This window comes from Podarcis muralis, chromosome 1 (assembly GCF_964188315.1).
Source record: "Podarcis muralis chromosome 1, rPodMur119.hap1.1, whole genome shotgun sequence".
Taxonomy (NCBI): domain Eukaryota; kingdom Metazoa; phylum Chordata; class Lepidosauria; order Squamata; family Lacertidae; genus Podarcis; species Podarcis muralis.
The window spans coordinates 42,220,625-42,291,543 of record NC_135655.1 but is presented as its reverse complement, the minus strand read 5'-3'; the positions used below and the strand labels follow the sequence as shown (position 1 = coordinate 42,291,543).

Genomic DNA, 70,919 nt, shown 5'->3' with positions numbered 1-70,919 from the left:
TGCACAATTACCACAGCCGTTTTCAAGCTGTCCTGTGGCACAGCAGTTGTGTGAGGTCACCAGTTCATAAAAAGACGAGCACCCCTCTCCAGCCATCAAAGTGGTGGCGGTTCCATGAATTAATAGAACCAATGAAGCACAACAAGCCATGTCACTAGAGTCATAAATAAATACATATTTACCCCAAGGGTCCACCAGACAACACAAGTCTCTCCAGATCCAAGCCACTCATCAACACATAGACTCCTTTACTCAGTTGCCCCAAGACATTCGCAGCTGTGAGGAGAAAGGGAAAGCTGATTCCTGGCGAACCTACACAATCCTAGATAGTGTGTTCCTTGTGCGTCTATGTATGTGTGCTCACATAGGAGTATGCCCAGGTATATAAGCACAAACACAGTTACACCTTACACTCAAACATCACTTTTTATTTTCAAGCAACATAAACAAAGAGAAAGCAGCAACACGATCTCAGTTGCTCATGTACCTTGCACAAAACAGCTAAGTGTGTTTATGGCCTACATCTTGGCATCGTTACTAAGGGACAGATCAAATTATGCATGAATTAGCTTCAATGGGAACGTGTTTTAATCTGTTGGTGATCAGAGTGCTGAACGCAGCATGATTCCAAGTGCCTGCTACAGACAGGAGACTCATGAGTTCTAGACTAACATATATATGTATTACAAAATTTGGCATACATATGCATTCAGTTGACTTAAGCCAACTTTTTCACCCTGTTCACACATTATGGGAAGCCATAGTTAATGGTTTACCATAAAAGCGCTGGACTTCATCAGTTTTCTCCTCCTTCACAAGAAGGAAATGATGATTCCAGACTTGGCATTATATCCAAACTGTGATTCGTTTTGCTCCAACAACTCATGATCAGTGAGCCAAGTACAAACCTTAGCTTGAGATCATGGTTTGTAGGGAGCAAAAGAGGATCGCTGGTTCAGACATAACACTAAGCCAGTCTTGTTTCCTGCATGTGCTGGCATCCCATGAGAATGAGGCCAGCACAGTATCAATTTCTGCACTGCAAATGGTGCCTGAATCAGTGGTGTTACTCCATACCACATACCGATCTTAATTGATGAATTAGGATTTCTCCTCCCAATCTGCAGGGACCGAGGAAGGAAGCATGGGGCTCATGGGTGGGAGCACAGAATTAAAATTTTAAAACAACAACAACAACAACAACAAAAACAATTGGCAAATAGCATGAGTAATGCTGCTGAACAGAGAAACTGCATGAAGTAACTCCTTGTGAAATACAAAAAAACAAAAAAAGGAAAGAGCTGCATTTGAATTCCCTGAATGTACCTTCAACAATTACGCCTCAGGCAAAATACAAGATGAGCTTTCCAAATCCGCTCCTGACCATTGCTGTGTGACCTAAGAGTGGGACTCCGTGGGGCAGCACTCACGATCAAAGGAACCTGCGCAACACTTGGTGGAGTGCCAATGACAAACCCGCACGCTAATACAGCAGAGCGGGTGGCAAACACTCAAAAGCACACTCTGATCTAAGGGAAATGTTGCGTTGGAGATGCAGGAATCTACTGAAGCAGGCTCGACACTGAGCAACGATTGAAGTGGTCCTGGGAGATCAGAGGGAGTCTCAAAAAGAACACGCGTTCTTTGGTACTGCTACTAATCTCTTCCGCTGAGGAGAGGGAGCCTGTGGCCACAAGAGCACACTGGAAGGATCGGAAGCAGACTGTAAGGAAAAATGGCAGCCCAGCAGCCATTTAATTGGTGTTTCTGAGAAGTGTGTCCTTGGGAAAGAGGGGGCAAGCAATCAGCTTGGATTTGGATTTGATATCCCGCCTTTCACTCCCTTTAAGGAGTCTCAAAGCGGCTAACATTCTCCTTTTCCCTTCCTCCCCCACAACAAACACTCTGTGAGGTGAGTGGGGCTGAGAGACTTCAAAGAAGTGCAACTGGCCCAAGGTCACCCAGCAGCTGCATGTGGAGGAGCGGAGACGCGAACCCGGTCCCCCAGATTACGAGACTACCGCTCTTAACCACTACACCACACTGGCTCTCAGTCCTGGAGCTTCTCAGTAACACCTGCAAATTGAGGGTGGTTGGGGAAGAACTTGCCACCACACAAAGGGAACCAAGGAAGAAATCTTGGTTTTCCCAATGGGACACAAATCAGCCACAGCGAGTGTAAATGTGGTAGCCTATCCTGGCTAGTCTTTCAACTGATGGCCTTGCAGTAATATCACCTTCAGTCTTGGTCCACTTTCCAGAAGTGTGGAGCAGGTCCACAAGCTTGCCCCCTTCAAGGGACAATTAAGACCTTCCTTTCTAGACAAGCTCGATAAGATTAATATTGCAAAACAAAACTAATGATGAGCCAAGTAGATTTGATGATGCTTTCATATATCACTTGCTTGAACTATTTAATAACATATGCTTTTCATGTTGGGTTTTATTTTTCCCTAACTTTTCATTGGGAACATATTTGAACATTGCAGTGACTAGAAAATGTAAGTAAGGAAAGAGTTGCCATGGGTTGAGGGAGGCAGCGCCACTTCAGTATCACTCACCAGGAATCTTGCAGTCCTCAAAGACCAATTCACAGGTATTTGACCCTCTCATTCCCAGTTTATCAAGCTTTTGTGCGGTGCTGAAACCAGGTGTACCCTGAAGAAAAGGGGAGAAAAAACTACTGGAAAAATCCATTTTTTATAAAGAGGCCGGTCGAATGATGGCACACTGCATGACAACTCAGAGGATAAGCAGGGACAGGATTAAAATATTTGAAACATGAAAGTGCCTACAGATAATCCCAAGTTTATTTCCTCCATCATCAAGTCAAGAACTTCAGATATTAGGGAACGAACACCCCAATCAGAGCGATCTCTGTTGTTTCCAGGCAGACCTGAGCCCCCGTGTCTTCTTCTCGAAGTGGAGCACTGGATGGCAGGTCCTTTGCTGGTTCTGGTGTCTGGCCAAATGTCCAACTTTACCATCTGTAGAGCTGGCCCAGGAGAATCCTCTCCTCACAGGGACCCAAATGTGGCATTTGCCCAGACTTTCAGGGAACATCAGCACAGATTCCCTGGCTCTGTTCCATGTGCCACAGAGCAGCACGGCAAACTTCTGAACGACAAGTGCTATCACCTGCCTACAGCTTACTTCAGCAACCATTGTAGATTCATTCAGCAGGGAAGAATTTTGAATTCGTTCTGATGTGCAAGTCAAGGGGTAGGAACAAAAGCGTGACTTGTCCCCCCCCAAAGAAATCTCACACCTGAGTGACCAGACACCACCTGGAAAATATCTTCCTTGGGGATAAAAAGAGGGAGAACCCACCTTCTCCACAATAAATGCTGTTATCCCTTGAGAAGCTGGAACAGCACTTGGATCTGTTTTAGCATAAACAATTAGGACGTCAGCATCTGGACCATTGGTAATCCAAAATTTGTTCCCGTTCAAAACAAAATAATCTCCTAGAAAGGATGAAACAAGCAGAAAATTCTGTTAAGACCCACATGACAGCTTGACATTCCACAAGTAATTCTTCTCAATTTCTGGAAATCTGATTTCCTCCATCCCTAGGTTTGGCAAATCAAGAAAAAGAAAAACTTGCAGAGCTGCATCTTCGACTGCAAAAAAATAATACAGACACTACACAGCTCAGTTTTATAGCTGGCTTCTTCTATAACCAGCTAGCTCTCTTGAATAGTAGGGATAGAAACATGCTTAAAACATTTTTGTTTAGGCAAGGCTGTCCAGACATCCAGATGCTGATGCAATTTGATGCTTTTTGAATATCAATTTTTAATTATTTCTAAATGTTTCAAATTGCTTTTAACTGTTTTTTATTCATAATTTTAAATATTTATTGTAAATTACTTAGAGGTTTTACTAGTATCAAGCACTATATAATAAATTTTCGTAAATAAATACATGCTAAAATATATATTGATTCTCAAAATATTCACAACAGGATGCCTGGACTACAGGCCAGTGTATCTTGAATAGTGTAATTTACATCACACACTCCCTTAACTTTGGAGTTTTTGTCTCTCAACCCGGCTTCTACATACACAGTTTCTTCCCCAGCTCTTGTTCCTAATACCACTTAATCTCTATTTTAAGGCCATGGGACCTCTGGAAACCAGAAATTTGCCTTCTCCACTCTTGCCTTTTAGAAATCCCAATGAAGCTGAAATTGGGGTGTGGAACCTCTGGCCTGCTCATGCCCATCTTGCACCTTTCCATTTCCTGCTATTTAATTTATTTATCACATTTTATATCCCATCTTTTTCTCCAGGGAGCATAAGGTGGTGTACACGGTTCTCCCTCTCCTCACTTAATCCCCACACAACCCTGTGACATAGGTTAGACAATGACTGGCCCAAGGTCACCCAGTGAGTGTCATGGTCATGTGGGGTTTTGAACCTTGGTCTCCCAGGTCTTCAGACACTTCAGCCATTAGACCACACTGGCTATTCTGTTTGGGAGGATGCAAAGACACACACAGACTTGTGCTGGCAATGAATGGACAAAACAAAATGCACAGAGGATCAGAAATTCTTAAACGGCAATATCCCAAAGGCCACTGTAGGTGACAAATTCCAAATCGGTGGCATTTACCTTTTCTGTCTGCCCTCAGCTTCATAGAGACAACGTCAGAACCAGCATTGGATTCGCTCATTGCTAGTGCTCCAATATGCTCCCCGCTGATCAACTGAAGGGACGAGAGGTGACAAGAAAGATACAAAATGAATTGTTTTCCTGCAGTCGTTCCCACTCTTGCCTTAAAAAACAACAGATCACAATAAACCTGAAAGTTTTTTCATGCTATGGTGGGGACACTACCTTTGGCAGAATTCTCCAATGAGGTCTACTATTTAAGAAATGGCACAAAAATTGCAGTTTCACAAGGACGTGGCAAACGAAAACCTACAGTTTTAGTTGGATTCCTTAGGTAAGAGAGAGTGCCAAGCAAACTGTGCTAGGGGATATAGATGTCCCTCTTAATTCCCTATCCTGTGCTGTCCTTTGAAAATGGATGATTGGACGGGATAGATGGTTTGAAGACACTTGGAAAAAGGGCAATTCACAAAGAACAAGAATCTCCAGTGTTTGGAATAAATCAGGGGAATGGGGTGAGATGCCAGAATGGTAGGCAATAAACTAAAGTCTTTGACCCTTGCAATGGAATAGCAGGTGGTGACCCTCCTTTTGGGCTCCCTTACGCCACCCTCTGGCACAACAGCTGCTGCCTACCCCCCATCAATTTCCTCCTGTCCACCTCTCCCCACACACAGTCCATTCCCTTTCAAACTTCTTTGGTTTACACGTGAACTAGATTTCATAGCCAATCACTTTGCTATGAATGGCCAACCGCAACACCCCTCTACTAATAATGATTTATGATTTCAAATATATAATGGGATGCTGAGTACAAGTGTCTCAGGTTACTGAGATTCAAACCACACAAGTTTCATCCTGCGCTCAGATGGGCAAAGGCTGTTTATTAGATATAGAAGTGGAAACTGTTCATTCATTTGGGTGACGGTAGTAGATTAAGAAAAAGGAATGTATTTATAAAATCAAAAAAGGCAAAATCGGGTTCCATCGTAATTCACCCCCAACTAAATAAAAACCCTGTTTCATGTGGCCCCTGTAGACCCTTTATAAAAGAACAACAGTTGGAAAACCCTACATTTCCTAGTCATCACAGTCTTCTTATACACATCCTCTGGCAGGTGAAGACTGTTTATTCCAGCAGGCCTTTGGGAACTGACTGCTCTTAAGGAAAGGGCTTTTAATAGTACTGTGCTGTTTTTAGTGCTTTTACTATCGCACTGGAAATTGATCATGGGGGGCAGGGAGTGTTCTTGTGTGCCAAATGGCACAGAGAGATTGAGGTAGCCTTGAAGTTTTGGTTTGTTCTTAAGGGCACAACAGAGGATGATGCTGCCAGGGCCTTCTTCAACCTGCTTTCTGTCAGCAGAAGCATCCCATGACTTTTGAGTGCTTCCTCTTCTTCCCAAAACTAGCCACAGACCATCCATGGCAGCAAAGGACAAGCTGCAGGAGAAGCTGGTAAATACCCTTGTGTACAGAGCATGTCGGACCAGTCTCAAGTTTTGAATTTTTAGAAACAAATTAGGACTCACTACAGGGGGCCAAAGTGCTTCTGGTGCTATATGACAGATATGACAACAGCTTCCCCTGCTCCCGATGAAACACATAAGGCAGTTTCGAATAGTGATGACTCAGAGCTGGGTATGTGAACCGACTCCACTGAAAAGCATGATGTTTGACAAGTTTATGAATATGAAACATTCACGTTTGCTCTGTGACAGATCATCCACCAAGTGATCAACTTGCATGTGTTAATCAACCTTATGGAAATCCAGATGCCATTCCTGCCTCTACTTAATAGTATGTGTTAACTATTCTAAACTAAATTCTGAAAAAGGCAGAGGGATACCAAAGCCAAGAATGCAGACTTTTCCAGCTTGCACCTTCCAAGCCGAAGGTGGGAGGCGGATGCCAGTCTGGTTCAACAAAATGCAATTCTAAATACGTCCGATGTAACTCAGTGGAACTTGCTCTGGAGTAAATGTACTTAAGCTTTCATTGCACATTTGGATTTCAAACCAATAGTCTTTTCTCTCAAAGATCTGTGGCTTTTACTTGTAGCAACAAAACAGAAGTTATTTTTTTAAAAGATATTGAGTTCAGGTTTTTTTTAAAAAATGACTTTTCATTAATAATGTTTTAGATGGTTTTTCTTAAATTTAACTATATTATTTAATCTTTTTTTTTAATATCTGCCACCCCAGGTGCCTTTGGGAGGAAGGGCAAACTAGAAATTCAATAATAAATAAATGCTTGGAAATATAAAATTAAATTTTAAATAAAACGATGGGGGCAAAGTGTCCAATTCTGGAGCATTATTTTCCTTTGCTCTAAGAAACATGTTCTGTAATTGAAGTTGTTACCCAGCATGCTTCTGGTTCCCTGGATACATCAGACTCCACGATTCCACATACCTTGGGCAAGTACTTCTCTTTCTGTGCTTCGTTGCCGTTCCTCACCATCTGATTGATGCAGAGGTTAGAGTGGGCGCCGTAGCTCAGCCCAACAGCTGCGGAAGCCCGAGAAATCTCTTCCATCACCAACACGTGGTCCAGGTATCCCATTGCAGAGCCACCATATTCAGCTGGTAAGGAGAAGAAAAAAATGATAGACTTACCTCGACCACAGTCGAAGAGCCTTGTGACACAGTTAAGATATAGAACGCCATAGGCTTCCTTGTACCCAAACTGGCAGGCATATATGCACATACCGCCAGGAGGTGGGGCAGCAGTGAAGTCAGAGGGAAGCAAACAACAAAGAGAGCAGGCAGTGATGAATGAATTACACAGTTACAACTTTAGGAAATGGTGGGAGATATTTCATATGACTAACTCCTAGGGGCGCACGCAACATCCAGCAACTAGGGCTCCCTGTGTGTGCATGCTCCATCATAGGCACGCATGTTTGTCACATGTAACAAAAGTACACATTATTTCCAAACAAAGGCAATATCCATATAGAAAACATGTCATTCATAAGGTATTCTTTTAGACCTCAGCAGCCTTGGCCTTTGACAAATTGCCAGTGAGCTAATCAGGTCTGTTTTCCCCTCAAGCCCTTGCTCTCCAATTATTCATTCACAGACATTACTAACTGCAGCATTTCCTACTTAAATATACCATAGGGCTAGCTACACACTCACCTGGAGCAGTTATTCCTAGGACACCTAGATCACCCAGCTTCCTCCAGAATGCCTACAAAGAGCAGAGCAAAGCTGTTAGAGAGACCCTGACCTTTCACAAGACCAGGAACCAGGGTTTTTTTTTCATCATCTCCCTGAATTTATCATTTTAATTTTCCCACAGAAGCAAAAAGCTGGGCAAAATAATGGTTGTCATGGAACCTGCTGTGAAACAGCAGGTCACAGCCACCTTGAATACTTCACATCCACTAAAGATTTGTTCCATAAAAATTAAGAAGTACTAAAAAAATTAAACAACTTCTTCCATGCTGCTGCCCAGCTAGAGCCATCAGAATGATGCACTCTATAATCCTAAATAAGTTAACACATGAACTTGCATTACACGTATGTGATGAACATTTATAAGCATTTATATAGCACCATTAATGTACATGGCTCCAGACATGTGGCTCTTCTGCAACCCAACCTGATAGCATTTCTGGTGCAAGCTCAAAACAAGCACTCTGCCATCATTTTGCAGACAATCATTAGCTCACCAAGATCAAAGGAGTCTATACACATTAGTTTCCACAAGGTGATCCCAGGTAGTCAAAACATGTGTCACATATCTGCTATAAAAGTCTCTGTGGGATGGGGCACACAAGACACAGGAGGAGAAATGAAGGGACTGGATTATACAGTAAGCTCACAACCTATGTGGGAGTTATGTTCCGTGGATTACACCTAAAGCCAAAATTTCATATAGTCAAAACCCATTGGGTTCAATAATAATAATAATAGTTTTATTATTTATTCCCTGCCCATCTGGCTGGGTTTCCCCAGCCACTCTGGGCGACTCCCAACAGAATATGAAAAACATGATAAAAAACCAAACACTATAAACTTCCCTAAACAGGGCAGCTGGGATTGCCAACAACGTTTTTCCAGGAACCCTGCCCACTTTTAAATTCCCTCCCATATGCATAAAGCTGAATGTGCACCAAGTTAAATGGACATCAGTTGTGGGCTTACTGTACAACAAAGATAGCCAGAGATGATGTAACTGTAGAAACCAAAACATCTGCGAACTTTGGACCAAAACAGGTTTCTCCTCCTGCTTCCTTCCCTGGTTAGCTAACTGGTTTTAGAAAGGAATCTTGTGTTTCCCTATTATAATCTTCTTTTAATGTCAGTGTCGAATCAATCTACACATCCTTACTTGTACAGCACTGAACTGCAGACTTGTGGCTGCTAGAATGAAGGATTTGGTGCAATTGTTGGCTGAAGAGGTGGCTCAGGTTTGGAGAAGCATAGTAATTTTGTATAGGAGCAGGAGTTCAAAAAGTTTGATAAACATTGTTTTTAGTTCATCTCGCTCCAAGCAGATGTCCCTACAGTCCAATAAAACCAGCACTGTTCCCCCCAACTTAGTGTAGCTCTACATGCACATCACCATTTAGATCGACCTTTGCTTATGAGTCACTATTCTGATGTGGGGAAAACCAATTAAATAGCAGTGTTCATCTCCTAGAACTGACATACTGTCCGCTGAGCCCCTATCTCTTCTGCAGTGATGCTTCATCTTCCCAAGACATTCCTGACACACTGAAAAATGTGACAGGTTGCCAATCACCAGCAGGTTTTTCTCACTGGCAGGGTGACAGGGAACCATAGCACTATTAAGCCAAACCATTTCAAATTAGGAGCCAGCCACTTATAGTCAGGAGATCAGCTCAGAAACCAGAACACTTTGTTTTTAGAACAGCTTCTGGGATCTCTCAGTATTTGACACTCCTCTTGTCACATCACCTCGAATCCAGGAAGAGTTTCTTCCTCCTGCACATCTCACAATGATTTCCCCCTAGTTCTGCCTGTCCAGCCAGAATCTGAAACAGCGAAGGACAGGTCTTTTGGTAGTGTGGGATATGCCCAACTGAACTTCACACAAAGCTGCTGTTGGTCCATCCAGCCAAATAATGTCTACTCTGACTGGCAGCAGCTATACAAGATCACAGGTAAAGCTTTGCCCTGAGCCTGCTACCTTGGGTGTTTTAGCAGCTGAAGCTTAGCGGGAGGCACCAGGGATTGAAACCAAGAGCTCCTGCATGAAAACATGTGCTCTGCCGCTGAGTTACTGCCCTTCCCTTTGGAGGGACTCATTGGACGGCTTTTGCTTGTATATACAAGGCAAAGAAGGAATTTATGTCTCATAAATGTCCCAGCTGCCCTGGGAAGATGGAGGCACATGGAGAAGGGGAACTGACTTCCCCTGCCTTATATACGTTGACACTCCAGTAGTCCTCAAGTGGTTTTCTAGATGAACGCCTTACTGCAGCACAGCTGCTCTCTGGGCCTGGAACATTGTCAGGACGGATAGCCTTGATTTCTGGAGTGTCACCTTTTAATCTATGCTTTTCAAGTTTCTTTCTCTAGGAGAAGTTACATAATTATGTTAGAGGATAGAAAGGACACCTGTCCCTTCTCTGTGCCCAGCCTAGAAGGCAAGTGGGCTGCCAGAAAGTGGGCAGAGCCATTTTTCAGACTCCAACGGGCCATTACAATTCCCCTCCTGGGCTTTGTGGGCTTATTTACAAAGTAACTTACTGGTAATGGTTATTTTGCATGATTGACCTTCTAGAAATGGTACAATTGCCAATAACTGTAGTCATTTTGTTTACTTTCCGTACTTCTGAGAACTGGTTACCTTTCCAAGCTATCCTGGTGAAGGACACCATAGAATTCAATTGCATGGTCCCACAGCACTCAAAAATTGATTCCATAAAAGGCTGTTGCAAACATTTTAAAGTAATTCTCTGTGAAACACAGCAGGTATAAAAGTTCTAGTACATATGAACTTTCCAAGTACTACAGGGCTTATAAAAACAGTGAGAAGCAGGAAGTCCTATAAAAATATCTCTAGCTCATTAACAATTAACGCAAGAGGGAATCTGTTAAATCCCATATTCTAAAAACCCAGCATCTGGAACAGTTAACTCTTTACAACCTGAAGAAGGTTCCATGAAAAGATTTATATGTTCAGGAGAGGCTACATACTCTTTCAGGTAAAGGAGATGGAAAACTTTGAAAAATAAGACAGAAACAATACCAAACATGTATATTTTATTCATTCTTGCTGAATGGCATACATGTCCTTTTCCCTCATGGATTTAGTTGTTTATTCTTTCTAATGGGTAGGCATTTTGTAACTTTCTCAAACCCTTCATATTTGCATCCTTTAAATTATATTCATGCATCTCCCGAAGTCATGTTATATAATAAGTAGGTTCACAGTACTGAAGCACTTACCCTCATGCCTTCAAATTCATTCTGCTGATCAATTTCTTGGGCCTTTGGAGCCAAGTGCTCCTGACAGAATTTGAACATAGTTTGCCGAAGCTGTTAGAAATGAAAATGTAAAAGTGCACATTATAAATCACAATTGCTAAATTCCTTCCTTTGAATGCTATCAAAAAGGTTCCCTAGCTGTTTTTCTTTAGAGATCTCAAGCCCGGAATAGAATATTCTATTAAATTCCCACTTACTGTCAATAAAACTATTTAGCGCTAACTGTGGTGGCAGCTGAAACCTGTGAAGTTACTGACAAAGCATTTTCTGTCTAGTCTACAATGTATATCCCTTGATATTTTAAAATAGGTTTAATCTGGTTTTTAAACAGTTATCCCCTACCTAGTAACATGAAGACGTTTGTTGGCTCTGGTTAAAATATTTTATGGTAAAATATACCAAAAGAACTTGGGTGTGTGGATGGGTAGAAGAAAGTTCACACTAATTCCCAACTACCCTTGGGCCTATCTATGAAGCATGCCAACACCGAAAAAAGTGGTGTTCAACTAAGCAAGCAATGTGACATTTCAAAGTCCCAAAGCCAGCAAAACCAAACCAAACCCCACAGAGCCATTCTAAAGAATGCTGCATGCAATACATGGCCCAAGACTGCTGACTGAGCCAAACTGATGGATGGGATCCTGGGGTCTCTCAGGAATATGGAGAAGCCTCAGAAGCAGAAGGCCTTGGCTGTCACTGGCCCTGAAACACCCTGTTTTGAGGTCTTCCACTGAGGGGAGATTTACATTCATAGAGCCTTCTGCAAATATAATAGTGCCCGCTAATAGAGGAACATTTCAGCCTCTTCTTAACTGATGTGGGAGTTGGGACTTGCTCTGTAATGCTACTCTTGGAAGAGGTGCTTTAGTAAGTACATAATAAGAAACTATCATTTGGGGATAATCAAGACTTCCTTTTTTAAAAACTCACTTAAAAACCTGTATGATCAAGTATCATTAGCCCCCCTTTTTACAGGAGAAACAAACTGCACTAAAATGGATGGACGCAGCATGAGAGGTTTACAGCCAAATCACTGCTTGATAAGCTATAAAAGGTTTCACTACATCACTGCTACACACACCGTATACTATAAGGATTACAGTGGAGCTAGTATATACTAAATCCCATCAGCTATGTATCTTCTCTAAACCTGCCTCTCTGAACTGGTAGTGGCCCTCCAGGGTTTCCAGCAGAGGTAATTCCAGCACAGGCAACCCAAATCACAGATGGCACTCTGCACTCACATAAAACGTACGTTCTACAACTGAGCAGTAATCCCAGAACACAAGAGACAACCCACCTGATCCTAAAACACACCTGTGGAATTCCCTCCCCCACGAACTCAAGTCTGGCTCACTTCTGCAGGCCTTCAAAACAGACCCTAAATGTTCCCCCTCACAAACCTTTTATTCATTTCATTGCCGAGTCCTTATGTATTTGTATCAGATGCTGCTTTTGATGTATATTATTTATTGTACTGGTTTTAAAAGTCATTGCAAACTGCCTTGTGGGAGCTTGCCATGAAAGGCAGGATAGAAATAACTCAGACAATGCATTTACTTGGAAATCCTACTGGTTCCAGTACAATTTAAGTTGCCAAGAAATCATACTTAGAATTGCATCTGAAGAGAGCAGCGCTGCAAGAGCCTAACTGAAATTTAGACACTCCCTCCCTTGACTTTGTGCCATTGTGTCACGAGGACCGTAAGCAGCTACCAGTCGCTGACTAAGATTTAGAAAACACCTTTTCCAAGGCTAGCAGCACACTCTTTCAAGGAGACAGAAAGGAAGAAAATGAACTGGTGGAAACTGACACACACCCTTAAAGGCACTTTTATTTATTCTTTGGTACTTTAGAAAGGATAGGGATAGTGGAAATATCCCCCTTCATAAGGAAAATTACTGATAGAATGCTGGTAAGCTCTGTTATCTTATTCCCTGACTGAAAAAACTCGGGAGAGCTATCTGGCTTACACCATACTAGAAGAAAATCTAGTTACCTGAGCCATTTTGGAATCTAGTAGCTTTAACAGGTTTCTCCAGATAGAGCTGAACAAAACATATACCCCCTAACTTTTGAACTAAACTACATGTGACTGCCACCCAAAGGTATTTCATGTACAAATGAATCTGCAATCTAAAGCAGAGGACTGTCACAAGGTGTGTGTGTGGGGGGGGGTGTTGACTCCTTCCTATCTGGTGGCTTTGTTATTGCTGTTGGTTGTTAGCTGTCACCCCCTTAACCAAAGTTTGGGGGGGGGGGCAGGAGAGAAAGGGTGGGTGGGAAGCAATTGTTTTAATAGGAAACCCAGAAGAGGAGAAAAGCTCGATCACAGCCTCCACAACTGCATTTTTGTAAGAGAAAGAAAACCAATTCACTACACTTCGTCTGGCCATTAAAAGAGTGATCTTATCACTTAGGAGCGGAACATTAATCTGCAATGGTGACTGTAAATGAGAAAGGGCAGCTACTCCGAATTAACTGCTGCGCTAAGGGTGCAAATCTGTGTCCACATCAACATGAGATCTCACACAGGGACCCTTTCATTTAGAATAAAAGACGTCCAGGCCGACTTGCAGCTGTGGAACTTATAAAGGGCAGCCCTGTGAAATAATAGAAAGTTGCTGCGCTGGGAAGAAGAGGGGATCAGAGCTGCCTACAAGTTGCCCTTTCAAACTCGGAAGTCGTCCTCCACCGTATTAGAAATTTGGGGACACGATAAACCCAATGGCGTGGAGAGGGGTGGAGCGGGCACTCTGCAGGCGCTCAGAGGCGCTCGCGTCTTTCCGACCACTGCTCCATATGGTCCAGAGCAAAGCCCTGTTATTGAGAACTGGCCTTTCGCAGGAGAAGGCCCTGCGCCAGCACCTGACGGGGCGGGACCCTTCGAGTCCAAAGAGGAGCGCGGCTCTGAAGCGCGACTCCTGCGCGGGGTCTGGACGGAGCAGGCGCAGAGAAAGGCTCCGGGCGAGCGACCTTCAGCCCAGCAAGGGCTCCGCCGCTGTACCTGCTGCTGCTCCTCGCTCAGCCCATTAACCGTATCATCCAGCGGAGCTCCGGCGCAGCCTCGCCGCCCCTGCCACAGTCCTCCCAAGAAGCGGCGCCGGGCCCAGCCAGCCACCCCTCGCCTCAGCGCCGCCGCCGCCGCCATCTCGGTTCCTTGTGCGACTCGCCAGGCCCATGGATCCTGGCTCCGCCCCAGAGCCCTTCTCTACCAACCAGCGCTAGCGGGTGGGGACTGGTTGCCCAATGAGAGGGGTGGGAGGGAGAAACAAGAGCCAATCGCTGCGAGGACGCTGCCTTAACCAAAGCCAAGGCTTCGGGTGGCGCCGCGGCGGGCGCCGCCTTCGCTCCCGCGCTACCCCACAACCCTTTTGATGTGAAATCTCAAAAGTACTTTTTCCGGTGTGCGGCTGTCGTGGAAAAGAAAGGCAAAATCCATGGTGGGGATCGTTGGGAAGACGATCGAAAATAAAAGATGAAGCCCTGCCTCATGAAACGATTTTATAGAAGCAGGAAAGGGCAACCAAAATTACCAAGGAGACTGGAATAACCCCCTGCAAGGAAATGTTATAGCATTTCAGGCTTTCTAATTTAGAAAAATGGCAAGCAAGGGGGGGGTATGATTATGCTATTTATTAATTGTCGTCTTCCCCACAAAAAGCAGAACTCATCTGGTATGGTTTTTATTTCATGTCCTGTGGCTTGGTGGGGTGGTCGTGTACATGGCAATTTTTTGCACAACAAACCTTACCTTACCTTTCCTCTAGGCTTTGCCACCCAACTCTTTAATATTTTTAATTACTTAGCCAATAGCAAGTTTGCACCTTAATACACTCACTGTACTTGATAGCTTATGAGGGGTCTGCATAAAAGGCGGATCTACACGGATCCTCATGGATCCTCCAGTTTTTTAAAAATAATTCCAACAAATGCAGTGTCAAATCACACCTAGAAGGCACGCCTACAAACTGGAGTATAAAAAACGTGGATCCAACAATTTGCCGCGCTGCAGCACCATAAAAACATGGATCCGAGGCACGGATCCTCATGAATTCATATGATTTTTATATTGAAACAAAATAAAAACACCATGCTACTGTAGACCACATCTTAGTCGGTAGGAGGAACCAAAAAAATCACGCATCCACTGTTTCGTGGTGCCGCAATGGCGCAAAAACATGGTTAAAAAACACGGATCCTCATGAATCCTCATGATTTTTGCACTAGATCAGCCCAAACTCACTTTCAAATTACACATCATGTCCAGGGGCACAACATCCACCACAGAAATCACGGATCCATGGCTTCCTGGCCATACCATGGCCCAAAAACGTGGTTTTCAAGAACGGATCCTCATGGATCCTCACACTTTTTGCATTGGGCCAACCCAAACTCACCGTCAAATCACATATCATAATAAGGGGCACAGCCTACACCACAAAAAACTCGGATCCAGGCCTGCCTGGCCACGCCCTGGCCCAAAAACGTGGTTCCGAAGCACGGATCCTCATGAATCCTCATGATTTTTGCACTAGATCAGCCCAAAGTCACCATCAGATCAAACATCATGGCCAGCAGCACAGCATGCAACACAAAAATCACGTATCCACGGCTTCCTGGCGAAACCGTGGCCCAAAAACTTGGTTCCGAACCACAGATCCTCATGGATCCTCATGTTTTTTGCATCGGGCCACCCCAAACTCACCGACAAATCACACATCATGTCCAGAGGCACAGCCTGCACCACAAAAATCACGGATCCACGGCTTCCTGACCATACCGTGGCCCAAAAACGTGGTTTTGAAGCACGGATCCTCATGGATCCTCACGCTTTCTGCATTGGGCCACCCCAAACTCACCGTCAAATCACACATCATGTCCAGAGGCACAGCCTGCACCACAAAAATCACGGATCCACGGCTTCCTGACCATACCGTGGCCCAAAAACGTGGTTTTGAAGCACGGATCCTCATGGATCCTCACGCTTTTTGCATTGGGCCAACCCAAACGCACCATCAAATCACACATCATGTCCAGGGGCACAGCCTGCACCACAAAAAACTCGGATCCACGGCTTCCTGACCATACCGTGGCCCAAAAACGTGGTTTTGAAGCACGGATCCTCATGGATCCTCACGCTTTCTGCATTGGGCCAACCCAAACTCACTGTCAAATCACACATCATGTCCAGGGGCACAGCTTACACCACAAAAATCTCGGATCCACGGCTTCCTGGCCACTCCAAGGCCCAAAAACGTGGTTCCGAAGCACGGATCCTCATGGATCCTCACGCTTTCTGCATCGGGCCACCCCAAACTCACCATCAAATCACACATCATTCCCAGGGGCAGAGCCTGCACCACAGAAAACTCGGATCCACGGCTTCCTGGCCACTTCATGGCCCAAAAACGTGGTTTTGAAGCACGGATCCTCATGGATCCTCACGCTTTCTGCATTGGGCCACCCCAAACTCACCGTCAAATCACACATCATGTCCAGAGGCACAGCCTGCACCACAAAAATCACGGATCCACGGCTTCCTGACCATACCGTGGCCCAAAAACGTGGTTTTGAAGCACGGATCCTCATGGATCCTCACGCTTTCTGCATTGGGCCACCCCAAACTCACCGTCAAATCACACATCATGTCCAGGGGCACAGCTTACACCACAAAAAACTCGGACCCACGGCTTCCTGGCCAATCCATGGCCCAAAAACGTGGTTTTAAAGCACGGATCCTCATGGATCCTCACACTTTTTGCATTGGGCCACCCCAAACTCACTGTCAAATCACACATCATGTCCAGGGGCACAGCTTACACCACAAAAAACTCGGATCCACGGCTTCTGGCCACTCCAAGGCCCAAAAACGTGGTTTTGAAGCACGGATCCTCATGGATCCTCACGCTTTCTGCATTGGACCAACCCAAAATCACTGTCAAATCACACATCATATCCAGGGGCACAGCCTGCACCACAAAAATCATGGATCCACGGCTTCCTGGCCATACCGTGGCCCAAAAACGTGGTTTTAAAGCACGGATCTTCATGGATCCTCACGCTTTTTGCATTGGGCCAACCCAAACTCACCATCAAATCACACATCATGTCCAGGGGTACAGTCTGCACCACAAAAGACTAGCATCCACGGTTATCTGGCAACGCCATGGCCCAAAAACGTCGTTTTGAAGGTCGGATCCTCATGGATCCTAACGCTTTTTTCATTGGGCCAACCAAAAATCAACGGCAAATCACACATCATTTCCGGGGCACAGCCTGCACCAGAAAAATCACGGATCCATGGCTTCCTGGCCACTCCATGGCTCAAAAACATGGTTTTGAAGCACGGATCCTCATGGATCATCACACTTTTTGCATTGGGGAACCCCAAATTCACCCTTCATTCACATATCTTGTACATAACCACAGATCTGACCACAAACATCATGGATCTACTGCTTCATGGCCCTGGCCAGATGCTACCCTGGATATATTGGCCAATTTTTAGGTGGGTGTGCTGGGATGGAGGAAACGGAGTCGGCTGAATCTCTATCCTTTAAAGATGGGCGTCCAATGGCTGGGCCAGAATAATTTCAGTTTGGTTTGCCAGCTCCCAGCTCTTCATGGGGTGCAATAGTCACCTGTAGCTGCCATCAGGAGTCCTGGTGTGATCCTGGATGCTTCTGTCTCTATGGAGGCATTGGTCACAAATGTAGCCAAACTGGAATTTTTGAATCTATGTCAGGTTAGGCAATCGGCACTGTACCTGTCCCTTTCCAACCTAGCCATGGTGATCCATGCAGTAGTCACCTGCATACAGTACTAGAGTACTTTAACTTGCTATACACCTGAGCCGGGGAGTGCAGGGTTTAAATATGTGTGTGTGTGTGTGTGTGTGTGAGAGAGAGAGAGAGAGAGAGAGAGAGAGAGAGAGAGAGAGAGATATGCAGGGCTACCCTTGAGACTGCTCCAGAAACTCCAAATGGTCTAAAATGCAGATGCATGAGTTCTTTCTTGGACTTTGTGGAGAGCCCACATTCAGTTGGTTGTTAATCAGCTGGATTGGCTCCAGGTGGAGTATCAAATCAGGTTCAATGTTTTGGTGCTAATCTTTAAAGCCCTAAACAGTCTGTGACCTTTCTTATCTGTGGGAATTATCTTCCAATACACCCCCATGAGTGTGATGCTCATCTAACAGCAACCTACTGGTGGTCCCTGGCCCAAAACATATCCAGCTGTCCTCAACCAGAGCCAGAGCCTTTTTGGTGGAACACTTTGTCTAATGAGACCAGGGCTCAGTGCAATCTATCTCAGTTCTCTCACTTGTCATGGTGAGTGGGCTTGCACATTCCTATGACCCTTGTGAGTGAAGCCGTTGGGAATCTCGTACTCCCAGCAGGGTCACCCAAGGTGGTAAGGTCAAAGAAAATTAAATATGCTCAGAGTCCTGTAGTGATTTCATGCTCTTTATTGCAGCTTGTAAAACAGTGACTGAATTTCCCCCAAAACCTCAGGCTTTTATATACATTATTTACACAATGAGTCCCGTCTGAATGGCTGATTCTGCTTCCCTCCTGGAGCCTGATTGGTCTTTCCTGCAAGCCAATCAATTCTTGCATTCTAGGATCCTACTTGCCTATTGTTCTAGGATCCAAGCTTAGTACATAACAGGGAAGGAGCTAGACAAAGAATGAGCCAAGAAGTCCTCAATGGCAGAACAGGCGGGTGATAACAAGCAGTGTGTTACAACGGCTGTGAAGGCGGATGAAGGCTGCATGAGATAGGATCCACCAGTTCGTCGTGACTACTCATGCCATCAGAACAGAGCCCTACTGCGAAGGCTGTGCGTTGGTCAGTGTGCACTGATCTACACACATAAAACAAATTCACGCACAGGCATCTTCCAAAAACCCAACCCAACCCCCCCAAACCCAACCCCCATGGCGATAACTAAATGGCTACAGGGGCAGGAATGTGAAGCCCCTAGTCATGAACCGACACATGGGCATTCAGTCGTTCTGACTCAAGGAATAAGGCAGTTGAGCAGCTCAGCAGCTGTATCCATGACTGAGCAGCCCTTTTTAGGATCCACTATTCTCACCCCGAAAAGGAGAAGAGGCTGGAAATGGTGCCCTAAACATAGTATGCCTCCCTTTTTCCCTGACTGGATTACCGCGCCCAGGTGGAATCTCTTTTCCCATAGTTTGAATCTATTATTCTGCATCCTAGTCTCTAGAACAGCAGAAAACAAGCTTGCTCCCTCTTCAACATGACATCCCTTCAAATATTTAAACATGGCTATCATGTCACTCCTTAATCTTCTCTTCTCTAGATTAAACAAATCCAGCTCCCTAAGTCTCTCCTCATAGGGCTTGGATTACAGACCTTTTACATTTTGGTCACCCACCTCTGGACATGTTCCAGCTTGACAATATCCTTCTTCAACTGGACACAGTATTTCAGGTGTAGTCTGACCAACCAGAATAGTGTGGTAGCATTCCTTCACTTGATCTAGACACTATACTCCTATTGATGCAGCCCAGAATTGCATTGGCGTTCTTAGCTGCCACATCACACTGTTGACTCATATTCAGCTTGTGGTCAACTAAGACTCCCAGATCCCTTTCACTGGTACTGTTGTCAAGCCAAGTGTCCCCCACCTGTGCATTTCATTTTTTCTATCCAGGTGTAGTACCTTACATTTCTCCCTATTGAACTCCATATTGTTGGTTTTGGCCCAGCTCTCTAGGCTATTCAGGTCATTTTGAATTCTGACCCTGTCCTCTGGTGTATTAGCAACCTGTCAGGGAACTGACATCAGAGACACGGGAGAAGGAGAGGGTCTCAGACTCTGCAGGTGAAGGTCCTAGCACAAGGGGGAGACTCAGCTCGGTGGAAGGGGAAGGAAATACGCGTTACACCAAGAGTCCAGGAGAGCAATGGGAAGAGGAGGTGGAAGGGCTCCGGGATTCTTCCCTGGAAGTCAGTGAAGAGAGCCCAGGCACTCCGCTACCCACGCCCACCCTGCGCAGGAGACTCCCGCGCAATGAGAGGCGGAGACGATTAGGTGTCAAACAGCTTTTATGCTGGCAGAGGTTTAAGAAACGCCCACAGACAGATTCTGTCAGTGACTGAGGCAGTCAAGCGGAGATGGGCTGTGCAGTCCGAAGGATTTAACCAGGCAACCAAGCACCCAAACGGGGTCGGTTTACGCACGAGTAACTCCAAACCACTACACAACCCCTCCCAGTTTGCAGTCATTTGCAAATTTGATTAGCACGCCCTCTATTCCATCATCCAAATCATTTATAAAAATATTGAATAGCACCAGGCCCAGGACAGAACCTTGTGGAACCCCAATAGTCATTTTTTTCCAGGATGAAGGTGAGCCACTGATGAGCACTCTTTGGGTTCAGCCCATCAACCAATTACAAATCCACCTAACGGTAGCTTTGTCTAGCCCACATTTTACTAGTTGTTTTGCAATAATATCATGGGGGACCTTTTCAAAGGCCTTACCAAAGTCAAGGTAAGCTGGTACAAGGGAAAGCAGGATTGTAATTACCGTAAAAATTACTGATCACTTTGGATCAGCAGTCTCAACCTAACCCGCTATGTGGGGAGAGCCATGTGTTGCTTTGGAAGGCAAGTGGAATACAGTGTGATACTTATTCATTCATTCATTTATTTACGGCTATTAGCCCATAAAATATGTACAAACATAAAAAAGCACAAAGGCTTAAAAACCGAAATATCTGACAACAGAAGGTGAACACTGCGATGCAAGGGTGGGTCATTGGGCAGAGCCAAATAACAGGATGGGGCCCGGAGAGCTCCAAGGGACGGTTCACAGAAAAAGGAAAACTGAAGACGAGATCCGACATGCACTCAATACAGTGTGATATACTGACAGTTGTTTTAAAAGATGTAACTGTAACTTAAAATCCAGTATCAGAAAAAAACAAAAATAGATGGTCCCTGTGTGGATAGTCATGGTTGCATGATGGAGCCACCCCAGTGACCATGTGGCCTGATATAAGAGGGTTCTAAAATCAGTCCTGAAAGTAGACTGGTTGAGAATGACACACGCATAGCTTTTGCTCTGCCATTAAAAAGGTGAGCTGAAGCAAATTGCCTCCCTTTGGGCTTAGCAATATTTCCTACAGCATTCTTGTTGAAGGGCATTGGAGAGTTAGGTGAGGGTCACTTTTCTGTTTTTCCATCAAGCCCCCGGACAAGAATGCCACGGCATCAGCCCCAAACACTCAGTCTCATAACAAAAAATACTCAACGGAGTTAGGGCTGAGGGTAGGGGAAGTACAATCATGATCTTTCCAGTCCTCTAGAAGCTGAACCTTTTGGTCATTGTGGTCATGGAGCCAAATATCTGTTCCCAAGTTTAAAGATCTAAACAAGTAAAGAACAAGCTTGCCCTTTGCATGCAAAAGCCCTGAAATTCAGCCCATTGGGCAACGGATCATGGGGCTGGGAGGAGGGAGGTAAGGACTAGCACCTTCTCTGCCCTCCACCTCCAATTTGAGAAGCTGAATGTTTATAAAGGCACTTAGCCGATTTCTGCCACGGAAATTCTGAACAGAAACACTCTGCAGGATCAGCTCCCAAAAGAAACTGCTCTATGGTCTCTGTGTTGGGAAATGGGAACAGATCTTGCTCATCACCAACCTTTCCTCCACAAATCATTATCACTACAAGGCTGAACTGAACAGCTTGCTCCAGAGTTTTAAGAGATACGATTCTGTGGTGTAGTGATTAAGAGGGGTGGACTCTAATCTGGTGAGCTGGGTTCGCTTCCCCGCTCCTCCACATGCAGCTGCTGGGTGACCTTGGGCCAGTCACACTTCTCTCTGAACTCTCTCAGCCTCACCTACCTCACAAGGTGTCTGTTGTGGGGGTGGAAGGGAAAGGAGATTTTTAGCCACTTTGAGACTTCTTCAAGTAGAGAAAAGCAGGATATAAAAACTAACTCCATAAATAAGAATTCTACGGAAAAGGACCATCCCTGCCATGATGATGAAAACTATATGTTTGGATTTTGCTGTATTATACCAACCTGTGGAATATGACACTTTGCAGTTTCAAAATCTATTTGGCCACAGTGGATTGACAGTCTGGACACACGAAAACCTCTGGAAGATCTTTTGAATCAATGCCTATGTGAAAGCAGTGGTACCAGTCCTTGCAGTTTCCTTCACAGTAAACCATAGTTAGGTCACCACTGGGCCTCCTGCACCCTTCCTTCAAGAAACATAGTGGCCAGCAGCCTTCAAACAAGGAAGGTAAAATATCTGAGCAATAGGTTAGTGTATCCTTCCATCCCTCTGGGCAAGGTCGAGACACAGTAATATAACTCTCGTTCAAGATTTGTCTCTTCTTGGGAGGAACAGCATCAATTTCCACTTGAAAATATTTGTCTTGTCTTTCAAAATAGTTTTCCCTACAGTACTGTATTATTTCTTTTGCAATCCAGGGTCTAATGGCAGCTGTCAGGGAACTGACATCAGAGACACGGGAGAGGGAGAGGGTCTCAGATTCTGCAGGTGAAGGTCCTAGCACAAGGGGGAGACTCAGCTTGGTGGAAGGGGAAGGAAATACGCGTGACACCAAGAGTCCAGGAGAGCAATGGGAAGAGGAGGTGGAAGGGCTCCGGGATTCTTCCCTGGAAGTCAGTGAAGAGAGCCCAGGCACTCCGCTACCCACGCCCACCCTGCGCAGGAGACTCCCGCGCAATGAGAGGCGGAGACGATTAGGTGTCAAAAAGCTTTTATGATGAGTTTGGCCTGGCCCAATGCGAAAAGCGTAAGGATCCATGAGGATCCGTGCTTCAAAACTATGTTTTTGGGCCACGGTATGGCCAGGAAGCCGTGGATCTCAGTTTTTTGTGGTCCGGGCTGTGCCGCCGGCGATGATGTGTGATTTGATGGTGAATTTGGGCTGATCTAGTGCAAAAAGCGTGAGGATCCATGAGGATCCGTGCTTCAAAACCACGTTTTTGGGCCACGGTATGACCAGGAAGCCGTGGATCCGTGATTTTTGTGGTGCAGGCTGTGCCCCTGGCTATGACGTGTGATCTGACGGTGAGTTTGGGTTGGCCCAATGCGAAAAGCGTGAGGATCCATGAGGATCCGTGCTTCAAAACCATGTCTTTGGGCCATGCCGTTGCCAGATAACCGTGGACCTGAGTTTTCTGTGCTGCAGGCTGTGCCCCTGGACATGATGTTTGATATGACAGTTAATTTGGGGTGGCCTAATGCAAAAAGCGTTAGGATCTGTGCAGATCCGACCTTCAAAACCACGTTTTTGGGCCATGCCGTTGCCAGATAACCGTGGACCTGAGTTTTCTGTGCTGCAGGCTGTGCCCCTGGACATGATGTTTGATATGACAGTGAATTTGGGGTGGCCTAATGCAAAAAGCGTTAGGATCCGTGCAGATCCGACCTTCAAAACCACGTTTTTGGGCCACGGTATGGCCAGGAAGCCGTGGATCCATGATTTTTGTGGTGGATGCTGTGCCCCTAGCCATGATGTTTGATCTGATGGTGACTTTGGGCTGATCTAGTGCAAAAATAATGAGGACCCATGAGGATCCGTGCTTCGAAACCACGTTTTTGGTCCATGGCGTTGCCAGATAACCGTGGATCCGAGTTTTTTGTTGTGTAGGCTGTGCCCCTGGACATGATGTGTGATTTGACGGTGAGTTTAGGGTAGCTCAATGCAAAAAGCGTGAGGATCCATGAGGATCCGTCCTTCAAAACCACATTTTCGGGCCATGGATTTACCAGGAAGTCATGGATCCGTGACTTTTGTGGTGTAGGCTGTGCTCCTGGCTATGATGTGTGATTTGACAGTGAGTTTGGGGTGGTCCAATGCAAAAAGCGTGAAGATCCATGAGGATCCGTGGTCCGGAACCACGTTTTTGGGCCACGGTATGGCCAGGAAGCCGTGGATCCGTGATTTTTGTGGTGGATGCTGTGCCCCTGGCCATGATGTTTGATCTGATAGTGACTTTGGGCTGGTCTTGTGCAAAAATCATGAGGATCCATGCTTCGGAACCACGTTTTTGGGCCACGGTATGGCCAGGCAGGTGTGGATCCGAGTTTTTTGGGGTGTAGGCTGTGCCCCAGGCTATGATATGTGATTTGACAGTGATTTTGGGTTGGCCCAATGCAAAAAGCGTGAGGATCCATGAAGATCCGTGCTTTAAAACCACGTTTTTGGGCCATGGAGTGGCCAGGAAGCCGTGGATCCGAGTTTTTTGTGGTGTAAGCTGTGCCCCTGGACATGATGTGTGATTTGACAGTGAGTTTGGGTTGGCCCAATGCAAAAAGCGTGAGGATCCATGAGGATCCGTTCTTGAAAACCATGTTTTTGGGCCACGGTATGGCCAGGAAGCCGTGGATCCGTGATTTCTGTGGTGGATGCTGTGCCCCTGGACATGATGTGTGATTTGACAGTGAGTTTGGGTTGGCCCAATGCAAAAAGCGTGAGGATCCATGAGGATCCGTGCTTCAAACCCACGTCTTGGGGCCATGGAGTGGCCAGGAAGCCGTGGATCCATGATTTTTGTGGTGCAGGCTGTGCCCCTGGCCATGATGTGTGATTTGACGGTGAGTTTGGGTTGGCCCAATGCAGAAAGCGTGAGGATCCATGAGGATCCGTGCTTTGGAACCACGTTTTTGGGCCATGGAGTGGGGAGGAAGCCGTGGATCCGAGTTTTTTGTGGTGTAAGCTGTGCCCCTGGGAATGATGTGTGATTTGACGGTGAGTTTGGGTTGGCCCAATGCAAAAAGCGTGAGGATCCATGAGGATCCGTGCTTTGGAACCACGTTTTTGGGCCATGAAGTGGCCAGGAAGCCGTGGATCCGAGTTTTTTGTGGTGCAGGCTGTGCCCCTGGGAATGATGTGTGATTTGATGGTGAGTTTGGGTTGGCACAATGCAGAAAGCGTGAGGATCCATGAGGATCCGTGCTTTGGAACCACGTTTTTGGGCCATGGAGTGGCCAGGAAGCCGTGGATCCGAGTTTTTTGTGGTGTAAGCTGTGCCCCTGGACATGATGTGTGATTTGACGGTGAGTTTGGGTTGGCCCAATGCAAAAAGTGTGAGGATCCATGAGGATCCGTGCTTCGGAACCACGTTTTTGGGCCATGGCATTGCCAGATAACCGTGGATCTGAGTTTTTTGTGGTGCAGGCTGTGCCCCTGGGAATGATGTGTGATTTGACGGTGAGTTTGGGTTGGCCCAATGCAAAAAGCGTGAGGATCCATGAGGATCCGTGCTTTGGAACCACGTTTTTGGGCCATGGAGTGGCCAGGAAGCCGTGGATCCGAGTTTTTTGTGGTGTAAGCTGTGCCCCTGGGAATGATGTGTGATTTGACGGTGAGTTTGGGTTGGCCCAATGCAAAAAGTGTGAGGATCCATGAGGATCCGTGCTTCGGAACCACGTTTTTGGGCCATGGCATTGCCAGATAACCGTGGATCCGAGTTTTTTGTGGTGCAGGCTGTGCCCCTGGGAATGATGTGTGATTTGACGGTGAGTTTGGGTTGGTCCAATGCAAAAAGCGTGAGGATCCATGAGGATACGTGCTTTGGAACCACGTTTTTGGGCCATGGAGTGGCCAGGAAGCCGTGGATCCGAGTTTTTTGTGGTGTAAGCTGTGCCCCTGGGAATGATGTGTGATTTGACGGTGAGTTTGGGTTGGCCCAATGCAAAAAGTGTGAGGATCCATGAGGATCCGTGCTTCGGAACCACGTTTTTGGGCCATGGCATTGCCAGATAACCGTGGATCCGAGTTTTTTGTGGTGCAGGCTGTGCCCCTGGGAATGATGTGTGATTTGACGGTGAGTTTGGGGTGGCCCAATGCAGAAAGCGTGAGGATCCATGAGGATCCGTGCTTTGGAACCACGTTTTTGGGCCATGGAGTGGCCAGGAAGCCGTGGATCCGAGTTTTTTGTGGTGCAGGCTGTGCCCCTGGGAATGATGTGTGATTTGATAGTGAGTTTGGGTTGGCACAATGCAGAAAGCGTGAGGATCCATGAGGATCCGTGCTTTGGAACCACGTTTTTGGGCCATGGAATGGCCAGGAAGCCGTGGATCCGAGTTTTTTGTGGTGTAAGCTGTGCCCCTGGACATGATGTGTGATTTGACGGTGAGTTTGGGTTGGCCCAATGCAAAAAGTGTGAGGATCCATGAGGACCCGTGCTTCGGAACCACGTTTTTGGGCCATGGCATTGCCAGATAACCGTGGATCCGAGTTTTTTGTGGTGCAGGCTGTGCCCCTGGGAATGATGTGTGATTTGACGGTGAGTTTGGGTTGGCCCAATGCAAAAAGCGTGAGGATCCATGAGGATCCGTGCTTTGGAACCACGTTTTTGGGCCATGGAGTGGCCAGGAAGCCGTGGATCCGAGTTTTTTGTGGTGTAAGCTGTGCCCCTGGGAATGATGTGTGATTTGACGGTGAGTTTGGGTTGGCCCAATGCAAAAAGTGTGAGGATCCATGAGGATCCGTGCTTCGGAACCACGTTTTTGGGCCATGGCATTGCCAGATAACCGTGGATCCGAGTTTTTTGTGGTGCAGGCTGTGCCCCTGGGAATGATGTGTGATTTGACGGTGAGTTTGGGTTGGTCCAATGCAAAAAGCGTGAGGATCCATGAGGATCCGTGCTTTGGAACCACGTTTTTGGGCCATGGAGTGGCCAGGAAGCCGTGGATCCGAGTTTTTTGTGGTGTAAGCTGTGCCCCTGGGAATGATGTGTGATTTGACGGTGAGTTTGGGTTGGCCCAATGCAAAAAGTGTGAGGATCCATGAGGATCCGTGCTTCGGAACCACGTTTTTGGGCCATGGCATTGCCAGATAACCGTGGATCCGAGTTTTTTGTGGTGCAGGCTGTGCCCCTGGGAATGATGTGTGATTTGACGGTGAGTTTGGGGTGGCCCAATGCAGAAAGCGTGAGGATCCATGAGGATCCGTGCTTTGGAACCACGTTTTTGGGCCATGGAGTGGCCAGGAAGCCGTGGATCCGAGTTTTTTGTGGTGCAGGCTGTGCCCCTGGGAATGATGTGTGATTTGATAGTGAGTTTGGGTTGGCACAATGCAGAAAGCGTGAGGATCCATGAGGATCCGTGCTTTGGAACCACGTTTTTGGGCCATGGAATGGCCAGGAAGCCGTGGATCCGAGTTTTTTGTGGTGTAAGCTGTGCCCCTGGACATGATGTGTGATTTGACGGTGAGTTTGGGTTGGCCCAATGCAAAAAGTGTGAGGATCCATGAGGATCCGTGCTTCGGAACCACGTTTTTGGGCCATGGCATTGCCAGATAACCGTGGATCTGAGTTTTTTGTGGTGCAGGCTGTGCCCCTGGGAATGATGTGTGATTTGACGGTGAGTTTGGGTTGGCCCAATGCAAAAAGCGTGAGGATCCATGAGGATCCGTGCTTTGGAACCACGTTTTTGGGCCATGGAGTGGCCAGGAAGCCGTGGATCCGAGTTTTTTGTGGTGTAAGCTGTGCCCCTGGGAATGATGTGTGATTTGACGGTGAGTTTGGGTTGGCCCAATGCAAAAAGTGTGAGGATCCATGAGGATCCGTGCTTCGGAACCACGTTTTTGGGCCATGGCATTGCCAGATAACCGTGGATCCGAGTTTTTTGTGGTGCAGGCTGTGCCCCTGGGAATGATGTGTGATTTGACGGTGAGTTTGGGGTGGCCCAATGCAGAAAGCGTGAGGATCCATGAGGATCCGTGCTTTGGAACCACGTTTTTGGGCCATGGAGTGGCCAGGAAGCCGTGGATCCGAGTTTTTTGTGGTGCAGGCTGTGCCCCTGGGAATGATGTGTGATTTGATAGTGAGTTTGGGTTGGCACAATGCAGAAAGCGTGAGGATCCATGAGGATCCGTGCTTTGGAACCACGTTTTTGGGCCATGGAATGGCCAGGAAGCCGTGGATCCGAGTTTTTTGTGGTGTAAGCTGTGCCCCTGGACATGATGTGTGATTTGACGGTGAGTTTGGGTTGGCCCAATGCAAAAAGTGTGAGGATCCATGAGGATCCGTGCTTCGGAACCACGTTTTTGGGCCATGGCATTGCCAGATAACCGTGGATCCGAGTTTTTTGTGGTGCAGGCTGTGCCCCTGGGAATGATGTGTGATTTGACGGTGAGTTTGGGTTGGTCCAATGCAAAAAGCGTGAGGATCCATGAGGATCCGTGCTTTGGAACCACGTTTTTGGGCCATGGAGTGGCCAGGAAGCCGTGGATCCGAGTTTTTTGTGGTGTAAGCTGTGCCCCTGGGAATGATGTGTGATTTGACGGTGAGTTTGGGTTGGCCCAATGCAAAAAGTGTGAGGATCCATGAGGATCCGTGCTTCGGAACCACGTTTTTGGGCCATGGCACTGCCAGATAACCGTGGATCCGAGTTTTTTGTGGTGCAGGCTGTGCCCCTGGGAATGATGTGTGATTTGACGGTGAGTTTGGGGTGGCCCAATGCAGAAAGCGTGAGGATCCATGAGGATCCGTGCTTTGGAACCACGTTTTTGGGCCATGGAGTGGCCAGGAAGCCGTGGATCCGAGTTTTTTGTGGTGCAGGCTGTGCCCCTGGGAATGATGTGTGATTTGATAGTGAGTTTGGGTTGGCACAATGCAGAAAGCGTGAGGATCCATGAGGATCCGTGCTTTGGAACCACGTTTTTGGGCCATGGAATGGCCAGGAAGCCGTGGATCCGAGTTTTTTGTGGTGTAAGCTGTGCCCCTGGACATGATGTGTGATTTGACGGTGAGTTTGGGCTGATCTAGTGCAAAAATCATAAGGATTCATGAGGATCTGTGCTTCGGAACCACGTTTTTGGGCCAGGGCGTGGCCAGGCAGGTGTGGATCCGAGTTTTTTGTGTTGTAGGCTGTGCCCCTTACTATGATATGTGATTTGACGGTGAGTTTGGGTTGGCCCGATGCAGAAAGCGTGTGGATCCATGAAGATCCGTTCTTGAAAACCACGTTTTTGGGCCACGGTTTCGCCAGGAAGCCGTGGATGCGTGATTTCTGTGGTGGATGTTGTGCCCCTGGACATGATTTGTAATTTGAAAGTGAGTTTGGGCTGATCTAGTGCAAAAATCATGAGGATCCATGAGGATCCGTGTTTTTTAACCATGTTTTTGCGCCCCTGCGCCCCCCCGAAACAGTGGATGCGTGATTTTTTTGATGCTTTCTACAGAGTAAGACATGGTCTACAGTATCATGGTGGTTTTATTTAATTTGAATGAAAAAATCATATGAATTCACGAGGATCCGTGTAGATCCGCCTTTTACCTTTTTCCGCTTAGGGGAAGCTAAACTTGAGTACTTCATTGGTTTGAAATAAGGACCCCTCCCCTTTAAAAAGTCAAGCATCAGGGTGTGAATAAACAGATGCAGTTGTGTAAATTCAGTTTTTAAGGAAACAAGGCCTCACAAGTCTGCAGTTCCATTACTATTGTCTTTCACTGTCCTGCCCTGATACTAATGTGAAACCAAGTACAGTTGTGCCTTGGTATGCTGTCGCTTTGGCTCCTGAACGTCACAAACCCGGAAGTGAGTGTTCCAGTTTGCGAACGTTCTTTGGAACCCAAATGTTCTTGCTGCAGCCAATCAGAAGCTGCGCTTTGGTTTCCAAACGTTTTGGAAGTTGAATAGACTTCCCGAACAGATTCCGTTCGACTTCCAAAGTACAACTGTACAGTAATACTAGTGTTGTAGACAGTCCTGAAATATACAGGAATACTTTCTTATTTTCCAAGCAGAAAGGAGTGGATTTATAGAACAGATACAGAATAAATCCTGTTTTTAATTTGATCAGAAATATTCCCCCCCCCCAAAAAAAGGGGGGAACCACTGCACTGATTCCCAAATTTCCCCAAGAACTACTTGAAAACTGCTGTTGGCCTTGACAGACCACAATGCTTTCTATACTTGATGTAGCAATTGTAATAAGTTGTACTAGATGCTGTATTTTAAAATTCCATTTATATTGATTCTTTTATTTCATTGTATTAGAAAAAAAAGAAATCCTATGTATGATTCTCATTCTAAATTGATTTTATTTTAATCAATTAATTACCCCCAAAAAATTATTTACAAAAAACAAAACAGAGAAAAGGAAAAAACCCCCAAAGGGTTTCAAAGACAAACCTTATTAAAACTATAAAAGTTCCAAGGGATACCCCTGCTCTATATATTGGAGTCCAATAAGGAAGCAGATCAGCACAAGATTACATGGCTCAGTTCTTGTTATGATGAATTGAGTTCCTCTGCCTGATCCAAAATGGCAAACAAATCTTCCATTTCTCTATGAAAACACTGCTCCTGCTCTAAGAAATGGGCCTGTTCCTCCTCCACCTGCTTCCATTTGTCATGTGTCTTCTACGAGGAAAGAAAATTAATAGTTAATGTATTCTACACACAACTTGTATTTTCAGTTTTCAGAAAGGCAGCAAAAACATTAAGTACTGAAGTCCATGAAGCTTATGCCATAAATAAATTTGCTAGCCTTCAAGGTTTACACGACTTGTTTTCAGTTAGCAGGTACAAGATCACTCTGCAAAGTGGCTTGCTTGCAGTGCAAAGTTGCTGTCCGTTCAGGCCTTTCCCCTCTTGCCAAACAGAAGTAAGAAGTTTGCATACATATATGGAGGTGTGGTTAGCATCAGGTGAGCAGACAAGAAAAAACATTTAAAAGAAGGGAATTTGTGTGGTGTTGGCTCTGTGTCTAGAGACCTAGCAGTGGTGGTGATCAGGCTTAAATGCTCTGTACGTTGGCAGTAATGGAGAAGGAAGACAATTCGTATTTTACCTGAAGATTCTCTTTTTGCTCTTTTGCCATCTGGGTGAATACTTCAAGGTCAGTAGTCAGCTTCTCCATCAAGTCCTGAAAGAAAAGTCACAAGAAGGGGTTGACAAAGTGGGGTCCAGCCAGCATGTCCAATGGTCAGGGATGACAACAGTCGCCTAGCAACATGTAGAGGTCATCACATTGACTGCCTTGCATCAGGGCCAGCAGTTCTGTCAAATTCTGTCCTGGAGATATTCAGAAGGTATCTCCGTAGTTATTTAGGACCCATGACAGTTGGAACTCAACAAAATACATAGAAGAAAATTTGCAGGAGGGAAAGAGTCAGGCAAGCAGTTTTCTAGGGAAGAGGAAACGGGTTCATTCTCTCACCATTATTTCAGCCTGTGTCTTCTTGTTCTCCTCATCCTCTTCCAAAATTTTGTCACCTGTGGCTAATTGGAATGAAAAGGAAAAAAACCAAAAACATTTACAAGTCAGAACCATACATATGCCATTAATTTACCAGAAGCATGGCCTCCATTCCCATAGTTCTGGGACTATCCTTAATAAGCAACTCAAAATTTATTATTAAATTTATACACTGCCATTCATTCATAGATCTCAGGGCAGTTCACGACATAAAAATAAAGATAAAAACAAGATACATAATAAAAACAAGAACACCGCCCCACACAAACCAATAACCCCCTCACCCATCTAAAACACCAAATTAAGAATTTAAAAGATTCTGCAGATCACAGTGTGATCGCATGGGGAGGGACTATAAGTTCAGCAGTGAAACACATGCATTCCATGCAGAAGATTCAACCCCTGCCATCTCCACTTAAAGCCGCACTACTGGGAAAGATTTTTGCTCTAGGCCTTGGAGTGTGGCTGCCCATCAGTAGATAAGCTTGCGCTAGATTGACCAATGGTCCAAATTAACCTTAAAACAGTTTCATACATTCACTCCGATTTTTAACCTGTACTGAAACCCAGCTCATAGTCCTTTTTGCACATTCCTCCAAGAATACATGAAGGCAAATGTGGGGCACTGGGGTCCCAATATCAGCGCATCCCCCTGACCCTGCTTCCAGCACTCCCATACACTCAGTGGGATAACCAAAAAGAAGCACCTAGAAGTGTACAGGTGTTCCTGTGTATGTGCCCTAATCACAGGAGGTCCCAAAAGACCCTGCAACCTCCTTGCATCCAGTGTAGGAAGAAACTAAAAAAGAAAGAAAGAAAGAAAGAAAGAAAGAAAGAAAGAAAGAAAGAGAAAGAAAGAAAGAAAGAAAGAAAGAAAGAAAGAAAGAAAGAAAGAAAGAAAGAAAGAAAAGAAAAAGAAATCACAGGGAACTTTATCCAAGGAATTTAAATTCCATTAAGACATTTGGGAGAAAGTGATGGTATACTGCAGATGTATATGTACAGGGGAGAGAGCAGAGAAGCATCTGTATTTTATACCTGGATCACAATTCCTAGCTGCCAAGATCAACATGCAGCTCTCCTGAAATTTCTTCAGCTTCTGGTTTTCTTTTTCCAGACTATCACACTGCTCCTTCGTATTCTTCAGATCTTTCTGCAAGTAGAGATAACTAAACCAAACAGCAGAGCACCAGTTTTTATTAGGCCTTCAAGCATTTAAGATTTGCTTGCCTGGCGCAGGAGGGATGAAAAACTGCACACTAGAGGGAAGCAAGCCTGCCCTCCACCCCGCATAGACCGCTGGCATGAGCAGGCATTAACAATATTTCTACAAGCCAATTTCTTGGATGGCCTTTTCAAAACCTGTTTAAATCTGGTAACATATTTTTTAAACAACCTCACACACACAGTGTGGCCCATTGGGCAAGTACAGTCCAGTGAGCCAATGCCAGGACAAGATACCTTAGCAACTTGTCCAGGATTTGGTCTGCTGGATCAGACCAAAAGGCCTGCCTAGTACAGCATCCCGCTTCCCACAGTGCTCATCCAGATTCCTATAGGAAGCCCACAAAGATGACACAAGTGCATCAGCCCTCTCCCACTGTTCTTCTCCAGTTACTAGTATTCAGAGGCAACATGCCTCTGACCTTGGGAGGTAGCATACAGCCACCATGGCTGGTAGCCATCAATGGCCTTATTCTCCATGAATTTACCAGAATCAAGTTTGTTTCCTACCTCTGCTTCCATCAGCTTTGAGCTCACTTCCCATTTAGCAGACTCCAACTGCTTGTTCTTGTTCCGGAGCTCAGCCTCCCGTCTGTATCTGCTCATAGGGCTATAGGATCAAAAGCATATCAGTGATGCATCGTGGATGAGCAGTTTGTCTGCATTTAACATTCAGACAAAGCTCACACAGAACACCATAGATAGAAAGAGGTAAATATACATGAGTTGTCATTTAAGACATGGGCAGAGGGGAGAAAGTAGATCCAGGTGTACCAGATCTTTGGGTAGTTTACCCAGTTAAGGATTTCTGACTCCCAACTATTTATCAATAGCAGCAACAAAATGACTCCCTCCCAGCATCCCTGCCCTAAGTTACACAGCTGAAATGAAGACAGCTTGGGGGTAATAGGGGATGCATTTTTGCATGCAAGGACTGGGCTCCGAAATCTTTTTCACCTTTAAATGTATGAAAAAAGAAGATCCAGCAAACCTGCAGTTCCTAGTTTAGGGCCCTATGTGAGGAATATTCTAATCAAGAAGCACATTCTGACCAGCTTATGATAACAGCATTCAGAGCTTTGCTATTTACTACTCTTGGACATTTCAGTGTTCACCATGGATTCAGAAGCATATACAGCTGTACCTTGGAAGTCGAACAGAATCCATTCCAGAAGTCTGTTCGACTTCCAAAATGTCCGGAAGCTCTTGCAGCCAATCGGAAGCCGCAGAAGCCCCGTCAGACGTTTGACTTCCAAAAATAGTTTGCAAACTGGAACAGTCACTTCCGGGTTTGCAGTGTTCGGGAGCCAAAACATTTGAGAACTAAGCTGTCTGAAAACCAAGGTATGACTGTATATAGCTGCACACTGAAGCTGTATGGTGACTTTAAAGAAAAATCACATAATGCAAAATAAACATAGAAATACATCATGATGTTTATATGATATTCTGCATTTTCTTAAATGAGGTCATCATTTAAGAAATGTTAATTTGATCTAAATCCATTCCTATGTGGAATCAACAACAACATTTATTATATAGGCCGCCCTTTTCCCTGATGGGACTCAAGGCGGCTTACAGATAATAGTAAGAACCACTAAAAAATAGGGGGGGGGGGGTCATTCAAAAAAATTAAACAGAATTAAAAAACTATATACATATATAGTCACGTTGTGAACGAGTAGGAAGCAGAGAAAGAAAATGCGTAAGAAACAGCTTTGCTTGGGGGCACTCACGTTCGAGCATTTGACGTTGCTGCTTTCTTAGGTGGTGGCTGTGTTGCCTTCTTCATGAACCTTAATAGAGTTAAATAATGATATTTGTAGCTTTTATTATTATTACAAAGCCAAACCAACTAACAGCTTGATCCTCTGAACATTTGCCATTATTTAAACCCAAAATTCCTTCGCACCATTTGGTACATTTCATCAAGTGTAGAAATTGCAAGGAAGTAGCTTTTGGCTAAAAATTATGAGAAACCTATTAATTACTTATATTATTATTAATTTAATAATTAATAATTAAACCTTCCAAACCACCATCTCCAGGCGTTTTTACACATAAAATAATTTAAAACAATTAAGAACACAAAATGGCAAATACATTTAAAACAAGGCTAACCATCCCAACAAGTGCACATTCAGGGTACAGATCCATTATGCAGCTGGTAAAGTATGTTCGAACATAACCTTCAACTGTTTCCAGAAAGTGCAGATAGAAATGCTATTGACAGAAATGCTATTTCACAGAACAGGGGCAGCCACACTAAAAGTCTTGCTCCGAGTTACTATAGAGCAGGCTTCAGAGATCTTTGGCACTTGCAGGAGAAACTTGCAAACTGCAACAATCTACTAGATGCATAAGGGATAAGGCAGTCTCTCAAGTAACCTACTCCTGAGCTGTAAAAGAACTTAGAATAGTACAGGCTGAATGAGACTACATCAGGTGGTGGTGGGCTCACATTCACTTAGGGCAGGCATGTCCAAAGTCCGTTTCCGGGCCTAATCCGGCCCACTGGTTGGTTTAACCTGCCCCTGTGGCAGTTTCTTTCCTGGGGTAAAATCCTTAAAAAAAAGCTCAACAACCTTGGGGTGGCCCTTTGGTTGGCCCCCACGGCCCTTCAGTTCATCAAATCTGATCCTCTTTGAAAAAAAGTTTGGACACCACTGGGACATTAAACCAGAAGCTGGTTGGCAGAGGTTGCATAGCAATGCTGTACTTGCAGCTTGTGTCAAGCAAGGGATGGACAACGTAACCTCCAAGCTCCTTGTTAGTGCGGTTGGTTCTATTGATTCTAGGATAAAGCAGCACATTTGCTGAGAAATGCCAAGCAGTCATGTTTGTTGTTAAATACCAATGATTACAAGCTTTGTTCGCTTTTTAAAAGTTATTTTACAACACCTTTCCATTAAAAGAAGGGCTCAAAGCAGTCTGCACATCTAAACATGTTTTTATAAAAAAAGCAGGGGCGGGAAGGCAGGACTAACAATAATAAAATAGAGTAGAGGCAATAATGACAACAGATCAGCTGGTAGAAGAGAGGCCTAAATGGGTAAGGAGTTCCAAAAACTAAGCATGGCTTTGAAGAAGGCTGTCTATTTCTTCATATCCCAGTCAAGTGCAACCCAGGTGTCTAGGGCACTTTCAGTAGAGCTTCCATAGAAAATCTCAATGGTAGTATACACTTATATTTACCTTTGATTTGTGTCTTTGAGGGCAGTACGCACAGGAACATTTTCACCAAAAGTGAAATCAGGAGCTTTCAAGGGGCCCAGGTCAGGTTTGACAAAACATTGCTTTTTTGAATGTGGATCTGCAAATAAGGAATCCATTTAAAAACAAAAGGAAACTCAATAACTCACACGATTGACAACACCTCCCTCAGTCTCCACATTTAAACAGCATTTGAAGACCCACTTTTTCTCTCCCTAAAAACCCACACCAGGCATTTAGAAAGGTAAATAGTTTGGCCCTTGTTTTACCTAGATGACATTTCAATGCAGGTTCAGTGAAGGTCTGGGCACATGGTGCCAACTTAAGGTTTGATCACACGGCAGAGCTCAACTCAGGGCAAGCAGCTTATTAGAAAATTCTAGGCAGGAGAGGGAACCTGTGGGCCTCTAAAAATTGCTGGACTCCAGCTCCCATCACCACGGACTATTGGCCAATGGGAGCTGGAGTGCTGCAACATCTGGAGGGCCACAGGTTCTCCAGCCATCCCCTAGCCTGGGAGATTCATCCTGGCTACCACAGCTGTTAGGATGAGCACTTGAAGATGAGCAACATAGGGGTGAAAACACAGCTATACAGTAACAACACGGTAGTTCTCTCAAGAGCCTAACACACCTGTTGGCATACTGATCACTTTGGGCTGTTGGACACTGTAGACAGGAATCCTGGACTTCTCATTCTCCATATTGAAAGCCTGTAAGAACAGGAAAGAAGCATTGCATGTTTGTTAGACAAACTGCTGCAACCTATAGGATGGATGAAGTGCAGGGGCCACCTCAGGCACAAGCAATGAAACAAACCAGAGGAAAACACAGCACCACAACATCCAGCAGTGGGTGAAGAATAAAGAACCCAGCAGCAAGTTACCTCCCTTTTTCAATCATGCTCCTTGCAGATTCTCTACTACACAGAGGGCTGATCTGAAAAAGGGGCATGCCCATACAATATGGCATTTGTTTTGAATGTGCTGGCTCATCTCTCAAACTTGGAAATGCCAGCCCCATTTCAAGATGCACAAAACATATTGACCTCATCACTAGGTTTTCACTGACAGCCTAGAATTTAAAGACATCATTTCCCAACAAGTTTGATCCACAGCACCTCTTTTATGAGTTTTATCATGACTGACTGATTTTAATCATTTTATTTGCATGCCAGCTTCATCTTCAAGAGCTGCGTTATCAATCAGCTGACAGCATACAAATCAATCTGGATAGCCATGGCCTTTGCGGGGTGGCGTCGTTTAAGGCTGCACCCCCAGCCACCTATTTGCAAATACAACCCACACATACCGTAAATTCTCCGGAGGCCTCCAAGCCCCCAAGGAAGAGCAGCACCCCGGGAACTTCCCTCGGCTCAGTGGATAACAAGCGTCAACGAGGTTAAGTATTTCTCCTGGGCATGTACAGAGCGCACAGCGTATTAGCGGCCAAAGGCCGCAGCACAATAGTTCCCTTCGGCTAACTGGACAAGGCCCTCGAGACACAACGGAGCGGACTCCCCGCCTCCTCCTGCGCTTTATCTGGACCGGCGCCGTCCAACTCCCGCCAGCGTTTGAACGGGAACCGACTCCAGTCACCGCGATACCGCGCGAGAGTTCGAGCGAGCCGAGGAAGGAGCCCGATGCGCAGGCGCCGAATTACTCGGCTTCTCCGCTGCTTTCTCCCCACCACCCAAACACGGCGAAGCGGCGCCTGCGCAGGATGAAAAGTGAAGCATCTTCGACCCCTCCGACTCCGGCGCTGAAGGAGGATCTTGCCCTGCGCTACTGTGGGAAGCGGACGAGGAGAGGCTTAATAAGGGTTTTGCACGACGGGGCGTGTTATCGTTTAGGGGATGTTTTGGTTGCTGTTGCTCTGCTTTGAAGCGATGCGTAGTGAGGCTTCGGACAGATTTCCATGGGGCTTGATCCGAAGGAAGTGACCCTCGGGTTGCAGACTTGGGTGGACTCACTAGCCTGTATATTTTTTTCTAGGACACACCCGGCGTCGCGGGTTCTGTACCTTCAGCGCTGCTGAGAAAGCAGATGTGCCACCAAGTGTCGCTTTTTCCGTCACTGGGCTTTAAGGATAGGGAATGCAGCCCTGCTGACACGTGTCCTGCTTTGCAAAGGTGACAATAGACGTGTACCTGAGCCAGGATGGCAAGTGGACAGAACAAGCCAGCCTGTAGTAATGACTGACACTTAGCAACGCCGGCTACTCTCCACTCCATTCGCACCTTCCCGGTAGTTAGACAATAATCGCGTGCACGCCATAAATTTAAAGCGCAAACACCTCCCACGAGAATCCAGGGATTTACCCCTCACAGAGCTATAGTTCCCTGCACCCTTAACAAAGTATAGCTCCCGGGATTCTTTGTTGGGGCTGGGGGTTAAATGTTTGGTGTATATTCCTGTCCTGCAGATATTTTTTTTTTTAGCCGAAAAACAAAAGTCAACAACCTCATTATTTCCTGCCTTGGTGTGGCTTGTTGCACTCTAGCCTGAGATTCATATACGTCCAGGCAGTGCATGTCCAACAGCTTCCGGTGAAATGCTGTGACGTTTCATGCCACAGATGTTCTGTGGGGGGTTGTCTTGCTTTTGTGCAAGTGGACCTAATGGTCAGAGGTACCTTTACCCCTCCAAACAGCAAGAGAGCAATAATGTGGCGACATTGGATTGTGTGAAGCCGACATCCCCTTTCTGGTGTACTCCAGATGTTTTGAACTACAGTGGTACCTCAGGTTACAGACGCCTCAGGTTACAGACTCCACTAACCCAGAAATAGTACCTTGGGTTAAGAACTTTGCTTCAGGATGAGAACAGAAATCGTGCTCCAGCGGTGCAGCTGCAGTGGGAGGCCCCATTAGCTAAAGTGGTACCTCAGGTTAAGAACAGTTTCAGGTGAAGAACGGACCTCCAGAACGAATTAAGTTCTTAACCCGAGGTACCACTGTACAACTCTCATAATCCCTGACTGTTGATCATGCTGTCTGGGGTTGATGGGAGTTGGAGTTCAAAGCATGTGGAGCACCAGCTTGTGGGAGGCTGGTGTCAAGGAAAACTTACAGCTTTGCCCCTTTTCTAATTTAATTCAGTAAGCAAAAATGTTTGGCAAGAGGTTCCTTTACATTTTCAGTACATCTGTTCAGCTACTGCACACTTCTGTTTGCTTTACAGGATAGGACTGGCCTGCTAAGAAAACGCATGTGAACCCTCAGAGAAGAGCACAGTGGTCCTTAGTGATGGAGGGAATGGGGTGTGTGTGTGAAAGTACAGAGAGCCCTGGATCTTGGTATGGGTGGTGGGTGGAACTCTGTCCATGTATGAATAATATAATCACACAATTAGCTGTGCAAACAAAACAAAACAAAAGATTTTGAGCCCAGTTTAGGAAACATGTTTATTTTTTTATGCTGGGATATCACTTTGACAAGTAAATGTAAAAAGTTTGTGATGGTTGAGAGGTCCAGGGCAGGGCGTGACATGGCCAATGGAGAGAGAGAAAGTAAATTGCAGGATTCCATAAATATGCAAACTTGGACATCTCTGTACAGCTTTGAATGAAATACTAGCCGCTAAGGTGAAACACAAATTACCCATATCAGAAAATGAAGAATTACAAGAAAAATGTCTGATGAACTTTAAGCACACTGTCAGTGGGAAAGAGAAACATATGCTGAATTTCTGGTATAGGGATCTTATATGTTAATAACAAACTTGTTCTCTGCGTGCCAGCTCTTCTGCAGCCAAAACTTCATCATCCACGCACAAGAGGAAGTTACCAGCAGGGGGACTAAGGTTTGCAGAAGGGCACAAAATAAGTAGGAGGGGGCAGACTTAAGGGGGCAAAAACAGCAACCCAATGAGGACTGAGCATGCTCAGTGGCCACAGAATCCTGACTGGCAGGGAGGTGGAAAACTGGAGGGGGGAATGGAACAGCATATCTAGGGAAAGGCATGGCTGGCTGGCTGGACCCCAGAACAGAAATGTTCCACGCTGCAATACAATTTCTTGCAGGTTCCACTTGTAAATTACATTGTAGGGAAAAATTGGAGGGGAGAGCAACCACCATTATTTTGGAAGGGCTACTGGTTAGTCTTTGAAAGAAAGTACACCAAATAATATTACTTTCAGCTATCTGAGTACAATTTCCCTAAGGAGATTTGTTTGACTGATAGTGGAAAGAGGGATGACTGATTTAAAAGACACCTTTTGTGTCACACCATCGATATTCAGTCGGTTAGTAGCAATGATGTTTTAGAAAAGGGTTTCCCTTTGTCTTTAAGATATCCTTTGAGCCATTTACTTCACACTTATTCCACTCATCACCATGCCTCTCCGTTTACTCCAAAACGAATTGCAGTCGGTTAGTAGCAATGATGTTTTAGAAAAGGGTTTCCCTTTGTCTTTAAGATATCCTTTGAGCCATTTACTTCACACTTATTCCACTCATCATCATGCCTCTCCGTTTACTCCAAAACGAATTGCACTGGAGAGAATGACAAAGAACTCTTGCTTAATAATCCTGCAGTATAATAGAGAATATGGCACTGTCTATGGAGCAGGCAGTTGAACAGCTGACACTGCAATAACATCTGCCTCTAATCCGCACCAGGTTTGCTGGCTTTGTAAAAATGCAGCTTGTTCTCGTTTTTGGAAAAGTTTTATACTCACTACTCAAAATGGAAATTAATTATCCTTGCCCCTGAAATAGCAATTATTTCCTCTGAGATGTTCATTTCAGTATCCAGAGTTTTGGGCGCCAGACCGCTTGATCCAAACATCAGGCATATCTGGTTTGCTGTTTGGCAAGACAACTGGATCCTCGCCCCCTACTCCTAACCTTTGAGTTTTCCTCAAACCACTGTTTTGCTGGGATGCTGAAGCCGATGTGTCAAAGACAGTCTCCCTCAGGTCCAGCCTCAGGGTGTCTCTTTTTCCATTCAGGTGACCTCTTTGAGTTGGACAGCAAGAACCAGCTACATCTAAATGACCTGGGCAATAACTGGCGGATTCCATGAGTTTTACGCTTGGTTCAAAGTCACTCAGGGATGTCTCACTGGAGACATTCTGAGCACTGAAAGAGCTGCCAGTAGAATAAAGGCATCTGTGGAGTTCATACATTTCAGTTTCTGGTACATTACTATTTTCTGAGGTATAATCTGATTTTTGTTGATCGGTGTTGCTTGAGGAGTGAGATTTATTCAGCAGTTTGTCATCGACTGTGCTGGCTGACTGAAGATGGTCCCAAGCTTTATGGCCGTATTTTTTACATCTGCAGTCTCTGCAAGGCCTCTCCCTATGACTTTCTGTTTCATTTCCTGAGCTGCTTCCAGGTTTGTAAGGAGAAGATGTTTGCAGGGCTGGGCATTGGCAAAGGGCTACATGACGCCCTGCACTCTGTTCCAGCTTCTGTCTGTCCTTTTCAGAGGAAGGATGAACTTCCATTCCAGAGCACTTGCTATCTTGGAGCTGAATGTCTTCAGATAAGACAGATGGGCGATTGGACAACTTGCTTGTGGAGGTGCTGTTGTCAAAGCTGTCACTAAGCTTCCTGGCCAAAGGCTGGAGCTCGTACTGTTCATTTGCACTGTTGGATTCCTGATCTTTTTGTAACCTACTCTGTTTCTCATTTCCCCCACAGGTAAACGTTCTGTTGGAAGAGCTCTGGTCGTCCGAATAGTTTTTTAGAGCACGAGTGCAAGGCCAAATTATTTGTCCACAATTCTTCTCCGGGCCAAAGAAGCAGCACAGAGACTGGAAGAAGAAGCTCGCAAAGCCACAACTGACACACTTGATCATCATCACAAAAATGCCCAGCTTCCTGTAGGCCAGCACGGTGGCAGGGAGCATGATGACACCTGCCGAAAACAAAGCCGAAGTCCCCATGACAGTGGCACAGCTCATCTGCTTCAGGGAGAAGGCTACGCGGCTCAGGCGATCAGGATGCGGACACAAGTGGTAGGATATGCAGTAGTTGACCGTGAAGTCAACGGAGAGACCCACTGCTGCCGAAATGAAGAGAGACTCCACCGCGTTGAGCTGCCACTCCAGGAGGACCAACAGGCCGACAGTTACCAGAACGGTGCCTGTAATTGCTGCGGCGGAGAACAAGCTAAGAAGGACGTTCCAAGTTGTGAGCAAAAGAACCACAAATGAGATGGCTATTGATAAGCCCAGCACTACCATACTCTCTGTGTCCACGCTGTGCTGGAGATTGTAGAGCTCCAGCTTGCTGGTGAACCAGCCGTTCTGAAGCCCCATGGGGGCTGCCTTCATCTCTTCTCTTATCCAGAGGCCAATTTCATCATAGAAATGCTTGGCCTTGCTATAGTTGAAGCTGTAGTGGTAAATGGTTTGAAACTGTAGCACCAAAGCAACCAGGTTGCCCCTTTCATCAAATCTGAGGCCTAGGTCCCGAGTCTCAGCCTCGTCTCTGTTTTGTTCCATGATCATCATCTTGATGCAATGAAGGAAGATTTCTCTGCTGTATGGGAAGGAGAAGTGATTACAGCAGAGGTTGAAGCTGTGATCTCTCTTAGAGCACTGACGGCTATCCATCCACCGGTGAAATTCTTCCATGAAGCAAACGGTGGGTTTTTGTTCCAGCTCAGAGTAGTAAAAAGTCTGGTTTTTAACTTTTTGGCAAAAGTCCAGCAGCCATAGCTGAGCTTCAGAATTTTCAATGGTAAATGCTGGGTCCATCACCAGAGTGCCATTGCTCTTGGGGTTAAAGTGATCCCCATTGTCCACTGGGAGTACACCCCATATAATAGTGACGGGCATGTGCAGGTCTTCTCCTCGCTCCAGCCTTTCGAACATAAACTCGTTACAATATTCGGCATCATACCTCTCAAAGGGGTGGCTTAGCCTGAAAACCTGCACGGATGACATCTCTAGAGAAGGCAGTTTGAGCCTAGGGTTCAGACAGGAAATGTAGGCACCCCCTATAGCCAAGGCGGTAAACCAGCAGATCCATATATAGCGGAACTTTATCACCCCACAAGGAAGAACTTTCTCAAACAATAACTTGGCAGTTTCGTGCCAGGTTTTCTGGATACGCCTGAGGATGTGGTGGAGAGAGAGAATGACACTCTTGTGCCCGCTGTTATTCCAATAGCCCTCTGGTTTATAGACACAGTTCCTTGCTAGGTAACGTTCATACAGCACAACGGTGGAAGGAAGCCAGGTCAGCATGAAGACCAAGTTCACCAGGACAGAGGTGCCCATGTAGATGGCAAAGCATCGGATGGCGGTTATGTAACTCATGTAGCTGGCATAGAAAGCAGCACCAGTCGTCAGGCAAGATGCTAGCATGAGATACCCAAAGTGGTGCATGGTTAGTCTTACCCACTGCAGTAGCCCGGCGGATGGGTTCTGGCTCTTGCTCAGGTTCCAGAGGTCGAAAAAGACAAAGGTGTGGTTGGCACAAAGACTGCTGAGAATGACTACCGCTGTTAGGTTTACAAAAGGGAAGTAGGAGAATCTAAAGGCCACCTTGTACAAGAAATAGGAAATCATCAAGGTACCAAAGACAATAATTAAGGTGATAAAAGTAATAAAGACCGAGCGCAAATAAAAAAATATGCTTAGAAATATGGCCAGTATCGCCAAGACTGCATACACGGTATCCAGTAATAGGTAGTGCTGGAATAATGTCTGCTTAAGGCCCAGATCCATCCCAGTAATGGACGTGTAATTATCAAACAAGTCCCACGACTCAAGGTTGTTCAGGTAGATGCCCATCATGGATGCTCCTTTCATCATAGGCAAGAACAGCAGGCTGTATTTCAGGGTTGGCACTTGGTATCCCACTGTCTGTGGACTGAGAAAATCTCGGTCGACGAGGAAATGAAGAAGCTGGTAAACAGCACGGAAGCGAGTGCATTTCTCGGGGATTTTGGAGCACTGGGCGTGCTTGTCTCTTTCAGTCTTGGGACCGATGCAAGGAGGGACAAGGACACCTTTGTGATAGTCGGGGGCACACGAACGAAGGAGCACAAGGGTGTGGGAAACATCGGCTTCGGTAACCTCTAAACAAGAAGACCGGTTGTACAGGGCTGCGATAAAGTTTCCAAGAGACCAACTTGGACAGCATTCGTTGGCTTCAGTACGCTGGCAGAGATTCCCAAACTCTGCATGAGAACGGATCTGGAAAAGCCAAAGGGAAAAAGAATGAATTAGGCCTGCCCCACTTCCATTTCTGTTTTATCCTTTTGACAAATGTCTTGTTCTGAGGATGGGGACTTTTAAAGATTTTTCAATCGTCTTTTAAAGCCTAGTGTTGTGTTTCAGGATGTAGCGTTCTACGGAATTTGTGGGGAGGCTTGTAGCTCAGTGGCAGAGCAGAAAGTCTCAGGTTCAGTCCCCAAGATCTCCAGGCAGGGCTGGAATATCTCTTATCTGAAACCCTGGAGAGCCTCTGCTAGCCTATGGAGACAATACTGAGCGAGATGGACCAGTGGTCTGACTAAGGCACCTCCTATGTGCCTCTCTGTGTGTATGAGAGAGAGAGAGAGAGAAAAAAAACTATATCTGGAAGTAAGGATTTCACACTGATTCAGAAGCGTTAACCTGAAGTTAAAACAACCCAGGAGTATAAGTGTGTGCATATTCCTTACAGCAATACCAACCTTGTCCTGCTCCATTTGACACATGGATTGTATTGCTTTCAAGTTCCATAAGCTTCCAGCAGTTGTGGACATAAATACCAGCTGAGAATAACTTTTCCCTAAGGGCCAAAATAGTAGGTACAGTTATGTAACGGCAAAGATACCTGACAAACTACTTGGAACAAGCTCTAGACATGTGGGTTGGGGGGGGGATGATGCTGTAGGCTGCTTTCACTGTCCTTGTATAACTCTGCTTTCCAAAGAGGCAACCATACAACAAGACTTACCCTGTTTGCTTAAACCATTGGTTACCTTAACTCAACTTAAACTTGGGCTATGCCACAACTATCTCATCTTATTGATTTTCTTTTCCTGTTAGCTTGGTTTTAATTGGCATCCTGTGTCTGGTCATTTACTTAATTTATTAATTGTTTTATTTCATAAAATCTATACACTGCTTTATTTTATTTTATTTTAAAACCCTCAAAGCAGCAAATCATTCCAGTTTATACCCATGTCCTTGGATTACCAATGTTGCACTTGTGGGTTTTTGAGGCTGGGGGATAAGAAGCATCTCTGAGTCCTTTCACTAATACTAATGCGCATGGACACACACACCACACAATATTGGCCAACTCTAAGCTGATTAATATTCTGCAGCCTTTTAAATGTGTCTGTGGGAAGGGGGGGTTGTTTTGCTATTTTTTTCTTACTTATTTTCATATTTTTATCCTGTATTTTACTCTCTGAACCACCCTGAGATCTTACGATGAAGAGCGGTATATAAATTTGCTAAAGAAATAAAAGCTCTCACTTTGCTTCCCTGCTTGTAAAATAGGAAATGACGCCTCCTATTAGTGACAGATCTGCACTGAAGGTGTATCCTGCAAGCTGAAGGCTCTTAAATGAGTATATGGAATGAGGCAGCTTCAAAAACCTTCCATAAGGAAAATTATTTATTATTGTTTATTGAATTTATATACCGCCCTATACCCAGAGGTCTCAAGAGGGATCACAGAAAACGTCCTTACTTTCTTGCCTTGGTCAGTTCTGGAGGGCAATCTCAAACAAAGCTTACCTGGGGGTCCACAAAAGAAGCCATCCTTTTCATAGTCTGGCTCCACCATCCTCCTTATTCTTGCTTCTCGTTCGCCTTGTATGGATCTCTGCCCTCGGTTCATGCCTATGTCCCCGTAACTAGCAAAAAAAGAAACAACATTGTCCTGAACTGAGCATGGTTCTGCAACTCATCCAGTGGCGTAGCGTGGGGGGTCAGGGGGGGCCGGCCGCACCGGGCGCAACATCAGGGGTGCGCGCTCGCACTCGCAGCTCTCTGCCCCTACCTGGCTCGCTCACTCTCTCTCACTGCAGTGCTGGCTGTGCGAATCCGATCCAAGCCGCCGGGTCGCTGCCCACGGTGGAGCGGGGGGTGCCAGGCGTGCGGAGACTCGAGTGCTAAAATCCATGGGTTAGGGGGCGCAAATTACTTTCCTTGCCCCGGGTGCTGACAACCCTCGCTACGCCACTGAACTCATCTGCATGGCTTTTACAATACAGAGCTGTAAGAAAAGCTTCTCCTTCTCCCTCCTCTCTTGCCCTTGTCCTCTTCCAGGCTTGGATCCTACAGTATGTTTGGAGGGAAGGTAAACAGCAGTGTAACTTAAATAAGTTCCTGCCCCCTCCTGCTTCCTAGCGACCTGTCACCTCACCCCACAGAGAGGGTTTCTTCTTTGAGGGGCACGGAGAGGTTGTAGATGAATGCAGGAAGGAGGAGAGGATGAGGGAGATTTCCTTCTGTGATGCTCCTTAAGTTCACCTATCCCTATGCTCACCCAACTTCTTCAAGCAGCGGAAATTCCTGGGATGCAGCACTTACCGAGTGCTGACACTGTTTCATTTGGAAGCAGCCCATGGTGTGTCATGTTTGCATTTATTTCCAAATATAAAGGCTGGCCGTAGGCGGTGGGATACTTGAAGCCAGGGGTCAGCAACCTTTTTCAGCCATGGGCTGGTCCACTATCCCTCAGACCATGTGGTGGGCTGGACTATATTTTTTCGGGGGGGGGGGGGGGATGAATGATTTCCCATGCCCCACAAATAACCCAAAGGTGCATTTTAAATAAAAGGACACCTTCTACTTGTGTAAAAACACCGGCACAAATAACCCAGAGATGCATTTTAAATAAAAGCACACATTCTAATGTAAAAACGCCAGGCAGGCCCCACAAATAACCCAGAGATGCATTTTAAATAAAAGGACACATTCTACTCATGTAAAAACACACTGATTCCCGGACTGTCCGTGGGCCGGATTGAGAAGGCGATTGGGCTGCATCCGGCCCCGGGGCCTTAGGTTGCCTACCCCTGCTTTAAGCACTCCAAGGGGCAGCTAAATCCACTGCCCCACATCAGGGAGAGGGTGAGGGTGAGAAGAGAGGTGTGTGGCACGGCCCATCCTGCACCCTTTAAACTCGCCTGTTTGTCTCAGGGGTGAAGGGCAGTGCCCCATTGCCAGTGATGAAGTAAGAGCCAACTGCCACTGCGCAGGAAGTGGGGTGGGTAACATGGGCATAGCCAGAGATTTTTTTCTGGGGTCAAAATGAAAGTACCCCTAAACATCTTTTTAGAAGGGAAAAAAAAGCACTGGGCATAGCCCATGTGAAATCCTCAAAAAATTTAAATCCTCAAAAATTATTGAAAAGCATTAAAAATAATTCACTGAGCTTCTGCACCCCCAAAGAAGCCTGTCCCCCATAATGTCTTTTTATTGAGGAGATTTTTACCTGTGACCTCCCCTCCAAAAGCTCAATAACTCCCCCCCCCCCCAACAAAACTCCTGGCTATAATGTTTTGCTCTTTCCTCTATAAATAAGATGCCTTAGGCCAGCCCTCCAGACACGTTGATCACACCTATGTTTTATATATGCTGTAAGCTGCCCAGAGTGGCTGGGGAAACCCAGCCAGATGGGCGGGATATAAATAATAAAGTGGTGGTGGTGGTTAGCATCATCATCATCATCCTTGGGGGATGGGAGGCCAGCTTTTGCACCATTCAGAAGACCTAAGGAAGACTGGCTAACGATTAGTTTCCATGGAAACACATTGCCTGAATATCTGACTCACAGAAATATGGTAGGAAACCATAATAATTAACATCTTAGGAGGCAAGCCTCTGTGCCTCTTGTTTGTTATCCCTCTGCTTCCTGCCCCACACATTGTTGCCTCCTCCAGGGTGGAAATATAGACTACAGTCTTTTTTCAGTTCCTATTTTATGCTGTTAAGCACCATGTATATTGATGGTTCCACAATACATAACGTAATAAGAAATGGGCCATTGTTCTAGAGCATGGATGTTCAATGGGTTGATTTCGATCTACCGGTTGATTGTGGGGCGTTCCTGGTCGATCCTGATGGAGCTCCCAACCCCCCCCCCCCAAAAGCTCAACAACTTTGGTTCTGACACCCCCCCCAAAAGTTCAACTTTTGGTGAAGTCTCCCCCTCAAAAAGCTCAACAACTTTGGTTAATCCAATGGGTAGATCACTGCCAGTGTTTTTATAGTGGGAGTAGATCGCAGTCTCTTGGAAGTTGGACATCCCTGCTGTAATCCATATCCCTGCCCTCAAAACATGTACCTGTTGTCAGTGTGAGGGGAAAGAGAAAGAATCTTCTTATAGCCTGTGTGGCTTTTCATATTCTTCCAGACGGTGAGCTTTCTGCCTATGTCGGTGTCTCGTGGCTCAAATCCCTATTTATAAATATAAAAATGTACATATTTCAAGATGTTATACAAGGGCATTTCTATTTACAACACACCATTGGCTATAGCACTAATCTAATGTGTATGTTCAGATGAGTCCTTTTTTCTGAAACATGTACAAGTTTAAGATTTCAAGACTGGATAACCAGAATTAATCCTGAGCAAACCAAGTCTGGACCCATTTGAATGAAGTGTTTTGATAGGTAAGATCTCCCATTAATTTAATGGGATTGAACAAATTCCAGTTCATTTCAATTCAATGCAAATCTCTTGTGCAGCTCCCATCCATGTCAATAGGACTTTTGCTACGAGGATTTTGCCTAATATGTAAAGTTTGGATTTAGCCACCCCACACCAGAAAAGGCCATAATTTAAATAAGGACTTTATTAAGGTCAGGTTATTTAATGACTTCTGAAAATCTACAAGAGTGGTTTAAAAAGATGACAACACTTATAATGTTCCCTTTGTAGTGGAAATTTTACTCAGCATTGATCCAGAGCAGAACTCCAATGTATAGTTAGCAGAGTAAAAACTTAAACACATTGCAGGATTCCCAAAAAATAGACCAGAGGCAATTAATATTTCATCCAGCAGAGCTTCACTGCTACTGAAGGCAAATGAGCATAATGGTCACAAATCCAATACGTTCAGGATTGGCACTGTCCATAAGAAGTCCGGTTGCAGCAGACTTAACTGAAACTTACAATAACTTATAATAAGTCTAAACCTTAACACTATGTACAGAACACCACAACAGAAGGAAGAAAGATAGAGAAAGTGAAACCCAGGCTCCTTCTGGCGTATTATTATAGTCAGCATGATCTTGACAGAAGAGATAACAGAACCAGTTTAAACCAGCTGTACTCAGCTTCTCTGAAGGAATAACCCAAACACTATGAACCTTCTGCTTGTTTCTTTCACACAGAGAAGCTTCCGGAACCTTCTTGAACTAATTAGAATAGGAAAGATCTCTACACATCAGATCAATACTTTCTGTACTAAGAAATGCAAACTGACACTCTGTACATATTTTATTGGAAGTCTGTGGGAGAAGAAATCTTATTAGGCACCTACAAGTATTTGCCAGGGCAACTCTAAAGCATGGAAAGAGGGTAACCAACCTTTACATGGAAGGATACTGTATATCCCTGAGGCAGATCATCTGCAAAAGAAACTTACCATCAAGGGCTCAGAAAAATCAGGCAAATTTCCCACTAATACGCTCACCAGCGTACAGACCAACACGGTCACCGAACAGAGCACTAAGACAGCGACCGGCCACTCAGCAATCACTTGGGACAAACTGGAAAGGAGCAAAAGGAAAACAAGAAGCTGCCATTTCATTTCATTTTCTGTTTCATTCATTTCTCTCTCTCTCTTAGGTGGCTAAAGGGGGGAGGGACATTTTTCTTTTAACCTTGCCAGTTAAAACCCACACTGGCTACTGGTGTAATCTGGCACCAAGTTTCAGGGTGGGTGCTGGTGGGAGCAGGTCACTGGCTCATGCTCTGGGTTCACAAGTTATTGGTTCAGATTACCTAGGCGCATGGGGACATACTAGGCTGTACCTGTAACTATTCCCCCAAGTCTTCATAGCTGGAGAACAAGCCACCTACCTGCCTCACTCTGTCCTGAAATTAGGCTCTTCTTTTAACCCCCCAAATAAATAAGTGGCTAAAAAGTGCCTTACCCATCCCAGAATGGTTAGGGAAATGACATTAGCATGCATGCTTGGGGGGCAGCAGTCCTGCAGCTGGGGGCCTGCGTCCTTTGCTCCTTGGGGGTACCTTGTTTGTCATGTCCGCTCTCCATTTACGAAGATGGAGAGGAGGTGTATATAGTAATGGAGCTCAGTTTTTAGCACCATGTACGACCAAATTATTCCATTCCTCTTGGGGTGGAATAAGGGGGAGCTGAGAGGGAAACCCTATCATGTTATTTGAGAGAGGCCCAGCCAAACTAGAGGTTGCCTTGAAGTCTCAGCATTTAACCTTCAGACCAAAAAGGCCATACATGTTAGACATCCCTGCGCCCTCTCTGATGCGAAAATGGGGCTTGAAACGCAGGGGGAAGGAGGTGGCCTTACGTGTTTCAAGCTACTAATGTGAACATACCCTAAGACAGCCTAATGGTTGGTCTCTCTCACTGCAGTCAGAGATAAAACAAGTCACCATCTCTCAGCTTCCTCTTTAAAGCAGCCATTTGGAAGGGGTGAAGCCTGCAATTTTGACTGGAGCAGTGGAGCTAGAGAAGGGGAGATGCTGTGCTGTTTCTGGACTGAAATCTCTCTCTCTTACACACACACACTGCATTTAGTTATCTTGCTAGAAGGAAAGAGATGCATAATATAAGTAAGGTAAGTAGGTAAAGGTAAAGGGACCCCTGACCATTAGGTCCAGTCGTGGCCGACTCTGGGGTTGCGGCGCTCATCTCGCTTTATTGGCCAAGGGAGCTGGTGTACAGCTTCCGGGCCATGTGGTCAGCATGACTAAGCCACTTCTGGCGAAGCACACGGAAACGCCATTTACCTTCCCGCCGGAGCGGTACCTATTTATCTACTTGCACTTTGATGAGCTTTCGAACTGCTAGGTTGGCAGGAGCAGGGACCTCACGCCATCATGGGACCTCACCCCATCATGGGGATTCGAACCGCCGACCTTCTGATCGTCAAGTCCTAGGCTCTGTGGTTTAACCCACAGCACCACCCGCGTCCCTAATGTAAGTAAGTACCTGCCTATTATTCACCAGCAGGACTAGTGTAACATCTTGGGAGTGATTTCTCTTTGGAGGAAATGACACAGGAGGGAAACATCAGACACTCCCTTCCCCAGCACTACTGCTCCAGTCAGAATTAGAACCTCCTCATTTTATAGTTCTGGGGTGGTCAAAAAGAATGTTCTCAAATGTTTCTCAAAATTCTCTTCTGATAAATTTTGGCTCCATACACACCATCCATTTAAAGCAGGCGTAGTCAACCTTTTTATACCTACCGCCCACTAATGCATCTTTCTTGATGGTAAAATTTCATTACCGCCCACCAGTGCTCAATGGAAGGAAGATTCAGCTTGTGCTGTAGAACCCCCTACCGCCCACCCAGAATCCTGAAACACCCACTAGTGGGCGGTAGGGACCAGGTTGACAACTCCTGATTTGAAGTATGTAGTTGCCCTCAAAGAATCCCAGCAACCGTAGTTTACCCCTTACAAAGCTACAATTCCCAGCACCCTTAATGATCTACAGTGCTCCAGATTCTTTGGGGGCAAGTCATGTGCTTTCAATGGATGGTTTGTACACAGCCTTTGGCTCAGGTAATACTGAACGGAGCTAGATTAGTAGATGAAAGAAGCAACGAGCTGAGAAGGTAAGACTGAAAGGGGCAGGTGCCAAGCCTGCTGCTTCCCTCCCTACGATGAAAATGGTATTAGACGGTTATTAAACTAGATCTACAGCTGCGCCAGCCAGTCCCCATTTTCATTCATGGCCAGAGACATTTGGGGTGGCTTTTCACTGAATATTCTCTGGGCCGGGCTAACATTTTCCAATAGGTTGGCGGTGAAGCACCCAAAAGGAAATATTTCAAAAACCGATCCGAAAATTCTTGTCAGAGAAATGTTGGCCCTCCATCCAGTCCCTCTACCTTCCCCTGAATTTCCCTATTAACATTTTATTTGTGTTATGCTGCATCTGTCAGAGGAGCAGCTTGGTAGCAGATCTCTAGCTGAGGCAAATAAACAGTGTCATCACTTGGAAGATGAAGAGGCTGTAGCATGCAGAAATGAAGAGATGAGTGATATCATGCAGTGAGTCAAGATGCTCAACCCAGCAGGCTCAGCTGAATGAAAGCACTTTTCGTTTTCTTTTTTGGAAGGACAGTCCCTAGCTTCTGTATCCCAATGCCTTTAGCTACTAGTGTTAGCTTTAGGGCACTAAATCCATTTCAGTAGATATAGGCACAAATTAAGAAGTTAGCAAACGCCTGCTTCACAACATAGAAAGTAATACATATCTTACACACACACCATATTTACACGGTAGAAACACCACAGGGAGCCACTACTGTCTCCAACTACCTGATGTACGTTTGTGTGAAACACTTGTGATGTGGAGGAAAGAAAATGTTGACATTTCACGTGCTATGTTGAGCATAACGGGGCATGCTAAATGTCGAATGTGCAAAACAGTGCAACGTGCAAAGGAAGGCCATACATGCAGAACAACACGGCAATACCTGGTTCGAGTGTGATATGGGGAAAGCTCTCTGGAAGGCAAGCTCTTCCTTAAAGCTGCGGAGTACATCTCTTGCAAAGCGGGTTGGGTTGGGGGGAGCGGGGGACTCGAAACAGATGGGAAGCTCTTAATGAGGAGCTGTGAACCTACTAATGTAGCTGCAGCTCTTTGCCTGCCTGGGATGTCACCAGGAATAATACATTGCCTCGTTCCTAATAGCAGGGTGTGAGGAGGAGGAGGAGACATGATGATAGGGTAGAGAGATTGATTGTAACCTACCTCTTTGGCATCCTGAACACTTTGTCATGTCTGTAGGGAGAAAGATATTCATTGGCTTATTAATTTCAGCCCAGGCAGAAGTCTCCGTTCATGAGAGAGTTAACCCTTCCAGGCAGGCAAAGGACAAAGTCAGAAGTCTGGGATGCAGTACGAGGCAATGAACCCTAAATAGCATGGGTGGGGGGGGGGTTGGCAGTTTGGGTGATGATGGAGTTGGCTTATGGGGGTCCTCTGCTGACTTGGTTCATTCAACCAGCAACCAGGCTGAAGCATCTAAAAAAGCAGGAGGGAACGTATGGCTCTCCAGGCAGCTTCAGACAGCAACCTCCACCAGGCTCAGCAAGCACAGGTGACAGCAAGGGATGGTGGGAATTTGTGTCCCTTGGCGAAAGACTTGGGCTCTCAGCTGGGGAATCCCTGAAAGTTTCCTTGAGGAATTCAGTGCACAATCCCTGCATCCACTCGGAATATAGGTTATAAGTTTCAAAGGCACAATGGCAGAATCTAGGAGTGAGAGCCTTTGTGGTGTAACTGCCTTGGTCGCACTGGTTGATGATCTCCAGCAGCCTAAGGTGAAAGCTGTTTCCTAGTTCTGCTGGATCTCTCAGCAGCTTTTGATACAATCGATCATAACATTATTCTGGTCCATCTAGAGGAGCTGGGAGCTGGGGGCACTGTTATACAGTGGTTCCGCTCCTTCCTCCTAGGCCGTGTCCAGAAAGGGGGTGGTGGATGAGTGTTCAGACCCCTGGGCTCTCACTTGTGGGGTGCCTCAGGGTTCCGTCCTCTTCCCCATGCTTTTTAACATATACATGAAGCCACTGGGAGAGATCATCAGGGGGTTTGGGCTGGGTGTCCATCAATATGCGGATGATACCCACTTCTACCTCTCTTTTGAATCGGAACCAGTGAAGGCAATGAGGGTCCTGTGTGAGTACCAGCTCCATCTGGTACGCAGGCTGAGACCCTACCTGCCTGAGGACTGTCTTGCCAGAGTGGTGCATGCTCTAGTTATCTCCCGCTTGGACTACTGCAATGCACTCTACGTGGGGCTACCTTTGAAGGTGACCCAGAAACTACAACTAATCCAGAATGTGGCAGCTAGACTGGTGACTGGGAGCGGCCACCTAGACCATATAACACCGGTCCTGAAAGACCTACATTGGCTCCCAGTACGTTCCCGAGCACAATTCAAAGTGTTGGTGCTGACCTTTAAAGCCCTAAATGGCCACAGCCCAGTATACCTGAAGGAGTGTCTCCACCCCATCGTTCTGCCCGGACAGAGGTCCAGTGCCGAGGGCCTTCTGGCGGTTCCCTCACTGCGAGAAGCAAAGCTACAGGGAACCAGGCAGAGGGCCTTCTTGGTAGTGGCGCCCGCCCTGTGGAATGCCCTCCCACCAGATGTCAAGGAAATAAACAACTACCTGACATTTAGAAGACATCTGAAGGCAGCCCTGTTTAGGGAAGTTTTCAGTGTGTGACATTTTAATGTATTTTTAATCTTTGTTGGAAGCCTCCCAGAGTGGCTGGGGAAACCCAGCCAGATGGACGGGGTACAAATAAATTATTATTATTATTATTATGGTTAGAATGTCTGGGAGAGACCAGGGTTCAAATCCCTGCTTGGTCATGAAGTTCACTGGGTGACCTTAGGCCTGTCACCTACCTCACAGGGCTGTTGTGGGATTTAAACAAGGAAGGGGGGAATTGTGTTTGCTGCCTTGAGCTCCGTGGAAGAAAGGTGGGGTATAAATGTAATAAAATAAATAAACAAAGAGGTTGTACACACCCCTCCAGCTGTACTTATAAAGATGCAGGGAAGGGCCCATCATTCACGCATTTGCCATCAAGTTCTCCTGCAAGTTCAGCGTCATGCCTCTACTGACACAGGCACAACCTCGGTGATGGTACCCAAGTCCAACCCATATAGATCAGGTGAAGTACAACAAGGTTGTTGTACAGGTGAGTGAGCTTGTACTGCCAAGGGGACCTCTCACAATGGTGGGAGAGAGAGGCATGAGCAGGAAGGGCAAAGAATTTGCAAGGCCAGACTACAGCCATTAAGCTAGAGCAGAAAGGAATTTGTTCAGCCGTTTAGAATTCAAATGCAACTTAATTTAAATGATCAAATTTTGCTTTTGATCTTAAAGTGCAGAGCACAAATCAGTCCATACCCTCTGCGGAGCAATGCACTAGGAACAGAGCTCTTGCACAAATGCCGCTCTGCGTCTAGGAGAAGGACCTATGGGAAGCAAAAGTTATGGGAAGCAAAGGACACGTGCAGAACAGAGCATGTGGGAGGAAAAGCAAAAGAAGCTGCAAGGCACTGGATTGTCATCTTAGATCCTAACTTTCCTTGAGGATGAATTTTAAGGCGAGAATGCTAAGTATTCTTGGTAGCACCAAGGGGAGGGAGTAAATAAATAAATAAATAAATATTACTTTTCCAGAGATGATATTGTACAGATTGAGAACAACAACCAAAACCAAATCCAATAGTATCCAAAACTTGAGAATAGTGAAAACAAGATTCAAATCGGGAGGCTCGTTCATTAGAAATTGGGCAAGTAAATTTGAATTAGAAGAACTTGCTTCAGAATTTTGTTAAAGAACACATGTGCGTGCGCACACGCACACACAAAGGAATAGCAAAATCCATTCAATGAACTTTAAAAGCAGAATGCTGCTGTTTGAGGACTGGGTGGGGGAAAGTGTATTAGGCTCTAGAGTGGCCACTTGCACATTAGCCAAAAAGGAAGAAATGCAAAATGCATCACTACAGAATTATAAGAGAGGGTATGGATCTACCTGTGCTACTTTATATGTAGAGATTCAAATTCAGGCATAATTACTATAATTTATATAGAAATGTAACACACCCCACTATTGTGAGGAAGGCTGCCACCAGGTGACCTCAGGTGACTTAGTCCTCAGTTCAGGTGCTGATCCTTGCTGCTCTTCCTTCTTTTAAGTTGAACTAGGACTGGGCAGCCCTTCAGAGAGGGGAGTCCTTCCAGCTGAGAGCTTCCCTGTGCAAATCAGCACACATGCCTTCCCTAAGACTCACATTTCGCACCATGTCTGAAAAACCAGGGCAAACTTTCTGGAGTTGTTTCTGCCTCGGCAACGTTATGACAAAAATGAATTGTTAAACTAAAACACAATGGCTTGTCTGTTTGTTTTCTTGAGGAACAAACACACAAAGGGCAAAACCGCAGAAACAGCTCACAAGAGATAGAGCTGCATATAATAGAAGCACAACATTTTCATGGCGATTTAGAGGGAGGTTGAACTCCCAAGAGTGTATTCAGATCTTAAAAGTAAGGCAGCAAACAGCCCTTAGACTGGCCTGGAGCCAGAACGAGGATCGTTAAGTTTCAGCTTGTAAAGGAGTATTAGCATCAAAATTAAGTGACTATTGCCTTTATGTTACTAGGTGCCTCTGATAAATGAGCAAAGGGGGAAGTGTTTTAAAAACATGGGAGTAAGGCAAGCCCACAAACCCAATTCACCCCCTCCCCAAAACTATGCTCGGGTTTGCCACTGACTCTGCACACAACTAGGGAGCAGTAACCCATCCTGGTTACCTAATGAGTGTATCTGTAAAACTGAGGCATGTTTGTTGCATTCGCTTTTCTAGGTACACATAGAAATAAAGGAAGCTGCTTTGCATTTGTCCATCTAGGCTAGCATTGTCTGTTCTGACTGGCAGAAACTTTCTGGGGCTTTCCTTCACCTGCTACCTAGTCCTTTTGTGAGCTGAAGATATGGGGGGGGGGGGTTTGCATGCAAAGCACATGCCCCACCGCTAAGCGATGGCCTAAAGTGCCCACTGAAAAACAAAATGCATAAAGAGGATTTCAGAGGCACATGGTACTCCACAGAGCAAGCCAAGACTCTCCATCTCCTTATCCCTCGATGAAGGAGGCAGTGTAACCCATTACAGTCATCTGTCCTCACCTGACCGTGACGACATGGTGTTGCACTGGCCGTAACTGCTGCTGGTTGTGGGGCCACTGTTTCCATCTCATGTCCGCAGCCTCGTGCTGGGGAGTTGACGACGAATCCCCACTGGAGTGATGGGAGCACAAAGTGGCCCTCTCCCCATGGCCTGGCAGGGGAGGCAAGGCATAGCTGCTTCTGGCTTCTTGCTGGTTGCAGTGGTAATACAGGTGAGGCTGGAAGGAGTCCTGGGAGCCAGAGGGCACCTGCCCGTTGGATCGAGTGGAGATTGGGGCATGCATATGGCTGGAAGAGGCCTGGTGGTATCTCGCTGAGCTGGGAGAAGCATCAATGGGGCAGTGATGGACGGGACATCTCCGTTCCCAGGAGCCTCCGCTGGAGCTCGGCTCCGTCTTTCTGATCTCCGGCACATTAAGACAACTTTGACAAAGCTCTGGCTTTACTTTTTCCCTGTGGGAAGAAATGGGTTTGCTTTTCTTTATTGCTTTCCCATGCAAAATGTATGCCAAGAGGTATTCATTGTCTCGGCAGTCACAGAGAGGAAGTTCCTTACGTGAACAGTAACCAATAAAACACTGAAATGGCAACAGAAGAACAGAAGCAGCATAAAAGCATTTTAACACAGCAAAAAGATTATCCCTCAAATGACCGCCTGTATCGGAAGGTTTTCCGCCAGTGATATAGTGGCATGCCACCCCAATCGCTGAGCAGTGTGAGATCCCGGGAGCTCCCAGCGCTTACCCAAGCTCTGTGTTTTCTTTTGGAATTAGGCACAATAGAGACTGTGATGCCTTTAGGATATATGGCTTATTTATACATAATATACAACGTGAGCCTACAATGGAGGGGTTCAGAGCATTAACATCCCAAAATGGTCTTGTTTCTTCCATAGCCACAAACCTTGGATTCAAACAGAAATCAAACATGACCCCCATCTCTGTTTGCTGCTTCGCTTCTGGCCCACATCACCATAACTCAACTGCTTCATCCATCTAATTATTTGCCCCACCCATAAAGGAGTCCCACCCGTTTGCCATCTCACACAGGGCCCCTTTCCTTTGTTTCTCTTAATGGCCCATCACCCAGGTGATCACCTCAACACAGGAAGCTAGCCTGGCTTATATGTTAACACTAGCTGGATCCAAGAGTTAGAAGGATTACACATACTGTACAACCTACTTTCTCCCCCACCACCACCTCAAAAAACCCTCATAACAATATTTAGTTAAGAGATGGTACAAAGAAAATAGGAAGTTTTATGACCACTGAGTATTATCTACAGATGAGATGGAGAATAGATAGAGCTTGGATATTCATCACTACAATCCATTATAATGAATATGAAAGAGAGAACTATAACGCACTGATAGGAATAGGCACCTTGCAGATTAATGAATTTGTAGGCACTTTTTAAAGCCCTTTATTGCACTTTAGAATAATTGAGAGGAAGTGTACACATGGCTGTGCGTTCGTTTTTACTATGTACTTAGTGCTGGATTTTCTAAATTATTGTTAGATTTTCATAAAATACATTGAAGATGCTTTGACAGCAATGGGCCAGAGAACAGGGCTTCCCAGGCTGATTATAAAGCTTGGGCATTTTCATAACGGGGGGAATGAATCTTAAGGAAGACTGCTTGTCAGGGGTGGCCTGTCCTGCTTTACCACCTGAGGAACGGTGCTCCCACTTCATGCCACCCCCACATTTGCTGCCACTGGGATGCCTCCCCTCTCTCTGAACTTGGCGAGAGCTGGGGCAGCAATGCTGCATAACAGAACGTCTCCCTCTTTAAAACTTGACTGGTAGTTTAAACCAACAATAAAAGTAAAGGTAAAGGGACCCCTGACCATTAGGTCCAGTCGTGGCTGACTCTGGGGTTGTGGCGCTCACTTGCTTTATTGGCCAAGGGAGCCAGCATACAGCTTCCGGGTCATGTGGCCAGCAGGACTAAGCCACTTCTGGCAACCAGAACAATGCGCGGAAATGCTGTTTACCTTCCCGCCGGAGTGGTACCTATTTATCTACTTGCATTTTGACATGCTTTCGAACTGCTAGGTGGCCAGGAGTTAAGACCGAACAACAGGAGCTCACCCCGTCGCGGGGATTCGAACTGCCAACCTTCTGATCGGCACCACCCACATCCCCTTAAACCAACAATACCCGCTAGTTATTTTCAGACAAAAATTTTCCTGCATTTCATTCCGTGTGCGGGGCAGGAGAGGGACCACAACCCCTCCTGATCATGCAGGAGTCCCGCTTGCATGGGTCACCTATACACCTGCAGCTGCTTGGGTGCAGCCCCCCCCCCCCCGCTGATGTCTGTACCCAACATGTGAAAATCAGGAGTGGGGCATTGGGGCATTCAGCATTGGGGCAAGGTTGCTCCACTTTCAGATCACATTTTGAGAAAATGTGAGCTTTTTGTCTGGAAATCTGCATATAAGCCTTGAAGCATTTTTTAGCGATTTTCAGGACCTATTTTTGTTTCCTTAATGCAAGTTTCTAGTTCCCACGGTGGCACAGCAATGCTAAGTTATTGTGGTATGTAAAAAGTAGCCCAAACTCATAAACTTTCAGCCCGAATGCTTTCAAATGTCAGGGTATCAATTCTTTTAAGAGTCCACATGTGAGTGTAAACATTTAAGAATAAGAACATTATAGAGTAAGTGAAAAGTCCACATTTACTTACAGTACTCCCATACCTGCCTGATTGAAAATGACAAGCCAGTTTTCTTAACTGTGTGCTAAGGAAATTTGCAGACTCATAAACATTTTTTGCTATGACCTTCGATGGTGAACGGGAAGGCCAGCACTATTTGTTAACAGTGATCCAAGTTATCACTTCATTTGGGCGGCACATCAAGACGATTTTCTAAGGAAAATATTAGATGCCAGGCATATTTAATCAAGAGAAATTGGTATCTTCATTACACTGCGATACTGTCAAATTTATGGTCATCCATCAATTCACTGATGGTGATCCAAGGACAAAGCAACAAACGGAGAGATCTGGATGGGCAGTGAGATTCCTGGTCATAGCACGAATGTATATTCAGAACTGTTGAGGCTACAGTGGGAGCAGAACTGTTCTCCCATCCATGGAACAGTAAAAGCCTGCAGCTTCAAAGTTATGGTCTGACAGCTCCGTTTTTGTCTAGACCAGCTGGATGCAACCAAGAAAGAAACAAAAGAGATATTCAGCAAAGCAGACAGTAAGGAAGAAAAGGTGGGATCCAACAGCTCTAATTGTGTATCACAGCTGCTTGACTGCCACCCCTTATTTGTCTCTCCTATCACTTTCATAAGCCAATGTAGAGAAGGTACCTGATCTTGACCAGAATCCAGCAGTGCTAATTGGAAAGAGGAGAAGAAAAGGGATGCAATCAAACATACAATAATCGGAGTAGTGGGGCTGATGTGGAAGGAGTCGCTTGTTGTTTGTTCTTCTCCCCAGGATCGAGCTCAAGGAAACCAGTGGCCGACTGTGCAAAGCACTGATTGGCTGCCACCTGTGACATCATGAGCCTCCCATTCTTCCAAAGTAAAGAATATCAAAGCAGCTGATCATGACAATATATTAGGCATGACTGGGATGAACATTCCATAAAGTATGCACCTTTGCTGATATCGTCCTCCTTTCCCATCAACTTCCTTACTTCAGAAAAACTTTTTTTTAGGATCTTTATGTACCAGTGTGTGCGTGCGTGTGGAGGGCACTCACCCAGAAGAACATCTCCCTAAGGTATGTAGCCTGTTGAGACTTTTTGGTTTTTATAGGTTAGGGCCAACACTTAAACAGTGCCCTAAACAAACTGGAAAACAAACTGCATTTCCCCCCAATAACCAACCTTGCACACTCTCCTTATCTCATTCCCACAGAGTGCCACTTTTGAATTAAGTGAAGTTGTTAAACACTCTTCAAAGGTAAGTAGGATGGCATATATCATGGTGGCTAGGGGGTTCTTGGACTTGGGGGTTACAACTGTCCACTCATTTCCAGATAAGTTGGATTTCTCACCATTAATATGGAGCAGAACCACATTGGTTAATGCCAACCATTAGGCAGAGTGAGATGGCTGCCTCCTGTGCTTGTGGCGGGGGTGGCAGCAGCAAGGCTGGGGGACAAAGTGTGTGCCACACAGCCTCCCCTGCATCCCCAACTCCTCGAGAGATTCTCTCAATGGGGTCTCATAAAAAGGTAAGTACATATCACTTGGGAAGGCAGGCGAACTAATGCCAGTGTACTGGAAGAAGCAAAGATCACCAGTGCTGAAGCAATGATTCTTCAACATCAACTTTGTTGGACTGGTCTGTTGTGTGGATGCCTGATTATTGTCTTCCAAAGCAATTACTCTATTCCAAACTTAAAAATGGAAAGCGTAATGTTAGTGGTCAACAAAAGAGGTTTAAAGACTCTCTCAAGGCAAATCTAAAAAAAATGTAGTATAAACACTGACAACTGGGAAACACTGGCCTGTGAGTGCTCCAATTGGAGAACAGCCTTTACCAAAGGTGTCATGGGCTTTGAAGACACTCGAACTCAGGAAGCAAGGGAGAAACGTGCTAAGAGGAAGGCATGTTTGGCAAATCCTCACCATGATCAACTCCCATCCGGAAACCTATGTTCCCACTGTGGAAGGATGTGTGGATCCAGAATTGGCCTCCACAGTCACTTAGGGACTCACTGCTAAGACTGTGTTCATGGAAGACAATCTTACTCAGCTATGAGTGATCCCCGAAGAAGAAGGAGGAGGAGGAGGAGGAGGTGTCCTCACCCTTGCCAGATGGCCCAGGAGGCCTCAATAACTAAAGATAGCAAAAACATCAGAAAGGTTCAGGAGAATGAACAGGTTCTCACTCCTCCTGCTAATCAACCAGTCCAGTTCATCCACCCAAACTAGGCTTAAAGGTGGCCTAATAAGAACCAAGTTAGCTGTCATCCAGAGGTTTCTAGTTCTGTACCACCATGGACTGCTCAGTCACGTGACCAAGAAATGGTAAACTAGAGACTGGCGCCGCAATAGTAAATTGTTCAGTTTTAGGGGTTCCAGTGATTACATTTGTTTGTTTGTTTCACATGAATATTTGTTTGTTTCATTAAATGTATGCACCGCTGGACTGTTGAAAAAACTCTTGAAAGCAGTTTAAAATCAAAAGTCTGACAAAACACCCCACCGTTCCTCATCTGGTATCTGCCTATCTTACCCAGGTATTATGATTTCAATTACACTCGTGATTAATTTCAATTTTTTACCCAGCCTTCACCACAAGGCCCCATACAATATTACACAGTTTGCTTTCTTTATTAGATTTATATACCGCCCTTCGTCATAAAATCTGAAGGCGGTTCACAGCATTTTAAATCACAGCCACAATAATAGGGTGTGTCCTAAATGTATATATCCCAGGCCACAGTAAAGAGCTGCATCTTCAGCATTTTTGATTGTAGAAGCTCAAAAAGGTGAAACCTCTGGCTCATTCCTGAACCTTCGATTAGCATTTGCTTGCAGCCCACAAAGCTGCTATTATAACCAGAAAGGGCAAGGGGGGGGGGGGGCTAGAATCACACCAGCCAGTAATACAAAGGGATCCTGTGGCTATATTGTAAGACAACACTAAAAGCTGGCAAACTTTTCTGTCTAGTTTTTCCTTTTCCTTCCAAACTGGCTTCCCTCTGCAGTGAGACTCTAAATCAAATATTAAGGTTACCAATTAGTTCCTCTAAACAAGCAAGCAAGCAAGCAAACAAACAAACAAACAAACAAACAAACAAACAACACTCTCTCTGCTGATCAATGATTTTGCATTGTTTGCAAAGTTTCTAAATAGGCATCACATTTTTTTAAAAAAACACACACCTGGAATTCACAGTAAAAGCTTTCTTAATGGAATCTTGTAATGGGATTTTAATAAAGGGTTAGAACAGAATGATAGACTTCTGGAGTCAAGAGAGTACAATGCCTAAAACAGGAAGGGTAGAACATGGATTGAGAAAATGTGATTTCTTCCCATTCAGACACTCAAGATATGGTGGCTATAGTTTTGATAAAGAAATCAAGGCTGCATCTGTTCTGGAAGAGACATAAGAAGGAAGTCATGCATCTTTAAAACGCATCTGCCACCCACAATAAAGCTGAACATTCTCATTTTCTATATAAACAGATGCTTCCAATGTACGAAATAGTAAAGCAGCTAAAGACATAGTATAAGATAGTTATGGTACAATGCTGAACTATGGCACATGTATTTTTATCCTCCCACATCTCTTGTCAATAATGCCTCTTTGTGAGGGACCTTTTTCATCTCACACAGTATGCAAATAATAGTGAGATCAGGCAGGACCCAATTAAGTCACTGAGGAAAGGTGAGTGTCTGAAAACCTCTGAATTTTTTTTGCTGAGCATTCCACAAACAAGTCTGTAGCTGTAAATCAGCAAGCAGACAATTTGAGGAGTGTGCTGGAGGCTGAGCCAGTAATGACATCATTTTGGAATGAGTTCACAATGACATAGCTTTGGACATGTCGAGATTTAGGGTTCTATACTTGCCAGCCATAAATGCGTAGTTCAGAGGCAATGCGTTTTATTGAACCTTTTTGTATAGAGTGAGAGTGAAGCAAGTGTGTGTGTTCCACAGAACTCTTTACTAGGCTACAAAGTTATATATAAAGACAGCAATAGAATACGTATAGAACCCAGTTTGAGGGAAGTGGCTAGAAAAAAGGCCCATGGGCGCAATCTTATTTGACTAGAAAATTACTCAAACAGGCAATGAGATATGCGGAAAGCAAAATTCTAGAGCCTATGGTTAAAGTGCGACAGCCGTTGGTTCTGAATGAAGTGGTCCATGAGCAACCAGGACATGCCAACGAGGACATATTCCCCAATGTTAGAAAATCACTGGCTTCCCATTTCTTTCCAGGCCTATTGTGTTGATTTTGACCTATAAATCCCTATACAGCTTGGGATCAGGATTGCCTGCTCCCATATGACTGTCCCTGCTGTCTCAGTTAAAGTGGGAGACGACCATGGATAGAGCCTTCTCAGTGGTGGTGCCCAAGTTGTGGTATTTGACTGATGCCTATTCTCATAACCTTAGGCACCAGGTGAAAAACAACAACTGTCCTATTCTCCAAACCTTCTTATTAAATGGTTGTATTGCTTTGGTGTAATGTAATGTGCTAATGAACTTTTACTTTTGTTTTGTTGTCTCTTACGCTTATCCTTCTTCAATTATTGTAGGTTTGTTGCTTTGAATCAATTGGTGTTCAGACCTTCATTGTAAACCACTTAAAAACCGCTTTGTTATTGCAATTGGGAGTTAGAAATGATTGCTGACCTGATGCAAATCACCAAGAGATCTTACCAGTGGAACCTGTTCCATCTTCTGCCCACCTGTCAACAGCTTAAGCCTATCTACTCAACCAGGTGTATGATCTCTAATGCTCCAGAGAGAGGAAAATAGTTTTTGAGATGTTATGGAACATAGTTTGGGAATCCTTCCAGTTCCCAGCCAGCTATAGTTGAAGTACCAGTCTAAGAAACATAAAACGCCTTTAGCATGTTTTGCTGACAACACCGTGTATATGCAAATTCCATTAGGCTATAACATTCTCTCACTGGAGCTCTCAACTAATTGCACTGATTTTCAAACAAGCCACCCATCCATTAACTTTAAATACATTGTGTGTTGCAAAACCACAATGCAGGTGCTTTTATGGGCATCCTGAAAGAACAGGTGTTTCTCTTCACTGTGGTTTGACCAAGAAGAGTGGCTAGGCTTTGTTAAAGCAAAGGTAAAGGTACCCCTGCCCGTACGGGCCAGTCGTGTCCGACTCTAGGGTTGCATGCTCATCTTGCTCAAGAGGCCATGAGCCGGCGCCGTCTGAAGACACTTCTGGGTCACGTGGCCAGTGTGACAAAGCTGCAGCTGGCAAGCCAGCACCAGCACAGCACACGGAAACGCCGTTACCTTCCCGCTATAAAGCGGTACCTATTTATCTACTTGCACTTAAAGGGTGCTTTCAAACTGCTAGGTGGGCAGGAGCTGGGACCAAATGACGGGAGCTCACCCCGCCGCGGGGATTCGAACTGCCAACCATACGATCAGCAAGTCCTAGGCACTGTGGTTTTACCCACAGCGCCACCCGTGTCCCTTTGTTAAAGCAAAAGCCACCTTTAATTACTGTATTTTTCCATGCATAAGACGCCCCCTATTTTGAGGGGGACTCAAAAATAAGAAAATGGGGGAGATTGCCCCTGTGCATAAGACTACACTCCCTTTTTTAACATTATTTTTAGTATAAAAAAACCTAGTCTGATACATGGAAAAGTACGGTATGTCTTTTTAAACCAATGTGGGAATGCGTTGAAAAACAACAAAGTTCAAGGGCTATTATTGTTGCAGAAGATTCATATATATGGCTACTGAACACAAGAAGGACCCTGCTGGGCCAAACCAAAAGTCATCTGGCCCATCCAACATGCCATTTCTGTATCTGGTTTACAACACAGGGGCACAGGCAGCTGCCTTGTAATGAGCCAGACCATCTAGCTCAATATGACTGGCAGGAAATAATCCAGGAGTCTGGGTAGGAGTCCCCCCCCCCCAGCCCAGTCTAGCAATGTCAAGAATTTAACCTGGGACCTTCTGCAAGCAAAGTAGATGCTCTACCTAGCTGTGACCCTTCCCCATTAGAGAATTTTCAGTTGGAGAAATAGAATTTTAATGACTAAGAGTCATCACTTGATCCCTCCTTCCTGAATTTTGAGATCACACTGAGCTCAGCTCAAATGCTCTAATGGGCATGGGTGGCATCAGCTGCCTATGGTTCATACTGTTAGAAGGAAAGCCATCATTGCTCCACTTGGAAGGCCAGTTTGGGTTGCAAGCCAGTTAATTCCTCTGCATGCTTTCATTTCATTAAATCCATTGTGGAAAGCTGGGTGTAGAACATCTGCTTTACACATCTTCCTATGTTCCTAAATAAGGGAGGGAGCAGGCTGATCAGGCCCTACCTGCCTTCAGACCTTTGATTAATTGGGGTGGGGCAAAGTTAATCTGCAATTCAGTCTGTTTCAGTCCATGAAAGAATTGATCAGCGTTTGCATCCCTCCCTTCGAATTCAAACCTATCCGTGTTGATTATAAACACACACCTACCTCCATGGCCCGTGAAGGGAATCCAAGACGAAGCTCTCCTTAAAGAGAGCTTCCTTAAAGCAATGTTTCCTAAACCCACGTCCCAGCACCCTACTGATTTCTTCCTCTAAGGCTATAGTTAGGACCTCTTTTTCTGATAGCGCCTGGTTTCATTCCCTTGCACCCTGTGGGGGTGGCGGCAACTTGAATAAAATATTGGGGGACCCCAGGCAAGTCCCGCTCCGCATAATCGATCACAAGACACGGTGCACACATACGCACACACTATTTGAATGGCATCGCCCATCAACTTTGGGGCGGGCGTTTGGCCCTAGGAGTTGGCTCCAATTTCAAAGACTCCCCCCCGCCCCTTACGCGGCAGATATATTTCTAGATCACAGCATTTGCCGTTGTTACATATCCGGCACCCTCTGTTCAGTCGGTATCAAAGCCACAGTGTATTTTAGAGAGGGCGAGAGATCGAAGGCAGCCCAGCCCAGCCTTGGCTCCGCCTTCTTGGAAACTGCGGAGCGAGGGAAGCTGGGCGAAATATTGCCCTGTCGCTCCTTTTGTTCGTGGCGCCCCAGCAGAGGGCTCCTCGTTGTCGTCGCTTTCCCTCGATCCCGGGCTGCCGGGCGGAGGAATCCTCTCCCGGACACAAACGACAGCTCCTCTTCGCGGATCGAGGGCGACGCGCGTCCCTTCAACCGAGGATCAAAAGGCGCCCCGCAGCGTGGCGACAGATGCGCCGACGGGGATCCTTCGCCCGCTCAGGCAGGCGCGTCAGCCCCCTGGCCCAGTGAAGGGTGGGTCTCGTTTCCCGGAGCATCGCCAGGGAGATTCGAGGGAACCGCCAAGCCGTCGCAGAGCAACGCCTTCCCGCGGCGAATCCCAGAACAATAGGCTTGGACCTCGGGGACACTGCCGCGCGCCTTCCTCCACCCCTCGCTCTGCAAGGCCAACTTTTCGAGGATCAGCGGCGATGTGGCCTGCGGCGGCGATGCAACCGGGTGGGGTGGGGTGGTGCTGGAAAAGCAGAAAGTCCCTCTCTCCCTAACCCTCCCTCCACTCCGCCGCCCTTCTCCCACCTCCCACCGCCCAGGGGAGATCGGCTCCATTGTTTAGGAAAGGAGCGGGAGGTGCAGGGGACGGAGCGCGCGGTGGCGGCGGATAAGGGAGCGGTGCACCTCAAGGACACCCACGAAGGGTCAGGGAAGGAGGAGGAGATGGGCACGCGGCGTTTCCCTTGCCGATGGGCATCCCCCTGGAGGCTCGCCTTACCTGGAGGTGCATCCCGCTGTCTCCGGGCGCCTCGACTCTGCTCTCTGGCCGGCAGCCGCCTCCCCGTCTAGCGACTGGGAGCCCGCCGCGCCCTCCATGGTCCTCGTCGGCGCCGTGGCCTCCTGACCGCAAAAGCGCCGCTTTGGTGGGGAGGGCGGAAGGCGCTGTCCGCAGCTCCTCGGTGCTGAAAGCGGCTGCTCCCTCGGCCGAGAAAGCGCGTGCGCTAATCCTAGGAGAATCGGCTGGGGAGGGGACCGGGCCGAGCCGGACACGTGGTCCAATAGCAGCGAAGGGAGAGGGGAGGGGAGACACGCTTTGGAGCGGGGGCTGGGGCTGCTGCCCAGTTGGGCTGATCGACCTCGTTATGACCGAGAGCATATCCACGAGGGTGATAATGGACCTATGGTCCTCGGTGCCTTCGAAGTATCGGTGCTTTCCCAGTCTGGATTTATTTCCACAAATTCTGGAACTTAGTAGACCTCAAATCCATCCAGAAAAGAAAAGCAACTTGCATTTGAATGCCAAACTTCTTGACCAGATGTTTCGATAAAGGAGCAGGAGCAGTAAACATTACCTGAGCTCAGCATGCCAGTCGCTTCTTAATTTCTGCTTTAAACATTAATTCCTGGTTTTGGGGAAGGGGTCGGGGTTCTTACCTATGTGTTCATAATAAATAAGTTTCCATCTTGGTTAAAAAGACCTGTCCCTTCACAGGCTTAACACTCGATTCCGTGTGAATACTGTGACAAGGAAGGTTTAAGGGGAAATTGACTTTAAAAGAAAACCAATTTCAGGTGTTGTGCATTCAGTGATGATTATTGTTTGAATGTTTTTAATTTAAGATGGATGGGTTTGTTTTGTTTTTTGCATGTTGAAAGCTGCAATAAAAATCAGGTAATGAAGATAAACAAAACATAATACAATCCAAGCTGAGGTCTGGCCATAAAACAGTCATTTTACATTAAAGGGAGTTAAATTTAGCTTCCACAATAGTAAGCAGTTTCCTCACAATGCATAGCACAATTTACGGTATATCCTTTCAGGAATGAATGGCAGAATTGTCTGTGATTATAGTAGCTTTGGGCTAACTTCTGACACTGACTCTTGTATCATTGGCATTGACATTGACCTTTTCAGTATAATGACATCTTCTTTGTGTCACCCTCATTGAAAAGTGATCCACCTTCTGTTTAGAATAAGCCCTTCCTCTTTTAATGCCATAGCAGTCTTAAGACAGCATAAAGACCATATAAGCTGTTCTGTGATACTAGTTTGGAGAGACCTTCTCTTAGCATGGGATAATGAGATTTAGAAGCCTAGAAGAATCCCAAGAACAGGAAATGAGGGAAACAGAATTGAGTCTGTAATAATGGCAGTCTCAACCAACAGTGTGAAAGATGCTGAGCGAGGAAGCAGTCCCTCCTCCTGAATTCAGGCAACAGAAGTTGTCTGATTCATTTAAGCAGCAGGCTTGATGATTAACACTACAGCGATGGCAGCTGACAGATCCAAGATTGTTTATGTGTCCCAGCAAAAAGAAATGAACTGCTTGACAAAAAGATAGTACAGGATTTATTTGAAGTTAAAAAGCTCTGCTTACCAGTTCTTCTCCCGCAGCCTTCTGATGCTTAAAAAAAGTTAGCAAGAATTAAGAAAGCAACTGAAATGTATAGATGAATTGACTTGACAGGCTTTTGTAAACATGTCACTACATTTTTCACTTAGCAGTTTTATGGAGGCTGCAGTCTAGCAGGAGGGCTTTATTCCAAAGGATGATGCTGGACTTTGTCACTTCCTTATTCGGAGTTCTTGACTGGTGCAGTGCAGCTCTTTAACACTCCAGCAGAAAGGAGGGACCGTGCTGTAGCCAAAGCAATGGGTGGAAATCCTCAAGTTTATATCTGCAACATCTCCTAGGCCAGTCTCTTCCAATCTGGTACCTTCCAGATTCTTTGGACCACAACTCTCATCTGGTCTCAGGAAGAGGCATTTTCGCACTGTGCTGCTTGAGATCCTTTCACTGGAGATGGCGGGAACTGGACCTGGACTTTTTGCATGCTCTGGACTCTGCACTCCTCCCATAGGGTGGTATATGGGTGGAGTTTAAATTTATGGTGCCTGGTTTATTTTAATAAATGCAAATCAAATGGATCATATTGATTTGCTGAGCTCTCAGGATAGGGAAGGGATGAAAGAAATTCCACAGCCATGTTGGTTGCAACTGATGGGGGTTGAAGTCCAAAACATCTGGAAGGCATCAGGTTTGAGAAGGGTGTTCTAGGCCTTCAGTAATCAAGATGAAGGCTTACAGAGAATGGAGTTACATTGGTTCCAAGTAAACCCATGCTGCAAGGTGGAGGGATGCAAGGCATTCTCCTTCACACATTTTATCAATCCAGTGGCAGCCACAAGCATAATGTTCAAGTTTTGGGTGCCCAAGTTTGTGGGTGCAAGGCATCCATGATTTCTAGATTTAGTAGCTGCTAGAATAGGGATGCAGGTGGCACTGTGGTCTAAACCACAGAGCCTAGGGCTTGCTGATCAGAAGGTTGGTGGTTCGAACCCCCACGATGGAGTGAGCTTCCATTGTTTGGTCCCAGCTCCTGCTCACCTAGCAGTTCGAAAGCATGTCAAGTGCAAGTAGATAAATAGGTACCACTCCGGCGGGAAGGTAAACGGCGTTTCCGTGCGCTGCTCTGGTTCGCCAGAAGTGGCTAAGTCATGCTGGCCATATGACCCGGAAGCTGTACGCCGGCTCCCTCGGCCAATAAAGCGAGATGAGCGCCGCAACCCCAGAGTCGTCCATGACTGGACCTAGAGCTATTTTGTAATTTGCAGATAAATTCTTTAATGTCTGGTTTTTTGGGGGGGTGGGGTTTAATGCATGCAATGTAAGTACAGCTGTATACAATCCCTGTTATCCTTATACTCAGCAATTATTTATACAGAAATGTCACTTATCCAAAGCAGCAGCAAAAGGCAACCTCTGAGATGAGACTTTTGCTTACGCTTCTATGCAATGGCACATTGCCGAATAACTCAACCATATCCATAGTTTATGTTTGAGAAATATGTGATCACCAGGTGCAGGAGCATAATATTGCAGCCTTGGGAAAAAGTGGTAGAAGCAGAAAGCAGTGTGGAAGGGAAACTTATTAGGTTACACCCGAACTTAGTCATCATGATTAGAGTAGACCTACTGAAATCAATGGAACTTGATTTCAGGCCCATGGATTTTGATATGTGTCTACTCTAAGCACAACTACACCTGGCTCTAACCCATTAAGTACAATGGGCAACTAAGTTTGTGTCACTTATATAGTCTAGTCTAGCTTTCATCAACCTAGTGCCATTCAGTAGTTTGGACTACAGCTCACATCAGCCCTCGCCAGCATGGAAGCAAAGAAGCAAAGCAGTCAGCTGAATTTGTCAATAGGCATATTATTCAGGTGCCTAGGGCCTCTAGTGTCTGAGAGCTTCAAAGTATCTCAAGGGGGGGGGGGAGAGATCATGACCGGAAGGGGGGGGGGAGAGATCATGACCCGGACCATGTCAACCAAGGTGCCCCTCCTTTAACAAATGAATACTTACTATAATGCCATTTATAATAATATGGCTTGGGTATTATGCAGTGGTACCTTGGGTTAAAGGGATGTGGATGGCGCTCTGGTCTAAACCACAGAGCCTAGGGCTTGCCGATCGGAAGGTCAGCGGTTTGAATCCCCACGATGGGGTGAGCTCCCGTTGCTCAGTGCCTGCTCCTGCCAACCTAGCAGTTCGAAAGCACGTCAAAGTGCAAGTAGATAAATAGGTACCACTCCGGCGGGAAGGTAAATGGCATTTCCGAGTGCTGCTCTGGTTCTCCAGAGTCATGCTGGCCACATG

At 45.8% G+C, this 70,919-nt stretch overlaps 3 protein-coding genes across 4 annotated transcripts in view; all 3 read right to left on the bottom strand.

Annotated features, from left to right (window-relative positions):
* Nucleotides 1–14,269, bottom strand: part of IVD (isovaleryl-CoA dehydrogenase) — a 20,924-nt gene extending 6,655 nt beyond the window's left edge. The window contains exons 1-8 of the mRNA XM_028722625.2: nt 14,092–14,269; nt 11,045–11,134; nt 7,760–7,811; nt 7,032–7,201; nt 4,618–4,711; nt 3,331–3,467; nt 2,562–2,658; nt 183–276 (exon numbers count right to left, since the gene is read on the bottom strand). Coding sequence (XP_028578458.2) covers nt 183–276; nt 2,562–2,658; nt 3,331–3,467; nt 4,618–4,711; nt 7,032–7,201; nt 7,760–7,811; nt 11,045–11,134; nt 14,092–14,235 — 878 coding nt within the window. The 5' untranslated portion in view covers nt 14,236–14,269. The remainder of the gene's footprint in view (nt 1–182; nt 277–2,561; nt 2,659–3,330; nt 3,468–4,617; nt 4,712–7,031; nt 7,202–7,759; nt 7,812–11,044; nt 11,135–14,091) is intronic.
* Nucleotides 14,270–30,148: 15,879 nt separating this feature from the next.
* On the bottom strand, nt 30,149–37,238 carry KNSTRN (kinetochore localized astrin (SPAG5) binding protein). The gene is made up of 9 exons (XM_028722612.2): nt 37,076–37,238; nt 36,399–36,477; nt 35,748–35,865; nt 34,289–34,348; nt 33,063–33,162; nt 32,367–32,481; nt 31,290–31,351; nt 30,921–30,995; nt 30,149–30,490 (listed from the first exon to the last, which is right to left on the bottom strand). The coding sequence occupies exons 2-9, from the start codon at nt 36,466–36,468 to the stop codon at nt 30,359–30,361; spliced, it is 732 nt and encodes a 243-aa protein (XP_028578445.2). The 5' UTR covers nt 36,469–36,477; nt 37,076–37,238; the 3' UTR covers nt 30,149–30,358.
* Nucleotides 37,239–40,129: 2,891 nt separating this feature from the next.
* Nucleotides 40,130–67,304, bottom strand: DISP2 (dispatched RND transporter family member 2). 2 transcript variants are annotated; one of them, XM_028722566.2, is made up of 8 exons: nt 67,035–67,304; nt 56,610–57,062; nt 52,650–52,679; nt 49,323–49,446; nt 48,018–48,130; nt 45,461–45,579; nt 44,404–44,501; nt 40,130–43,921 (listed from the first exon to the last, which is right to left on the bottom strand). In XM_028722566.2, the coding sequence occupies exons 1-8, from the start codon at nt 67,130–67,132 to the stop codon at nt 40,511–40,513; spliced, it is 4,446 nt and encodes a 1,481-aa protein (XP_028578399.2). In that variant the 5' UTR covers nt 67,133–67,304; the 3' UTR covers nt 40,130–40,510. The 2 variants fall into 2 exon arrangements, with proteins under 2 accessions (XP_028578399.2, XP_028578409.2); XM_028722576.2 differs by lacking the exon at nt 52,650–52,679.
* Between the last annotated feature and the right edge of the window lie 3,615 nt (nt 67,305–70,919).

Coding starts and splice junctions, on each gene's coding strand:
- DISP2 (XM_028722566.2), bottom strand. CDS start 67,132: ATGGAGGGCGCGGCGGGCTCCCAGTCGCTAGACGGGGAGGCGGCTGCC. Junction 48,131..49,322: donor ATTTTTCTGAGCCCTTGATG/GTAAGTTTCTTT, acceptor ATTTATAAATAG/GGATTTGAGCCACGAGACAC. Junction 44,502..45,460: donor CTTCTTTTGTGGACCCCCAG/GTAAGCTTTGTT, acceptor TTTGGCCCTTAG/GGAAAAGTTATTCTCAGCTG.
- KNSTRN (XM_028722612.2), bottom strand. CDS start 36,468: ATGGAGAATGAGAAGTCCAGGATTCCTGTCTACAGTGTCCAACAGCCC. Junction 35,866..36,398: donor AGTGATCAGTATGCCAACAG/GTGTGTTAGGCT, acceptor CCTTATTTGCAG/ATCCACATTCAAAAAAGCAA. Junction 30,996..31,289: donor AGACACAGGCTGAAATAATG/GTGAGAGAATGA, acceptor CTTTTCTTTCAG/GACTTGATGGAGAAGCTGAC.